General features: G+C 47.4%; 2 protein-coding genes and 1 pseudogene across 3 annotated transcripts in view; all 3 read left to right on the top strand.

Moving 5' to 3' along the window:
- The first annotated feature begins 9,249 nt into the window (after positions 1–9,249).
- Positions 9,250–42,505, top strand: LOC309969623 (hypoxanthine-guanine phosphoribosyltransferase-like; annotated as a pseudogene). Its single transcript has 2 exons — positions 9,250–9,346; positions 41,897–42,505. The product of its transcript is annotated as a hypoxanthine-guanine phosphoribosyltransferase-like (transcript).
- A 9,377-nt stretch (positions 42,506–51,882) lies between these two features.
- Positions 51,883–60,746, top strand: CD207 (CD207 molecule; the record flags this gene model as incomplete). The annotated part of the gene is made up of 7 exons (XM_082851449.1): positions 51,883–51,913; positions 54,446–54,562; positions 55,922–56,296; positions 56,897–57,048; positions 57,715–57,833; positions 58,318–58,466; positions 60,718–60,746. 7 exons carry the CDS (start codon positions 51,883–51,885, stop codon positions 60,744–60,746), a joined length of 972 nt encoding a protein of 323 aa, XP_082707575.1.
- Positions 60,747–67,057: 6,311 nt separating this feature from the next.
- Positions 67,058–69,908, top strand: part of CLEC4F (C-type lectin domain family 4 member F) — a gene marked incomplete at both ends in the record, with an annotated part of 11,262 nt that continues 8,411 nt past the window's right edge. The window contains 3 exons of the mRNA XM_082851448.1: positions 67,058–67,133; positions 67,971–68,087; positions 68,410–68,505. Of these exons, the coding sequence (XP_082707574.1) occupies positions 67,058–67,133; positions 67,971–68,087; positions 68,410–68,505 (289 nt within the window). The remainder of the gene's footprint in view (positions 67,134–67,970; positions 68,088–68,409; positions 68,506–69,908) is intronic.

Here is a 69,908-nt window from a genome sequence, read left to right as displayed (position 1 = left end):
GGGGTTCCGGAGGGCCCTGGCAGCTCGAGGGCTCGATCTGCGCCATCAATCTCCCTTCCGGCCTCAGCAGGTCCCCGGGAATTAGTGGCCTTGGGCATTAGGGGATGAGTGCGTCTGGGCACAGAGAGCTGGTGAGTCCCGGGCTGGAGTCCGGTGACACTTTGCCACTAGGAGTTCCTCGGACACGTGGTGGTCCAGGTTCTCCACTCAGCAGATGAAGTGGGGAGAGGGTCATCAGGAAGGGGCCACCAACCCCAGCTCCCCTCAGATGCCCCTTAGGACTAGGTTTCCAGAGAGTTTCTTCAAGGAACCCCCTGAGTTGCGGCAAGAACCCCCTTGCCTGGCTCAGTACCGTAAGTCTCCAGCTCCTTCCAACTCCTGCCACTTGGCCAGGGAGTAAGCCTATTCCACGCTTTCTCCAAGAACGTTTCAGTCCCTCCCCACCCACCATCTCCATGCCTTTTGGCGCCTCAGTGGGTGAGACTGACTTCCCGAGCTGCTGGGCTGCTGAGAGTGGGGTCCCAGCCACCTGCGGGTAAATAGCCCCCTCCCACACCCAGCATCAGGGCTTTCTAGGATCAGAAGTGGGGTTCTAGGGGAGCCAAGGTGTGTATGTGGGTGGATGGGAGTCAGATCCTGGGTTCCCCCGGGAGCTACCTATACCTGCCTGCCCAGCCCTCCAGTCCCCCACTGCCAGTTGCCTGCAGCTCTGGCCTCTGGCAGGAGCCTTCAGCATCCTCTTCTGGTGCTCAGAACCTGGAACCTCAGAGGTCTGGTCCTGTGTCTGGTTATTCTTCCGTCCTTCATATCCCTGTGTGCTCTGGCAGGCGTACCTGACCAGGTCTCCAGACCTGGACCTCTGGTCTCAGCTCAACCCACTCCTTACGCCTCTTGTCCTTGCTGAGGCTGGGGCCAGGCCACTCCCCCACGACTGCTGGTGAGCCTGGGTTGAGCTTACAGCCAATTCAGATGCATTCCCCAGATGGCTTCCTTTTCTTTCCTGGCCTCCCTCTTGGCCTCTCTGTCTCTACTGTGCCACTTCCCTCTCTCAGCCTGTGCATCTCTCCAGCCCATTCCCGGTGCCTACAGGCTCAGGGGGTCTGTCTTCCTCTGCCCTGATTCACCCCATGTCTGGATCTCCTGTCCACCTTTCTTCCCGCTGGTTTTGGGGCCCTACCCAAATGTCCGTGGGAGATCCTGGGCAGCATTTGCTCTGCCCCCAGGGAATCTAGTTCCCCCAGGTGATTGAATCTGCTCAGCCATCACTGATGGGATGGAGGTTTCCTTGTAACTGAAGGGCACTGGGAATTTGGGGTGAACAGGGAAGGACACTCCTCACACACTCAGCTGAGGGGCACAAGACCCAGCTTGTAGAAATAGCCCATTCATCACTTCCTTCCCTCAACCCACCTGTGCCCCACCCCGCATGCCTGGGAGCTGGATCCCTGCACTGGCACATTAGGGAGGGAGCCACTATCCCACCCCCAGGTAGGGAGGGATTGGCATGTTAAAAGGAGGTGGGATGTTGTTCTTGTTGTTTATAATGAGCATTATTATTTTTGTAAAACACAATCAAATGTATCTGTTTCTGAGAACGTCAGCAGTGCTGAAACCCAAGGAGGGCAGTTCTAATGATGGGATGTTGGGAGAGGTGCTCGGGCCAGAGTGAGGCTCTTCAAATTCCAGTGCTTAGGCCACTCCTAGATCGGTAGCTGCCCACAGGCTCAGTCACTGCAGTGTCATTGTCTTATTTCAGGCAACACAAGACGACTGAGGCTTGTCTGTGCTGGATGCCAGTGTTACACTCTGAGAATTCTGCAGGGAGCAGGATGCTTGGGGTGCTAGAGGTGCCCACCATGGGGGTGGAGGTCACCCCTGTCGGGAGGGCAGAGAACCCAGTGGGCTGGGCCAGGGCCGTGGTACAGGTGAGATGGGGGACCACCTCCTGTTGCACCACCTGCTGCTGCACCACCTCCTGGGGCTGCCTGTCCAGCTGCCTGACATTTCCTCTCCGGCACCTGGTTGCTTCCCATTCTAGGTAGCTTGGGTGGTTGCTGAATCCTTTTCCCCACCCCACCTTGTCCAGTTCTGAGTCCTGGGGTATGGTCTGGACTCCCAAAGCCACCTCCTAGGCACAGCCTGGACCCTCCCCAAGGCAGCGCTCTCCTACTTGGCTCTGTCCCCTCCTCTGCTTGGGCAACGATCCCAGCTGGGCTGTCTTGAGCTCCAGGGCCATCAAGTTCCGCCACCCACCCCAGTCCTGGTAGAACTTGCTGATGCCTTTCCTGAGCCTGTGAGTCCAGGGTTCTATCTGGGAGGGCTGCTCAGGGGAAGCTGTGGGTTTGGCCAGAATGTAAGGAGGAGCCCCTTGGAGTGACCCTCATCTGGTCTGATGAGATTCTCCAGATACCTAGCACACAGGGGTGGCTTGTGCCTTGACTCTGGCCTTGGCCCAGGGCCAAGAAGGCTTAAGGGAGGACACAAAGGAGTTCTCAACACCTGCCACGTATTAAATTACCCGGAGAATTCAGAGAATAAAATTTCTGCTTGGCCACAGACCAAGTGGCTTCAAATCTGGTTGTGAGAGGGCTCGCCATATTTGAAAGGCTTCCAGGTGAAGCTTGATTGGAAGCCACTGAACTGGGCCAAGAGTGGGGGAAGCGGGCATTGCTGGCTGAGAGAAAGGCGGGTGTGAAGGCCTGGAGGTGGCAGGCCAGGGAATGAGAAATGGTTGTTTCAGCCAGACCTTGGGTGGAGTGGGGGAGGGGAAGCCAGCATGCTTGGGGCTGGAGGGTGGGGGCAGTTTCATGGAGAGGCATCAGAGAGGGTGAATAGGCCTGGGCAGGACCCAACTGGACCCAACTCGAAGTGTCCAACTTGATCTGAAAACTCCCCCCCATAGGACTCAGGATTCTCTTGGGTAGAGGCCACCCAAGGGTGAGGGAAAAGGCCGCGTAGGGCTAGGTGGGTGTCCCTAGGTTCTAGGACAGGAGCTTGGTGACTCAGGATTTGGCGACCTTCTCTTCCCATTTGCTTTCCTCCAGGCAGATTCCATGAGCAAACTTTCTTGGCTTCCTGCTTCTCTTCCCCACATAGTTGTCTGTGAGTACTCCTTGCTCCCCTCCTCTGATGATTTTTGCCACCTCTTCCTTCTCCATTTGCTTCTTTTCTCCTTCAGGTTGTCCAGCTTTCCTCCCTTCTCTGGGCCATCAGTTCCCTGCACTGTTGTCCTCCCCGCCAGGCCAACCTCTGGACCATGGCAGTCTCCCTCCATCCTCCTTCCCCATCCTCTCTCCCACCAGCTCTGCCTCTCACAAGCCCTTATTTTCCCTCTTCTCTTCAGCCCTCTCCCTGCTGCAGCAGGAGTGCCCTCTTCTACTTGTCCGTCTTTGGAAATTACGATCCTGACATGCACACGGAGTTAAAATCAATGAAAAGATACCAGTGACTTGAGAGAATCTTCTAAAACATTTTCCTTCTTTCTTAACAAAACCCCTTCACTCCAGCACCTTCTGATTTTATTTGGATCATCCCCTAAAACAATTGCACCTTCATTTTTTTTTCTACCAAGGGATATGTGGTTAACTGTCCGAAGCTATTCTAGGCTCATAATTTCATGAAATCGTCACAAGTCTTAGGGTGGTGACTCAGTTGCTGCATTTTGCAGAGAAGGAAACTGAGACCAAGGTCAAACAGTGGGTTCAAACCTGGGCGCCGGATCTTGGGCTCAACCAAGGCAAAAATCTCTTGCCCTCACTCTTCCTTCCCTCTGAGAACCCAGCTCCCTCCCAAACACAGGAAAGTACTCCCGGGCCAGAGCTTCGGGGAGGGGCTTTTGGACTGAGGGGCAAAGCACCCACCGTCGCAGGGAGCTGTAGCCTCTGTGGTGACTGAAGGAAATCTGGACTTGGAGGATGCAGACTCTGGCAGAGCGGAGCCTGGGTTGATGTGGACAGTGAACTGACCTCCTAGAACTGTGTATATGTGTGTGTGTGTGTGTGAGTGTGTGTTTTTAATTTCTTTATTATTTTTGGCTGCGTCGGGTCTTCGTTGCTGCGCGCGGGCTTTCTCTAGTTGCGGCGAGCGGGGGCTATTCTTCATTGCGGTGCGCGGGCTTATTGCGGTGGCTTCTCTTGTTGCGGAGCAGGGGCCCTAGGCGCACAGGCTTCAGTAGTTGTGGCACGTGGGCTCAGTACTGTGGCTCGCGGGCTCTAGAGTGCAGGCTCAGTAGTTGTGGCTCACGGGCTTTGTTGCTCCGTGGCATGTGGGATCTTCGCGGACCAGGGCTCGAACCTCTATTCCCTGCATTGGCAGGCGGATTCTTAACCACTGCGCCACCAGGGAAGTCCTGTGTATGTGTTTTGTTTTTGCTCTTTTGGTGATAGCTTCATCGAGATATAATTAATATATCATGCAATTCACACCTTTACGGTGTACAATTCAATAGTTTTTGTATATTCACAGGTATACTAAAATATATAGTATAGGCACAGATATACAGTGCAGACATCACCACAGTCAATTTTAGAACATTTTTACCACCTCCACAAGAAAGTTGTTGGTGACTATAGTTAATGATACTGTATTGTATATTTGAAAGTTGCTAAGAGAGTCAACCTTAAAAGTCTTCATCGCAAGGAAAAACGTTGTAGTCATGTGTGATGATGGATGTTAACTACACTTATTGTGGTGATCATTTTGCAATATATACAAATATGGAATCATATCTTGAACACCTGAAACAAATATGTTATATGTCAATTATATCTCAATTTAAAAATGGAAAAAAAAAGAAACCTGTACCTTTATCTATCGCCTATAACTTCCCATCCCCCCTGAGCCCTCAGCAACCACAAGTCTGCTTTTTGTTTCTATGGAATTGGCTAGTATGGAAATTTCATATAAATGGAATCATAATGTAGTATGTGACCTTTGTGTCTGGCTTCTTTCACTTAATGTTTTGAGTTTCATTCATGTTGTAGCATGTATCAGTACTTCATTTTTTTAGGTCAAATAACTTTCCATTGTATGTTTATACCACATTTGTTTATGCATTCATTACTGATAGACATCTGGATTGGTTCCATTTTACCCGGTGAGAATGTGGGTGTTTCCCTGGCCTAGGGTGCCCTGCTTGGCCAGAAGAGGGAGGAAGTTTTCTGGGAGCAGATGGAGGAGACTGGTGAGGCTCAGGGTAGAGCCATCCACTGGCTGTGTGTCCCCAGCTAATCGATCACCTTCCAGAAGCATCCTTCCTACTTCTGGCTAAAGAGGAGGGCCAGGCAGGACTGGGAGGCTTGTAGGAATTATATAGACCCTGGAGTAAAGATTCAGAGCCTTGGCTCTCTGCTAGGCAGGGTTGGAATCCTGGCTCTACTGAGAACTCATTCTTAATGGGTTGTTTGACCTCTCTCTGCCTCAGTGTTCTCATCCCTTAAATGGGGATAATATTAGTACCAAGCACCTGAAGCTGTTATGAGGAGTAAGTTAGTCTGTGTAGAGCACTTTATCCAGGATCTGGCAGTCTGTGGGTGCCGGAGGAAAGAATATTGATGCTTTCTTTTATCGTTTAAGGCTTAAAGCCGAGAGCCCACTCTCAGCACTAGTTGGTAGTTGTCCTTCTCCTTGCGCTGCCCAGGGGGACAGGGGGAGGTTGTCTGCTCTGTGGGTCGTGAGCCCCGATTCCAGGCCCTCAACCCCAGCTTCCACGGTAGGAGTCGGCGTCGGGGTGCAGAGAAACGCGGGACAGAACTCTTTCTGCTGTAGCCCAACCTTCCTTCAAAAGCGGCCACTGAGAGAAGACAGTGAGCGGTGAGACCCGGACTCAGCCCTGCCTTCAGTCCTCCAGCTCGGAGCCCTGGCGCCAACACTGCCGAGCTTTGCGTGTTTATAGCGCCACTCGTGCCATTTGTGGCTCCCAAGCCAGATTCTCCCGATCGCCAGCCTCCCGGCGGCCTTTCCCGACGCCCAGGGAAGAACGACTCAGGGATGCGGCGAGGAACAGCATCACGAGCCCGGGAGGTTCCCAGTCCTGCCCAGAGGCAGGGGGCTTCGCGGTGGGCAGGGTCCAGGCCTTTCACCCTTTCCCGGGCACTTCCCACGAGGCACGCCCAGGAGAGAGCGCCAGCGGCCCAGGGACTGCCTTTTATACCGTTTGATTTCTTTTGAATTTGTAGGATGACGCAATTCAAACAAACCTAGAAAAACAACTTCTTAAATGCTGTTAGAAGAGGTTTGAAGAAGCGTTTCGTTTCCATGCTTCCATCAAGGACAGCTAGCTGCTCGTCTTCCCTCCCCGACTGTGTGCCTCGGGTAGCTGGCCGGCAGCGACTTATCGTGTAGACAGGTGCCTTTTTGTCTTGGCCGTGCCCTCCGGAACGCTGCACATTCAAGGTCAACAGCTACCCCGATCCCCAGTTCCCAGTGCCGGGGAACCCGCGAGCCTTGGGCCCTGTTGTCCCAAAAAGTGATCATTTGCGGTCAGCGTCACCTGTAGGTGGGGTTCCAGACTGAGCTTGGCAGGGAAGCGAGCAAGAGCGGTGTCGCTGGCACCCCTTCCGTGGCCACCTTGGCTCTGGAGTCTCCCCTACCTGGCGGGCCCGAGGCTTCCTTGCTCTCTGGGTGGGTTGGGTCCAGTTAGGGGTGCGGTGAAAGACGGGATTACCTAGGGACAGGAGTAGGGTGAGGCTGGAGGAATTCTCCATCACCTGACCCAGGGAAAGGACTTCCGAAGGGAAGGGGGAGGAGCCGCCTGGCAGTGGGCGTTGGGTGGCTAACTGTTGGCCTCTGTGGGAATGCTGAGAATGCCCTGACCAGTAGCCGAGAACCCCTCGTGATCGCGTGATCGTCCCTTAGGGAGCCTGGCCCCTTACTCCGGAGATGTTGCCTGTAATTTATATCTACCGGGAGCAATTCTCCAGGAGCTGCTGCCACACTCTTTGGAATATTTTTCATTCAACAAATATTTATTGAGCTACTACTATATGCCGGGCACTGTGCAAGGCACTGGGAGACAGTTGTGAAACGAACAGACACAAATCTCCACGGTCAGGACAGGGGACCTTGGAGTTTGATCTTCCGAGGCCACTCCACCTGGTGGTTCACAGATATACACGTGCCAGCTGATTTGTTTTCCTGGCTAGAGAACCGCCTCTGAAAATAACTCTCCTTAAAGAGACACCTTAGAGCAGCCTCAGCCGCCCTATACTAAACGAAGGGCCAAGAAAGGGAACACATGGTCTCGTGTCCGGTTCAGCTGGCTGACAAAACAAACGGAACAAAACAAAACAAACAAGCATACAAACAACCCCCCCCCCCCAAACAAACATGCGGACCCAGCTTGTGGGCTTGTGTTTGTAAGTGCATACGGTGCGCACTAATTTCATTAACTCTTTAAACAATCAGTTTGATCTTCAGAAAGGAAAACATGCATCTGAGGGAAAAAATTCTAAACAGCACAAAGGATTATAAACTGACAAGTGAGTATCTTCCAGACCCTCAGCCCCATCGCTGGAAGTCCCAAGCTGTTGCCCCGTATCGGACAAATATCTACCCACCCCAGCCTTAAAAAAGGAATTAAGTCACACTGTCCTCTGTTCTTGGTCCTGCCTTTTCCGCCTTCGCCCGAGGCCCAGCGCTTGCTCCTGGAAGCCCGCCTCCGCCTTACCCTTTCTGCGCCCTCACTGCTTGCCAGACTCTTGTGGCTTCCCCACAGCGTCGCCAGTTTAGGGTGTTACCTAAAATTTTGATCTTTGTGGGTCTGATAGATTTCTAAAAGAAACGAATTAATCTAAGGGGAAACAAGGGAAAGCAAGAGAAGGAAAGAATGCAACACCCGGCTGTTGCGTTCGGAGGTCGCGTGAGCGTGGGTCAGGGCGAGGCCGGGCGGTGGTAACCAGCGCATCAAAGCGCCCGGCTTTCGGAGACCCGCAACCCTCGGCGCGCTTCAAAGCCGGGAGAGAGGAGAGTGGCGGCGGGGCGGCGGGGTCAGCGGGAATTAGCGCGCCGGGGCCGGGGCGAGGGATCGCCACGGGGCGAGAGTTCGGGACAGGATTAGCGGGTTCAAAAGCAGGTCAGGGAGAGCTAAACGAGGCGACGAGGTCCGTGCGAGGTCAAGGTCCTCGGTAGAGGCGGGCTCCGGGCCGGGCGCGGGAACGGCAGCGGGGGGACTGCGATCGCGGGGAGGCTAGACCGGGAAGCCCGAGGTCCGAGGGCGCGGAGGGGCTGGACGGCCTCCCCGGGACAGGCCTCGCCTTCGGGCGGCCGCGGGACTAGCACCCCGCCGAGCTTGCGGCTCGGCCTTCGGGGAATGAGCCAGCAGGGAGATGAGCCCGGAGACCCGCCCGAGACAATTTCAATGAATAAAGAGCAAATGTATCTGATCTCTCGATGCGCGCACATGTATCTGCGGAACAGGGTTAGCCTACTTTTATTTTCTTTTAGATTTAAACCCCATTTTTAATAAACTTTTTTCTTTTTCTTTCTGGCAAGGTAAGAACATCTCTTACGCAAATAGTTCAACAAACTCCTCGGAGCTGTGCTAAGGAATTTCTTGCGGGGCTCTCTCTCTTCCCGCGGCAGATTTCTGCGGCGTCTGCTAAGGAACAATTGCGGAGTGTCACACCTATGTGTAAAGATAAACACCACCCACAGCCCACACTTCTGTGAATCCTGAAAGTGTATGAAGGGAGAGCTGGAGGAACAGCGGAGCGAGACAGCTCTTCCCTGAAAGAAGTGAGTGATGGAGGTGTGTGTGTCATTCAGGGAGCCCCTGACTTGAACCTTTTTTTTTTTTTTTAAGAAGAATGAGAATGTATTCACATATTACTTGAGTTCCCTCTCCTGAAAGATCTCTTGGATGCTGGTGAAGAATAAACTTGGGGATATTGCGTGATGCGAAGTGGGTGATCCACTCAAATTCTGGTGTTGGTAGATAAACAGACGACGGATGGCTCTGAGTCACTTGGTGGGAGTGGCCCCGCCCCGGTCGCCATCTCCAGTGTCCCCACGTTCGGTCACTCCTTCCCCAGGGACCTGCTTCTCCCTTCCCCATCCTCGGCTTTTCGCCTTCCCTTCCCCAAGGGCGAGGCCGGCGCCGTCGGGAGAGAGGGAGCCGGGATGCTCAGGCATATGTCCTGATCTCCACGAAAGCCGGCCTTTCTGGATTGGGTTCTGCTGATTTTCCGCGGAGAACTCTCGAGAAGAGCCCACTCCTCGGGGGCAAAGTTTGACAGTCCTGGGGCGACGGTGATGGTGAAGGCGGTGCTGGACTTCGTGGAGATGGAGGGCGGAGGGTCGGTGTGTGAAGATGGCAGAAAGGGAAAGAGAGCGGGGACGAAGCCGGCAGGTAGGGGAGAGAAACCAAGAAAACTGGGTCCCAGGAGCCCGAGAGCCAGAGCCGGGGTCACGGAGAGGGGGAAGGGGCGGGGCCGGAAAGCCGGAGGCCGCGCGCGACCCAAACAAAGCGCCACCGGGTCTCCGCCGACGGTGATCTGCCTTTTCCCCAATTTCTCTTGAATCTTTCGATTTGGTCGACAGATCGGCTGGTCTAGGTGGGGACAAGCAGGCTGGGAGCCGGTCTAAATGGACCGATCGCTGGAGAAATCCCACTCACTCAACCAACCGACATTCAGCTCCGCCCAACCCGACTCTGGTCGCGGGTGTGGGGCCGGTGGGTAGTGGTCAAGGGGTCCCTTTCCTACCGCTGCGTCCAGATGCACTCGGTGGCTCTGGCTCTGTTCTGAAAGGCCCTGGGAATCTCATTCCTGCTCCCTGGCCCCCACTGGCCGGTCAAGGTGCAAAATGCGTTCCTCCAAGTGAAAATACCTCTTTCGGTTTTTAAATCATATAAACAATGTTGAGACTCTTCTTAATGCCACTTCCAACCTCTGCACACTGTTCAAAAGGTTACAGCAACGGTAATATAATTTAAAGAAGAAAAAAAATCCCTATGCCCAAACCTAAAATCCTCCTCCTCATTCCTTAAAGAAGGAGGGAAAAGAGGCAGTGTTTTCTCACTGCACATTTGATTTACATCATTTTAGTCATGGTGAACATGTAGTTTTGTATTCAGCCTTTAATACTTCAGGTCTCGCCTACATATTCGTCAGGTGCTATGGTCCCTATAAGTATACTTTTCAATGGCCACGTAATAATATGTTACTGTGTAAAAGAGCCATTCAATTGTTAGATATCCCAGTGTGTCCAGTTTTTCAGCAGTAACATAATGGTCAAACCAAAATGATCAAATGTATAGCTTTCTCTTTCGGGAAGGTTTATTTCCTCAGGATCCTTACTGGGACAACAGGATAGGGACATTTTCACTGCTCTTATGTATTGCCAAACCACTTTCCAAAGCAATTCGTACAGGCATTTATTTTCGGGTCATTATGGGCTGGGCGTGGTGCTGGTGGTCAGGCCTTAAAGCCTTTTCCCTGCGCCCCAAGGCTCTGCTGAGACAGGCTCCCGCAGCAGGAATTGCTGCGCAAAGTGGTAAGCTCTCCAGGAGAGGGAAGGCGAGACTTGGGAGCTCTGGGGTAGGGAGAAGGCCGGGGTTCCTCCCCTGCCTGAAAAAAGCCTGGTCAGGCTTCAAAGTGGAGGTGACGGCAGACAGTCTCAGGCAGGGCTTGTCAGGTAGAAACTGAGGGAAGGACAAAGTGACCTTTGCGTGCACCGGCTGGGCGCTGGGAGAGCTTCGTGGGTTTGGAGAGGGCGTAGTGGCTCATATTTTGCGGGAGTGTAGAAAGTGGGGGGGAGAGTCTGGAAAGGTGAGACTCACCACCCCTTCCAATGGAATTGGAAACCTTCCTCGTCATTGAGCATTTGCACTATTTTAAACGAATGCTATGTTAAGAGAGGCATACTTAGTCATGCTTTGTAAAAATTGCGTTTTGTTGAAAGGAGCTCACATTTCCTTATTTAAATATACCAATTGTCCGTTAAGAAATAATTCCTTCCCTTAGCTACAGTAATATGTATCTTAAAAGCAACACATGTATTACTTGATTTTTTGCCACAATAAGAATATATTCATGTATTATATGGTTAATTAAAAATCATAAGTTAAAACAAAATTATTGTAAAATAATCAGACTGAAGTGTATACAAGTTCCGCGCCTTAATCCTCCCTCCAGAAATAGCATGGCTGATAGTTACAATGTTGCTTATGCCAACTATTTATATGTTTTTTGTAACAATGATTCCTATTATCCCTGCTACTCTACAAACTGCCCTTAAAAAAAGAAAACCAGCAAAAGGCCATGGCATTCTTTTTTTTTTTTTTTTTTTTTGCGGTACGCGGGCCTCTCACTGTTGTGGCCTCTCCCGTTGCAAAGCACAGGCTCCGGACGCGCAGGCTCAGCGGCCATGGCTCACGGGCCCAGCCGCTCCACGACATGTGGGATCTTCCCGGACCGGGGCACGAACCCGTGTCCCCTGCATCGGCAGGCGGACTCTCAACCACTGCGCCACCAGGGAAGCCCGGCCATGGCATTCTTACATGTCAATGGATGGAACTCTGTCTCATTTTTAACAGCTGTCTTGATATCATTATATGGAAGTTTCACCATTGTTTCCTCTGTTGAAAAACTTACATAAATAATACATGAATGTCCTTTATATCATAAAACAATTCAAACAATTCCAGAATATAAAGATAAAACATGAAGCAGTGTGGCTTTTTTCTGATGTTTCCCCTCTTCACGCTCGCCTCCACTTCTATCCCACCCCATTCCTCAAAAGTGTGAGGTGAGAAATTTGGCGGTTGTTCCTTTAGCCCTCCTTCCAATCTTAAAAAAAAAAGAAATTGTTGGGACTTTCCTGGTGGCGCAGTGGTTAAGAATCCGCCTGCCAATGCAGGGAACACCAGTTGGAGTCCTGCTTTGGGAAGATCCCACATGCTGCGGAGCAACTAAGCCTGTGAGCCACAACTACTGAGCCTGCATGCCACAACTACTGAAGCCCACGTGCCTAGAACCCGTGCTCTGCAACAAGAGAAGCCACTGCAATGAGAAGCCCGGGCGCAGCAACGAAGAGTAGCCCCCGCTCTCCGCAACTAGAGAAAGCCCGCGTGCAGCAACGAAGACCCAACAGATCCAAAAATAAATAAATGAAATAAAATTTAAAAGATTGTTTTATTTATTCTCTTTAGTCTGCAAACTTTCATTCTCCTCCCTGGCCCAGTAAGGAACCATTGGGTTCTGTTTACTGTGTATATCTTTGTCATTATATGTTCTCACAAAATATGCATTGTGTCTTTTTCTTGTGTGTGTTTCACCTGTGTACATTGGGTTTTATATTTCATTTTTTACATTATTTTTAAAAGTTTATTTTAAAATAATTTCAAATTTATGGAAAAGTTGCAAGAATAGTACAAAGAACTCCAGTATACTCGTTTCTTAGCTGCATTTGCTTTATCTTTCTCTTTCCCTATGTATTTATAAAATTATTTTTGTTGAAGCATTTGAGAATAAGTGACACTATGCCTCCTTATTCCTAAATACTTCAGTATTTCCTAAGAAAGGAGACCTTCACCTATATGACCTCAGTGCAATGATCAAAATCAAGAAATTTAACATTGATACAATGCTATTATATAATCTTCAGATCTTATTCAAAATTTGCCAGTTATTCCAATAATGTTCTTTATATTATTATTATTTTTGCGGTACGCGGGCCTCTCACTGTTGTGGCCTCTCCCGTTGTGGAGCACAGGCTCCGGACGCACAGGCTCAGCAGCCATGGCTCATGGGCCCAGCCGCTCCGTGGCATGTGGGATCTTCCCAGACCAGGGCACGAACCCCGTGTCCCCTGCATCGGCAGGCGGACTCTCAACCACTGCGCCACCAGGGAAGCCCTATTATTATTTTTTTTTATGGTCCGGGATCTAATCCTGTATCACTCATTGCATTTTGTTTTCAAATTCTTGCTAGTCTTCTTTAGCTGGAAACAATTTATCAACTTTTCTTTGCCTTTTGTAACATAGACCTTTTTGAAGAATAGGGACCAGTTGTTTTATACACGTTATGGTTTCTTGTTTTATTTTAAACAATGTGAAACTTACACAGAAGTTGTCAAGTATAAAGATCTTACGGCACCCCAGACCCACTTGAGCATGAATTGCTGACACATGCTTTATTTTGTATTTACAACAAACAAGGGCATTCTCCCCAATAATCAGGGTACAATCATCAAAATCATAAACTCAACATTATTGCCATCAACTGTTCAGACCTATTAAGCTTTACCAATCGTCCTGACAATATCTCCATGGCAAAAGGATCCAGTGGAGATTGTGTGTTGCACTGAGTTGTCATTGGCCCTTCAGTCTCCTTCAGTCTGTGACAGTCCAGTCTTGTCTTGACTTCCATGGCCAGTTATCATGTTGTAGAATGGCTGTCAGCGGGGGTTTGTCTGATGTTTCTTCACGATTCAATTCAGATTATCCATTTTGGGCAGGAATACCAGGGAAGTGATGTTGAATTCTTCTCATTGTATCTTAACCAGGTGGGGTGTAATTTTGATTAATCCCATTACTGGTGATGTTAACTTTGATTGTATGAGGTGGTGTCTGCTACGTTTCTCCCTGTAAAATTATTTTTTCCATTGTAATTAATGCGTATTGTTCAGGGAAGAACTTTGAGACTATGTATATATCCTGCTACTTATCAAATTCTCTATTCATTGTTTATATCAAAAAATCCAGTGGATTCCTATTGTATTCAGTAGGGCCATAACTTGTTACTATCATTATTTACTTCATTATTTACTTTCAAGGTGTCCCAAGTGTAGTCAGTGGGAGTCCCTTCAAGCTGGCCTCTGAGGCTTTTTACAACACAGCTTTCTGAACATTTAATTCAGGCACCACACAAATCACCTACTTAAACTGTACAATTCAATGGTTTTTAGTATAGTCACAGAGCTGTGCAACCATCCCTACAATCAATTTTAGAACATTTTTGTCACTCCCTAAATAAAACTCATACCCTTTAGCCATCTACTCCCAAGCCTCTCATGTCGCCAGGACTCAGGCAACTGCATATTGATCTACTTTCTATCTCTATAGCCTTGCCTATTCTGGAAATTTCATATAAACGGAATATGTACAGTCTTTGTGACTGGCTTCTTTCATTTAGCATAGTGTTTCCACAGTTTATCCACGTTGTAGCATGTAGCACTACTTCACTCATTTAAAATTTTTTTTAAATTTAAATTTAGGAAGCCTCTGCCAGTTGGGAGTCCCATAGCTTTTATTTTATTTTATTTTGAAGTATAGTTGACTTACAATATTGTGTTCGTTTCAGGTATACAGCATAGTGATTCTTTTTTCTTTTTTTCAGATTATATTCCATTATAGGTTATTACAAGCTATTGGGTAAAAATTTCATCCATTTTAAATGCTGATTCATATTCCATTGTGTGGACATACCACAATTTGTGTATTCATTCATCAGTTGATGGACATTTGGATTGTTTCCACTTTTTGGCTATTATGAATAATGCTGTTGTGAATATTTTTGTAAAAGTTTTTTATATTCAATATCTTGTAATAAACTATAATGGAAAAGAATCTGAAAAAGTATATATATGTACACACAACTGAATCACTTTGCTGTACACCAGAAACTAACACAACATTGTAAATCAACTATACTTCAATTAAAAAAAAGTTTTTGTGTGAGTATATGCTTTCATTTCTCTTGCGTATATACTTAGAGGTGGAATTGCTGTGTCAAACAGTTAACTCTGTGTTTAACTTTCTGAGGAAGTGTCACACTGTTTTCCAGTGTGGCTGCACCATTTTACAATCCCACCAGCAGTGTATGAGGGTCCCAGTTTTTCCACATCCCGGCTAATACTGGTAATTACCTGTCTTTTTTATTATAGCCATCCTAGTGGGTGTGTAATGGTATCTCATTGAGGTTTTGATTTTCATTTCCCTAGTAACTAATGATGCTATCTTTTCATATGCTTATTGGCCATTCATATGTCTTTGGAGAAATGTCCATTCAGATCTTTTGCTCATTTTTAAATTGGGTTACTTATCTTTGTATCATTGAATTGTAAATGTTGTTTGTATAGTCTAGATATAAGTCCCTTATCAGATATATGATTTGCAAATATTTTCTCCAGCTCTGTGGGCTGTCTTTCACTTTTCTGATAGTGTTCTTGTGAAGCACAAAAGTGTTTACTTTCGTTGAAGTCCAATTTATCTATTTTTTCTTTTGTTGCTTATACTTTTGGTATTATATCTAAGGAACCCTTGTCAAATCAAAAGTCAAAGATTTAGGCCTATGTGTTCTTCTGAGGTTTATAATTTTAGGCCTTACATTTAGATCTCTGATTCATTTTGAGTTAATTCTTGTATATGGTGTGAGAGAAGAGTCCAACTTCATTATTTTGCTTGTGGATATCCAGTTGCTCCAGCACTATTTTTGGAAAAGACTATTCATTCTCCATTGAATTCTCTTGGCACCCTTGTCAAAAAGTTCCTGTTTCTTTCTGACACGTGCTTATCATTCTTTGAGCACTTCCTTACTTTCTGGCACAAGATGCTTCAATTTCACCTCATACCTTTCCATGCTCTAGCTCTTGAATCAGCCATTTTCCCCAAGGAGTTCTGGTTCTCTTAGTGGAAAATGTTATTTTAGAAGCAAAGATCTGGGTCCTAGCCGTGACCATTGCTGTTGGGGGTTGTAGCTACAAGACCCTCTCAGTGAACAGAGCCAGGGAATATGTGAATGCACCTATAACACATCTACACTTACATTTATTGAGACCCATAAGTTCACACCAATATCTCCAATTCCAATCCAACATCACAGGGCTCTTCTTCTTTTCTGTATTTGTAGCTCCCTTCTCTGAAGTGAGAAACCTGGCTCCTAGTAACCTCAGTCTATTTACTTGATCATTTCTCTGGCATGTAACCAGCTTCTTATTGCTGCCTTGCCTCCCCCCACCCCCTGTTCCAAATGCAGGGGCCCTTCTCACCCTCTTGGGGCTCACTCAGGACTGAACCACTGGGGTCTCCCCACTTGGATCCCAACCCCCGTGCAGGATCACTGTGGCACACACACTCCCTTGTGTGGACATTTGCCTTTCTGGGCCCCACGTAATGGCTTTTGGGAAGAATTTTCAGGAAGGAAGAGCAACATTACGGTTTTATAGATCCATCCCTGTTTTGCTGTGCACACCTAATCTGTTGCTTCGCCCTGCTGTATAACACTCCATAGTGTGTGACCATCTCATTTTACTTATCTGCTCTTCTGGGGAAAGATACCCAGGTGGCTCCAACTCCCCTGCTACCTCAAATAATGCCACAATGAACATCCTTGTACAGGTTTCCTTAAGCACCTACGGGAAATACCTTTGGGTTATATACCCATGAATAGAATTTCTGGGTCACACGATATGAAAATGTCTAGCTTGCCTAAACACTGGCAGCTTGCTGTCCAGATAGCTGCTCCAGTCCACACTCACCAGCAGGGCACACAGGTTTCTGTATCTGCCTATCCCCTCCGCCCCCAACCTGGCATGTCTGACTCTCTAGTTGCTGGTCTATGAGGCATAAGGGGATATTTTGTTTTAATCTTCATATCTCTGATTATTAATAATCTCGAGCACTTCTCCAAGTGCTTGGTGGTCTTTTGGCTTTCCCAGGTCTGTCCGTAAGCATTTAGCTATGTTGGTCCTCTCCTTCCTTAAGACCTAAATAGATCTGACTTTTCACATTATTCTCCAACTTTCCTCCCTCACTTAAAATGTCTTGAAAATCTTTTCATAAGCTACATAAAAGTCCACAGCTTGGGTGACCCGTAAAGTAGTAAGCCATTTCCCTATTAATGGGCATCTGGGCTCTTTCAGGAGTTTTCGCAAACAAATGCTCCCATAACCATCCTTGAACACACATCTCTGCACATCTCTTTAGATGAATTTCTAGAAGTGTTGTCTTTCATTTAGAATGTACATTTGAAGACATTGTATGTAGTCACATGTAACAGTGTCCTCAAGTCTGTAGTGGAGAGTTTGGACTCAGTCAGACAAGAGTTTGGGAAGAAAGTAGGCATCACTGAGAAGTGCTCCTGGTTTTGGAAATGTGAAGAGGCGTAGAAGGTGGTGCCCAGGAGATGGAGCTGAGCACAGAGGAGTGGTCAACCATCTTGGCCAGGATATGCCAGGCAGTTGGGGAGGAGGCCCCCTGACAAGCTTCCTGAAACTGCCCTGTAGACTCCATCAGGTCCAGAGTCAGAGGCTCTGGAGGGAGCCATGTGGAGCTGTGGGTCCACTGATGGGAGTAAGAAGTGTTATATTTTCATAGGAACAAGGACTGTCTTCCCCTCCTCCCTCCCCCCCTCCATGGCCCTGGAGTGTGGAGGTGGAAAAGTCGCCATCTGGCTGATCACAGACATATTCACAGTCTGAATTTCTCCTCTCCATGTGGATTGGCAGGATGCAGTTTTCTGCCATGTAGTTGGGCAGTTTGTGTACAAGGTCGCCTGGCCCAGAAGGTAAATGGGAACTGAAAACCGGCCTAAGCTCATTTTCAGAGAGGTGTTGCATGGGTTAGAGGTGGACCTGCCTGTGAGCCAAGAGAGCCAGTGCCCAGGGCTTCTGGCCTCAGGCCAGCCTCATGAAATTGAGGTCCCCAGGACCTCTCTCTCCACAGCCATCTCTTCCGGAAGAGGACATGTTTCCTTTCCCAGCAGTCCCCCAGGGAGGTTAGCCCAGGCTCTCTGGGGGAGATCCTACCCATCGGGGCCTGAGTGGGATTGTGCAGTGAAGAGTAGAATTTTCACAGGCTGCAGACTGAAGCAGCTGGGTTGAGCTTCCAACTTGCTTTCTTCGGCAGAGAGCTGAGGAGGGCTAATTATGTATACCAACTTCTGGCAGTTGAGTTAGAAATTAGAGATGGTGCTCCCTCTTCCTCCTTTTGGAATCCACAGCCTGTGACAGACACAAGCACAGGTAGAGTTAGGTGGAGCCAGAAACGGAAATGTATGGAGACCCAGGTGCAGGCAAAGCACTCTCAGGTGGACTAAACAGCAGGTGTGGTCTAGATGGACCACTGGGGACTGGGAGACAGTACTTCCTTTCGCACAGTAGGGCAGCCAGGCTGCCTAGATAGAGCAGAGCTCTGTGGGGCTGGAGTCTGAGGGTCTGAGTGTCTGATTTGGACTGAGGTCTGGGCAGTATTCTGTAGGGCCCTATGTGGAACCCCCATAACCTCATCCCAACTCAGCTGCTTGGCTTCTCACTCACTTCCTGAGCAGTTATTTTTTTATAAGGGCTGGTGCTGGGCCAGGTAATACCAAGATGACTGACTCGTGTTATCTCCCCAGGGGAGCTCACAGTGTGAGCACCTGTGGTGGGTCTAGTGGCGGGGGGGCGGGGAGGGGGGAGGAGACAGATGCGCAGAGAGGCAGTTACGATGCAATAAGAAAAGTGCTGATAAGGGCTAACATTTATTAAGCACTTGTCGTGAGCTTCTGAGATCCATAATGACCCAAAGAGATGGGCTCTGCTACCCTCATTTACTACACGGGGAAGCCAAGGCTCAGGCAGGTTCGGTAACTTGCCCAAAGTAACACAGTGAACAGTGAGACTGAAATTCGCTCAGTTTCAGGGCAAAGCCCGTTTCCTTCACCTCTGCACCACAGGACCCCACCCATGTCATACGTTAGTGACAGCGGGGCGAGCTTGTAACTACTCCGTCCCGGGGGCCAGGGACCGCGGGACGTGCGCCAGGCATGCGCACTACTACCCCGTCCCTGTCGTTCCGCTAATTTTACCGCGAGGCGAGGCGGGGGGCCCTTTCTCTCCTTCTCCCGCCGCCGCAGTCGGGTGTCAGCCGGTCCTCCAGCCGGACGCCGCTAACTTGTCTCCACCTTCAGGGAAGCGGCCTCGTGCCGCTCCCTGCTAGTCAAGGACTTCCGGCGAAGAGGGGGCTTCGCCCAGCTGCCATTTCCCTGCGCATGCGCTCTTGGTTGTGGGCGCCGGCCCTCTGGGTTCCCCGTGACTCCCGTCCACGCCCAGGGTCCCGGGTAGTGGTGGGGGGCGAGGGAAATGTCTCGGACAGAGGCCGAGCAGCTGGTCACGTGTGTCATTTCTCTGGTTTACCTGAGTGCACTCGCCCAACCCCGGTCCTTCCTGAGGGGTAGGAAGGGGGCGGGACCGAGGGCCGTTAGGACCGGGAGCCCAGAGAACTGTGGCCGGGGCAAGGGGCGTCTTATGTTCATTCCTGAGGTACGTCCCGAGGACTGAGGGTCCAAGGCTGATGAAAACACCCACTTTAATGTAGTGAACAATGGCAGCCCCTACCCCAGGCCTCCCTGTGGCCTGACGTCACCGCCCTCCTCCTCTTAGTGACTAGAGGCCATTTGGGGTGTCTAGGAGGGGAGACAGACATAGGAGCAAATGATGCAGGATGACGTATAGGAGAATAATTCTGGGTATAATGTACAAGCTTGGTGCTAGGAGGGTTAGGGGTCACCAAGAGGTTGCACCTGAGCAAAGCTTGGTAGCATCTACTGGAGCCCACCCGGTGGACTTTTCCTGTGCAGGAGGGCTCTGGGAAGAGAGATGGTGGGTAGCAGTTTTGAGGTATGCATCTGGGTCTGCTCTGTTCCAAGCAGCACCTGTCTCTTTCCTGAGCTTCTTGGCACAATGTGGGAGATTAGGTCCTTCAAGACCACGGGGTGACAGTTCTTTACTGTGTTTGCCAACTTAAGAGGACAATAATTATCTTTAACTGAACAAATAAAACGTGACAACAGGAATATGAAATATGTCAGGGGAAGGTTGGTCCCCCTAAGGATCAGGAGGACAGGCCTTTCCCAGACCCCTGTTCTGTCTTGTGGGAAGGACTTCCCTAGCTAAGGACTGTTGTTGTCCAGAAGATCAGCCACAGAGGGGAGTCAGAGGCTGCTGCTCTCTTCCATAAATCTGGCCACCTTGGACTATTGGTTTCTGTGGTTCAGTTTTGTTGTATGTCCAAAATTGGAGGAAACGGCCCATGGCCATTAATTCATTGGTTTATCTGAATGTGGAATCCTGGTGGTCCTTAGGTCACTGGCCTAGGATGTGGTAGACCCTGACCAGGACAGGGGCTACCAGGGGACATTGATGCGGGGAAATGTGTGGCTTGTGTGAGTGAAAAATCATCTAAACTGGGCCTGGAGGATGCCACTAGGAATTTGTTGGTGTTTTGGATACTGGGACCATTTCAGGATAAAATGGAATGCTAATATTCCTCAAGGCCAAATGAATGAATGAGCAGTGGCATGACAGATATGCAGGTAACTAACAGGTAGTACAAAGTGACCAGGACCTTAAAACAGTTGACTCTAAAGGGAGCTGAGAGTTCAAAGGAGAGAGACAGTCTTCTTGTGGTGTTCAGAGAAGGCTTAATGAAAGATGTGGTGTTTTTGATGGCTAGTGAAAAATGAGGAGAGTTGCAACAGGCTGAGATGACATGGGCAGTGTTGGGAATTCCCTGGTGATCCAGTGGTTAGGACTCCGCGCTTTCACTGCTGTGGCCTGGGTTCAGTCCCTGGCCGGGGAACTGAGATCCCGCAAGCTGTGCGGCATGGCCAAAAAAAAAAAAAAAAAAAAAAAAGAGATGACCTGGGAAGTGTTGTATTCATTGAGACATTAGTTGCAAGCTGGGAGGGGTCCCTGGAACCTGAAGGTAAGACACTGCTTGAGATATTTATCAACTTAAAAAACTCATGTTTAAAAATCAAGAGTTACAAAAAAGCGTAACAGCTTAACTTCCCTACCCCAGTCTTTAGTCACTCAGGCACTCTCCTCAGAGGCATTCAGTAGTGTTAGTTTCTTGTGTAACCTTCCAGGGGTGTCCTGTACATATACAGGTAAGTGCACACACACCCATACATCCACTGTCTTTACACAAACGGCATCATACCGTACTGTTTTGTACCCTGCTTGTTCACTTATCATATTTTGAAGATGGTTCTGTATCAGTACGTGTAGAGCTGCCATGAGCTTACTGGAGGAACACTGAAAGCATTCCCCCTGTAGCCAAGGACAGGACTGTGATTTTTGAAGTGAACCTGGAACTGCTCCTTCAAACTCTGCCATTAAAAAGCTTCAAAGCTATTCCAGTGGGTAAGACTCCATGCTCCCAATGCAGAGGGACTGGGTTCGATCCCTGATCAGGGAACTAGATCCCACATGCATGCCTCAACTATGAGCCTGCATACCACAACTAAAAGATCCTGCATGCCGCAACAAATGAGCCTGCATGCCACAACGAAGATCCCTCATGCCGCAACTAAGACCCGGCACAGCCAAAAAAATAATAAATAAATAAAATAAATTTTAAAAAAAAGCTTCAAAGAGGTGGAGGTGTCAGTTTAACTTTGGGCAGACTGTTTATTTTTGGCTGCGTTGGGTCTTCATTGCTGCGAGCAGGCTCTAGAGCGCAGGCTCAGTAGTTGTGGCACACGGGCTTAGTTGCCCTGCGGCATGTGGGATCTTCCAGACCAGGGATGGAACCCGTGTCCCCTGCATTGGCAGGTGGATTCTTAAGCACTGTGCCACCAGGAAAGTCCTGAGCAGACTATTATTTTAATTTCCATTTGCTCTGCCCCCACCCTGTTGCTTTGGGACACCGTTGTTTGCTCCCTTGGTCTTTAAAAATGGCCCATAAGTCTTGGGCAGGTGTCCATGGGGGTACTATTAGGGAAGAACACAGCCCTTGCTGGGGTAATTGGGAAAATCATTGGCCACTGACTAGACTCCTGCATTTATCCTCTATCACTCCTCCTTCATACCCCCGGGTCTCCAGGGAGACCACCTCTGCCCAATGCTGCTTCTCCATGGGGTCTGAAATTCAAGGCTTGACTTGAGAAGCTGCCTGGTGGCGTGATAGAAAACAGGTGTGATTACCTGTGGTTCTGGTGCTCAGAACTCAGGGCTCACCCCACTCCTTTTTGTGCTCACAGGGCTGACAAGGTCTAGGGTCTGAGCAACAGTCCTTCCCTCACACTCACTTTCAGATGGAGTAGTTGGAATTCTGAGGGGAACATGAGCTCACAGGCCAAAACAACCTGAGGAGAACAACTATCTTAAAAGAAAATAACAAATGAGACAATACATCTTTTGAAGAATTATAATAGATGGACAACCAATAATTCAAAATAAGCTTGATAAATATACTTAAGGAGACAAGGGAAGATATTAGTAACATGAAGTAAGAATAAAGAATTGTAAAAAAGCAAGAGGAAATATTAAGTGTGAACAATAGAATAATTGAAACAAAGAACACAAGAGATGGGATAAATAGTAGAACAGTCACAGCTGACAAACAGTGAGTGAGTTGGAAGATCAAATTAAGAAAGCCTCCTAGAAGGAAGCTGTGAGGGATAAGTAGGAAATTTGGAATAAAAGAGGTGTGGCAGTAGAAATACAAGTGCCAGGATCCAGACAACAGGAGTCATAGAGAGAAAACTAAATATGCAGAAGAGGAAATCTTTGAAAAACTAGTAGAAATGTTTCTTAAAATGTTAAAAAGATGAACAACCTCAGTTTGAAAGGGTTTACAGAGTATCCCTGGAGTAACAGCAGGAGTGTTAAGGAAGAACTCAGTCCTAGATACGTTATAGTGAAATTTAGGAATATAAAGACAGAAAATTCTGAAAGCTTCCACAGAGTAAGAGTAGACGATCTCCAAACAAGTCAGGTTGACATTAGATTTCTCAATAGTAACACCAGATACAAACAACAATCAAGGAGTATTTCTAAAATATTGAAGGGAAAGAATTTTTTAAATTAATTAATAATTAATTTGGCTGCACTGGGTCTTAGCTGCGGCATGTGGGCACTTCCTTGTGGCATGCATGTGGGATCTAGTTTCCTGACCAGGGATAGAACCTGGGCCCCCTGCATTGGGAATGCAGAGCTGTAACTACTGGACCACCAGGAAAGTCCAAGGGAAAGAACTTTGAAATTAGAATTTTATATGTAGGCAGATTGTCATTCAAGTATCAGGGCATGGGCTTCCCTGGTGGCACAGTGGTTAAGAATCTGCCTGCCAATGCAGGGGACACGGGTTCAAGCCCTGGTCCAGGAAGATCCCACATGCCACGGAGCAACTAAACCTGTGTGCCACAACTACTGAGCCTGTGCTCTAGAGCCCACGTGCCACAACTACTGACCCCATGTGCTGCAACTACTGAAGCCCGCACGCCTAGAGCCCGTGCTCCGCAACAGGAGAAACCATCACAATGAGAAGCCTGTGCACCTCAAGGAAGAGCAACCCCCGCTCGACACAACTAAAGAAAGCCCAGGCTCAGCAACGAAGACCCAATGCAGCCAAAAATAAATAAATAAATAAATAAATTTATTAAAAAAATATATATCAGGGCATAATAAATATTTTTCTCAGTATATGCTGTAGAATGACCTATACTGAAAACACTTTTGAAGAAACAATTCAAAAAAGGAGAAACAAACCTAACTATATGTTTTTTAAAACAGATACACCTTATAGAGAACAAACTAGTGATTACCAGTCGGGAGAGGGAATGGGAGAGGGGCAAGATATAGATAGGGGATTAAGAGGTACAAACTCTTATGTATAAAATATTTTTATTTTTTACCCTATTTTATTTTATTTTTGGCTACACTGTGTGGCTTGTGGGATCTTGGTTCCCTGACTGGAATCAAACCCATACCCCCTGTAGTGGAAATGCAGAGTCCTAACCACTGGACATCTAGGGAATTACCATATTATGTATAAAATAAATAAGCTACAAGGATTGTACCACACAGGGAATATAGCCAGTATTTTGTAGTAACTATTAATGGAATATAACACTTAAAAATTGTGAATCACTATGTCGTATACCTGTAAGTTATGTAATATTGTACATCAACTAGACTTCAACAAAAAAAGAAAAAAACCCCAGACACACCTAAAGCATAAAGACACAGACAAACTGAAAGCAAAGAGATGGAAAATGATATATCAGGCAAACAACAAACAGCTGGTGTGGCCATATTAATATCCTACCAAAAGGACTTTAAGACAACAAGCATCATTAGGGGTAGAGAGGGACACTGAAAATGACAAAAACATTCACCAAGAAGATATAACAGTTCTAAACATGTATGCACTTAATAACATAGCTTCTGGTGATAAAGAAAAACACTGATGGAATTACAGGAAGAAATGTGCAAATTCATCATCCCTATTGGGGGTTTCAGCACACTTCTAAATTATTGATAGGCCAAAAACTAAAAATCATGTCTCTGTGGCAGATCTAACATTACAGTCAGATCCCAAGCTTTATGCAAATCTGGAAATATAGTTTCTAGCTTTCACTCCCAGCAACATAGGGGAGAACATAGCAGGAATAGAAACGGACATTGAAAACCAGTAAATAACATATGGCACATTGATTAAGTATTTATATTAATATGAATAAGTAAAAATTATTCACAGCTGAGTCACAATGTGTATTTTCCTTTCCTGTACTACTTAAAAATTAATAATTGCTTTCTCTTTTTCGTTTGTTTAGTTCTCTATGTACTTTAAAATATTCAACCCGTCAACTCTCCAAAACTCCTCTTAAAAACTTCAGAGAAATCTATCAGTTTCATCACCTTGAAGATATTGCTCCTGGGCTGGTCAGATTCCCCAGAGAGGGTTCTCCCAGTCTCCTGCTTTGAGGGAAAGCCCAGGTTTGCCAGCAGGCTGGGAGCTAGTAGGAGAAGACATCTGGACATGGAATTGGAGGTCTCAACATTTGGCAAACCAACTCAACTTTCCTTGGTTCCACTAATTACAGCTGAAAGAAGTTCGAATTTTCATAAAAGAAATCTACCAAAGGTTGAAGGAGAATAACAACAACAACAACAACAAAAAGACAAAAAAAAAAAAAAAAAAAGGAAAGAAAAGAAAAGAAAAGAGAAGAAAAGAAAGACAGGAAGGAGAGACTTCCCTAGTGGTCCAGTGGGTAAGATTCCGCACTCCCAGTGCCTGGGGCCTGGGTTTGATCCCTGGTCAGGGAACTAGATCCTGCATACATGTCACAACAGTGAGTTTGCATAATGCAACTAGGTCTGCATGCCTCAATTAAAAAAAAAAAAAAAAAGATCACTCATGCCCCAATGAAGATCCCTCGTGCCACAACTAAGACCTGGTGCAGCAAAATAAATAAATAAATATTAAAAGAAAGAAAGAGAGAGAGAGAGGGAGGGAGGAAGGAAGGAAGAAAGAAAGAGGAAGAAAGAAAGAAAGAAGGAAGGAAGGAAGGAAGGAAGGAAAGAAAGAAAGAAAAAGAAAGAAAGAAATGAAGAAAGAAAGAAAGAAAAAGGGGGGGAGGGATAATTGGGAGATTGGGAGTGACATATACATACTACCATATATAAAATAGATAACTAGTAAGAACCTACTGTATAGCACAGGGAACTCTACTCATTACTCTGTAATGGCCTATATGGGAATAGAATCTAGAAAGGAGTGGATATATGTATATGTATAACTGATTCACTTTGCTGTACACCTGAAACTAACACAACATTGTAAATCAACTATACTCCAATAAAAATTATTTAAAAAATTAAAAAGAAGAGATCCTTCCCTTATAAAAATAAAAAGTATATATATATATATATATATATATATATATATACACCAAAAAAAAAAAAAAAGAAAATGAAAGAAAGAAAAAAAGAAAGAAGGAAGGAAAAATGCATTCTATAAAAATAGCCAGGTTCTAAAGGTCAGGCTTTTGGCCCTAACCAGACCCCTGGGTTCTTTCCTGGTTCACAGCCTCCTTCCCAGGATTACCACACTCCCACCCAGAGAAGGCTGATTTATAATTTTAACTCTGACTGGTTGACTGTGGCTGTCTCGTGTACTGTGCTGGGCACTCTTTTATTTTAGCCTTTTTTTCCTGCATTTTTGAGCAAATACAACAGTAGAGAAAATAGTATAATGTCCTCACCCATGCACCCGTTACCCAGCGTCAACAATTGACCAATCTTATTTGATCTACACCCCTATGGTTTTTCCTCAAATTGTTTTAAAGCAAATCCCAGATATTATATAATTTCTACTGTAAATACTTCAGTATGTATCTCTAAGAAGTAAGAACTCTTTAGAAAAACCACAATAATTATAACTACAATTAGTACTAATTCTTAACATCATCAAGTATCTAGTCACTGTTCGCATCTTTTGTGTTATCTCTTGTGTCTTTCTATAGGTAGCTTGCTTTAATCAGCTTGCAAATGAACTCCACACATTCTGTTTGTTTGATACATGTTTAGGGACCTTGGTGTCTCCATTTTACATTAAACGAATTAACTAATGAAGTCACTAATTAATTATTTCCATAAATATTTGACTATAGCATAATGATTAAGAGTAGACTCTGGAGCGAGACTGCCTGTGTTGGAATACTGGATTTGTCACTTAATAGCTTTTTTTTTAAAGATTTTTTGATGTGGACCTAAAAGAATAAATAAATAAATAAAAATATTAAATTTATTATTTATTTAATTAAAAAAAATTTATAATTTATTTATTTATTTATATTTATAATTTATTTTTAAAATAGTAAATGTATTATTTTATTATAAATAAAATTTATTTATTTTATTTACATTTATTTTTGGCTGCATTGGGTCTTCGTTGCTGCACTCAGGCTTTCTCTAGTTGCGGTGAGCGGGGGCTACTCTTCCTTGTGGTGCACGGGCTTCTCTTTGCGGTGGCTTCTCTTGTTGCAGAGCACAGGCTCTAAGCGCGCGGGCTTCAGTAGCTGTGGCTCACGGGCTATAGAGCTCAGGATCAGTCGTTGTGGTGCACGGGCTTAGTTGCTCCGCAGCATATGGGATCTTTCCGGACCAGGGCTTGAACCCGTGTCCCCTGCATTGGCAGGCGGATTCATAACCACTGCCCTGGGAAGCTCTGATGAGGACCATTTTTAAAGTCTTTATTGAATTTGTTACAATATTGCTTCTGTTTTATGTTTTGGTTTTTGGGCCCCGAAGCATGTGGGATCTTAGCTCACCGACCAGGGATAGAACTCACACCCCCTGCATTGGAAGGCGAAGTCTTAACCACTGGACCACCAGGGAAGTCCCTAGCTTTGTTACTTTGAATAAGTTACCCCCTTTCTCTGCACCTGTTTCCGTATCTAAAAAATGGGAATAATACTAACCACTTCACAGGGCTGTTATGAAGAGTAAATGAGTTGAAGCAAGTAAAATGCTGAGGACAGCACCTGACATAGGCTGGGCACTCACAGTGTGTTATTTGTTGTTGCATCCAGTTCTGAGCCAGGGGCGGAAGCTGCGTGGTGAACATGACCCAGTGCCTGAGGAAACACACGTGGTACAGTAGGACCAGGGCTGTGCTGAGGGTGGCCTGGGGAGCTGGGAGAGCCCCAAGGGGAATCTTCCGTGACGAGGATCAGGAACATCTAAGAGAGGAATTCGCATCCAAACTGAGACTTGGAGGAGCCAGTGAGGTGGTGAAGGCGGGCAGTGAGGTTAGTCTGGAAGGCTAAGAGGCGTTTCAGCCACAGGGAACATCACGTGCAGAGACCTGGGCATGGGCAGCGTGAGCGTGTTTGGTCCAGTTAAGCTTGGAGCTTGAGGAAGAGAAGTACAGAGCAGGTGGACAGTTAGTTGTTATAGGCTAAGGCAGAGAGGAAGGCAAAAGCAGTTTACAGAGGGAGTGGGGTCCTGGCTAAGGAGCTTGCGCTTTCTCCCAGGGACTCTGTGTGTGTGTGTGTGTGTGTGTGTGTGTGTGTGTATTGAAGGTTGTGAGGTAAGGAGCAGGATTTGACCTGTTCTGGCTGCTGTGTGGGGAGTGGATAGAAGGCAGGGCTGGAGGCCTGGAGACCTGGACCACGTGCCATGATCCAGGAAGTGGTGGCCTGACCGTGTGGATGAAGAGAAGTGAGTGGATCCATTGTGTGAAGCAGGTAGAATTGTTAGATTGTCGAGGGAAGTGGAGGGGTTTTAGTGAGTTGAATAATGTCCCCACCAAATTCATGACCACCCAGAACCTCAGCATGTGACCTTCGTTGGAAACAGGGTCTTTGCAGATGTAATTAAGTCAAGGATCAAGACAAGATCATCCTGGATTTAGGTTGGGCCCTAAACCCAAGGAGAGTCTTTCTATAAGAGAAAACAACACACAGAGACTCAGAGAAGAAGGCCATGAGAAGAGAGAGGCAGAGATTGAAGTGATGTTGCCACGAGCTGAGGACCACATCGAGGCACAAGAAGCTGGAATAGGTAAGGAAGGATCCTCCCCCATAGCCTTTGGAGGGAGTGGCCCTGCCAACACCTTAATTTCAGACTTCTGGGCTCCAGAACTGTGAGGGAAAAAGATTCTGTTGTTTTAAGTTAAGCCACCCAGTTTGTGGTACTTTTTCCCAGCAGCCCTAGGAAACTAGGAGCCCCAGGAGTCAAGGGTGATACTCAGGTTTCTGGTTTAGGTGACTTGGGGACATAAAGACAGGGGCAGTCGTGGGGGCCAGGGAGGGGATAGGAACTGTGGTGGACAGATGAGGTCTGGTTCAGGTTTTACTGCCTTTGAAGGCTCTGTGTGATAAGCAAGTGAAGGGGAGTCTGGCTGACTGATTTAGGTTGAGAGAGAACTGGGGAGTGAGGAGGGAAGGAAGGTTACCCAGGGAGAATTTGTGTGGAGAGCAGGGAAGAGCATCAAGAGTAGACCTACAAGGAAGACCGACACTAGGGGAAAGGTAGAAGAAAAGGAGCTCAGGAAGATTTCTGAGTAGGAGCAGCCAGGGAAATAGGAAAAAACTAGGAGCATGTGGGACCACAAAATCCAAGGGCACTGGGAGTTTGAAGGGGGTGGGGTTTGGATGGAATGGTGCAAAGAGGTAAGAAAAGACAAAGAGAGGAAAATGCCTATTGGATTTGGAAAGTGTCTTAGTTCAGGCGTCTATAACAGAAAACCACAGACTGGGCAGCTTAAACAGCAAACATTTATTTCTCACAGTTTTGAAGTTTGGGAGGCTGAGACCAGGGTACCAGCACAGTCGGGTTCTGCAAAGGCCCTCTTCCTGGTTTACAGACATCCGTTGTTTCTTTGTACCCTCACATGGTGGAGAGGGAAGTCATCTCTCGTGTTTCTTCTAATAAGGGCACTAATCCCATTCATGAGGGCTCCACCCTCATAATCCAATTACCTCCCAAAGCCCCCACCTGCTAATACCATAACACTGGGGTTAGAATTTCAACATATGAATTTTGGGGGACGTAAACATTCAGACTATAAGAAAAACAAAATGGTCATTTCACCATGACCTTGGTAAGAACAACTTTGGTGGAGCAAGGATGTGTGCAGTCCCACTGCTGCCTGACTCCTGTTTTTGGGGGCTGCTTCACAACAGGGGACCCTGGTGTTTCTAGACTCTCAGGACCTAACTTGTCAGGGCTTGGTGTATGCAACAGTTTGTGGGAAAGAGGCCACCTCCACTCTGTCCCAAAGACCACGACTGATCCTCTGTGTCTGCTCCGTGGGGATAAGGCCCGCAGCTGTCTGTCTTCCATGAAGCCAGCACCTGTCTCTCTGTTCAAAGAATCTGGCAACTTTATCCATTTACTGAAGTCTTTATCCATTTACTGGTCTAGGGAGGAAGGGGTAGGGATAGGATTACTAGTATTACTGGCCACATTTATTGAGGGGGTCTGGAAATCCCTGGAAAGCCAGGATTCCATCGTATCTATCACTCCGTCCTACAGAACTGCAAGGAGGACCAGATTCACACCCATAGTAAAAATATTACTCTAAGCAGCACAGTCCTGCTGTGCCCAGCCAAAGGTAATAGTGCCATCTACGGGTCACTGGAGGCGAGAGCATCCGTGTAATTGTAATAACACAAAGGGAATAGCAGCGGCAGGGCCCTCAGGAGCAGGATTCCATGTTCTTCCCGTTGACTAATGAGAAGTGACCTCTACAGTGACATGATCTTTGTTTAATGACCAGACGTGTAAAAGAAACACAAGAGATGGATGGACCAATATGTGAGCCTGAGTGTGAATTAAGGAGGGGGAAAGATAAAGCTTGTGGATGTCTGTGTCCTACAAAAGCAGAGCTAAAGGCTTCCTTTCCAGAACATGACCAAAAACAAAAAACAAGAAAACCTGGTGGAAATGGGGTTTGTAGTTGTGTGAGCAGAGGCAGTGGATCACAGCTTAGGGACAAGTTTAGGGCTGGATGCAATCAAATACAGCCTGGGAAGTCAAGTCTGTGTGTCTCAGTTACTTAATAATACCCAACACTTGCTTACCGAGTGCCAGCCTTCCTCAAAACGTGTATTAACTCATTAACTCTCAGAGCAATCCTATGAGGTAGATGCTGTCTTAGCTCCCATTATATAGAAGGGAACTGAGGCACAGGGAGGTTAGGTAACTTGCCCAAAGACACACAGCATGAGGAAACCAAGATTGCAGCTCCAGCACTGTCCTGTGTTTCTGACATCTGCACCAATACCTGCTGTACGTCCTTCTACATGCACTATGTGTTCCCTGCCTTTCAAAATGCAACATGAGGATCATAAAGTAAGCATTTATTCGTGGTTTTGATTAAAGTGTTCATCACCACAATAGCACTAATACAGCACCGGGTTCAGGGGCTGCTGAGAGGTGGGCCTCAGCTGCCAGGTCACTTGGGGTTCTTGAGTCTACTTTTTGAAGACTTTACCCAGTGAGGGATGGAAAGTTATGGCAGAATTTTAAGCAGGGGAGTGCCATGGTCCGATTTAAGTTTTAGAAACGGATTTAGGTCTTCTCCAAGGGTGATGGACATGGAGACTTAGCAATGACTGTGAATCCGGAGCCCCTCCCTACAGGTGTGGTCTCCTGGCCTGGCTTCTGGACACAGGTTTGAGGGGGTGGTCTGTGAGTGAGAAGCATGGAGAACCCAGGTGAGTTGTGGTCAGATATCTTCTCTCTCGTTCTCTGCTCTCTGCCCTCAATGCCTCCCAAGGTGACTGTGTCCTGTCAGAGTGCTCCAGAAGACAGCATCCCCTGTCTGCCCTTGCCTCTGGCCTTTGCCCTTGCTCCATCTTTTTTCACTGGAAGAAGGACTAGGTGCTCGGTGAGTGGGGCCTGGGGACTCTGGTGACGTTCTGCTCAATGGAGATGCAACATTCGACATGTGCATCGCCCTGGTGCCGCTGACTGGGGGGGGGGGGCAGGGGGCGGGGGCTGTGCCTGCTGGATGGAGCAGACCCAGCTGGCAATGGGTACCCTGGTGAGGGCCTTACCTCCTAGTCCTGCGGTCACCCCACCCAGCCCTTTCAGAGAGTGCGGAGCCCCAGGCAAATCATCCTGCTGGTTTTTCTAATCTTGGGATGGGAACTAGGTTGGGGGACCCTTCAGAACAGGCCAGTCCAGGGCTCAGCAGACAAGGAGGGAACCACACTCTGGAGGGGAAGTCTGGTCAGGTCTCCCCACTCCTTCCTCAAAGCACTCCCAAGGCATGGTCCTCCCCTGGGGTGCCTTGGGACACAGCTTTTCTTTCTCGGCGCTTCTCTGCTTTGGCAGCTGTCTGCTCCCCTGCAGCTCTGGGGAAGTCCACTGGGGAAGATCTGGCCCTTGTGCTTAAGCATCTTAGCAGCTGCCATTCTCCTGCTGGCTTCATCTGGTGATGTGGAGGAAGAGGAAGGAAGGGGTGCTGAGAAAGGGGAAGATTGTGAGCAGGGAGATGCTGCTGAACTCAAGGAAGACCCGGCAGCAGCTGGGGCTGAATTTGGAGCAAAGGGTCTTTTGTAGGTTTCCTTGAGAGGTTGATTCTTCTCCCCATCCAGACTGTAGAGCCCCAGTTGGGGCTGGGTGGGAACCGTCTGATCTGAGCTCTATAGTCAAGTGCTTGTGCTCTCCTGGGGGATATATACTCCCTACATCTGGGTCCATACTGCCCCCAGCATAGCCACAGCAATACTCTGCTGGCCCCGGCCTGCAGGGGCCCCCAGTGGCAGAGGGCTAGATGACCCATAGGTCCTTTCTGGAATGATCATCTTCTTTCTTCTTTCTTTTTCTCATTTTGTTTGCAGCATGAATCTGAAACAAATGAGGCCTCCAAGAAAGAGGAAGAGGTGTCCTGATTTGGCAGAAAAATTTGAGTCACAGATTGGTGAGAAGCTTATAGCAACCCTCAGAGAAATTTCATGCCCTTGAAGGTTTCTGCAAGAACCCTTTTACCCCTTTCTTGTCCTTAACCTCCACTCTGCTAGACCCGCCCCATGGCGAGCATGAAAATGAGCCTGTCAGATCTCCAACTCCAGGGAGTGTAATTGATGGAGGTCCTCAGCTGCTGCGCTCTGAAATCCATCACCTCCTGGGTGTTGAGGCCACACTTCTGACAGTGTTCTCACAGTCAAAGGCAGAGTGCAGTGGGGACACTAAGGCAGGATACCAAGGGGATGCCCGGGGGATGTAAGACTCCTTTGATGGGTCACTGGCTCCAGTACTCCCCATTGGCCTTGCCAAAAACTCCTTGGATGACGATCACACTGGGATGATTCCACCCAACCTCCTCTCTTCTCTACTTCACTGGGGTCTGACGGCCCCCCAGCCTCTCTAGCCCTTCCAGATTTCCCCCACAGGCATTTCCCCTAATGCATTTATTGCATGTTTCATTCTGTATTGACATTTACTTCTCGGAGGACTCAGACTAACACACTCCCTTTGGTTAAGAATGGGAACCCCCTTTTGGCCTCTTCCTTTCCGGGTGCCAATCCAGATCCCCACCTTCATTGAGCTGTTGGCGGTGAGGGGTGACAGGGATCAGGGGAGGCCTTTGAGGTGCTTGGTACCCCAGAGCAGAGGCCCGCCCTCTTTCACCTCCTTAACCAGGCGGCTGGTCAGTGGTGGCCGTGGCCCTGGATGGCCTCAGCAGTGTATGAAGGACGTGGATGTCTGTCTGCACACACTGTCCGCCTCATTCCCTGCCCTTTGACCTCAATCATTCTCCCAAACTGCCTCCTTTGGGTGGTAGGTAAATAAGACAGGCAGGAGCTGTCCACGGTGTCTGTACCCCTTCCCCAGGCCTTCCTTCTCCACTGTCAGCCTCCCTTTTGGTGGCCTCACAGGAGAGATGGGGCTCAAATAGTCTCTAAATTTAGGAAAGGAGAGAACTGCAAAGGATAAAACATCTGCCACAAGAATAAAAGCCAGGATAGGTAACGGGGAGCCTTCACTAGGTTCCTTTATTTACTTATTTTAATTTTTAACACATTTATTGAATGTCTACTGTGGTAGACACTGCTAGTCATTTTTATGAATCTGCACAGTGAAGCCTGACAGGTCATGCAGGTAGGTACTATTGATTATTAACCCTGTCCGGCTGGGATGATTTGCTCTGAGGTCATAAAGCTGGGAAAGAGTGGAGCCAAGATCTGAACAAAAGTTGTCTGACTTCAGAGCTGGTTATTCATTTAACATATTTATTGGAATGGCTTATATTGTTCTAAGCACTTGAGATGCAACAGAAAGCGAAACAGGTGAAGATCCTTGACCCCATGGAGCTTATAGTCAAAGCCGTATTATGCTTCCCCAACTGTCTTTGCCAGGAAAATCGTTGATTTCAGACGCAGGCTGGGTTTGAACTCTTGCGCTGTCACATATTGTCTGTTATCCTGGGCAAACCACTGTGACTCTTTTCTCCAGTTTCCTTACCCATTTAAAGGGGGCTAAGCGGGTCCAGCTTAGAGAGGTTGTTTTGGATAGATGAGGCCATGTAATAATTTGTGGTAGGCTCTAGATGCAAAAGAGGACACACCCTAAACAGTACATAGGACTGAAAGGTGACTTTCATGACAAAGTACACCTGGGGCACAGGGCTGGAAGTGGGGGTAGGGCACATGTCAGACTGTCGTGTGGTGGCAGTAGTGGTGAGGGCCTTGGCCACACCAGGGGCCGGGCTGGCCACACGGAATACTTCCTGCCACTGCTGCCTGGTGGTCGCCTAGCTGGTGTGTCTCCATCGATGCTATCATCTCTTTCACTTCTCCCCAAGGCTTCCTCTGCTGTCCTGACAGGCATCTTGGAAGGATCTTCACTTTCTAGCTTGGCTAAGATATATTTAAAACCCTTGATAATACTGACCATGTTAATTTGAGCAGTTTGACTCTGATGTGCCTTTCTTCATGTAGATTTCTTCTTGTTTCTTATGCTTGGGGTTTGTTGAACTTGGATCTGCAGGTTATAATTTTCTTTAAGTTTGGAAAGGTCTCAGCTATTTTTCTTCAGGAAATTTTCTGTCCCTTCTCTCCTCAGGAAATCCAATTGGCTGCTTAAAGTCCGATAGCTACTGATGCCCTTTTCATTTCTTAAAGTCTTTTTTCTCTCTGTACTTCATTTGCGATTCCGTTGCTATGCCTTCAGGTTTACTAATCTTTTCTTCTGCAATGTCCCATCTTTTGTTAATCCCATCCCATGTCTTTTTTTTTTTTTTTTTAGATCTTAGACATTAGCATTTTCATCTCTAGAAGTTTGATTTGCGTCTTCTTTAAAAACTTCCATGCCTCTACTTCTTTTTTTCTTTTTTCTTTTGGCCATGCTATGTGGCTTGTGGGATCTTAGTTCCCTGACCAGGGATGTAACCTGGGTGTGCCCCCTGCAGTGGAAGCGCAGTGTCCTAACCACTGGACCACCAGGTAATTCTACTTCATTTTTTAAACATATGGAATACAGTTATAGGTCTGTTTTAATGTCTTTCTCTGCTAATTCTAAGGGCTATATCAACTCTGGGTTGATTTCAGGGGGCTGGTTATTCTCATTATGGGTCTGGTTTTTCTTCCTCTCTGCACACCTGGTAATTTTGTGTTTTTTTTTGCGGTACGCGGGCCTCTCGCCGTCGCGGCCTCTCGTGCCGCGGAGCCCAGGCTCCGGACGCGCAGGCTCAGCGGCCATGGCCCACGGGCCCAGCCGCTCCGCGGCACGTGGGATCCTCCCGTACTGGGGCACGAACCCGCGTCCCCTGCTTCGGCAGGCGGACTCTCAACCGCTGCGCCACCAGGGAAGCCCCCTGGTAATTTTTGATTAGATTCCGGACATTATGAATTTTTCCTTTTCGGACACTGGATAGTTTTGCATATTTGTGAATCTTCTTTACTTTATTCTGGGGGTTCAGTAAGGTTACTGGGTAACAGGTCCTTTCAGATTTAGCTCTTACGGATTGTGAGGCAGGTCCAGAGAAGTGCCCAGTCTAGGGCTAGGAATCCTCTACAGCTGAGACAAGGCCTTCCTGAGGACTCTACCGCGGGCCCCGGTAAAAAAAACTGAATTACAGTTTTTCCATCTGGCTGATGGAAACAGGCAGTATTCCAGGCTTTGTGTGAACGCCCACACTACTCTTTCTAATTCTCTTGCGTGGTCCTCTCCCTGGCCTCGTGTGCTTCTCTCACACACATGCATGATTAGTCCTCTTCTGGAAGCTGCAGGGGGCCCTCTTCAGGTCTCAGTATCTGAGCAGCTCTCTTCTCTTGGGTGCTCTGTCCTATGTACTCTGGCTGCCTCAGTCTCCCCGGACTCTCAGCTCTGTCTCTTCAACCCAGGGAGTCTGCCTGGCTCTGCCTGTTCTTCCTCCCTGTGCTGTGGAAACTCTCAAGAGAGTAAACTGGGGCAATCTTAGGGCTCACTTCACTTGTTTCCTTCATCTCACAGATCACATCCTTCATTGCCTGATGTCCAGTGTTTTAAAGACCATTGTTTCCTGAATGTTCTCCGCCCCTCTCCCCCCCTCCACCAGGCGGGAGAGTAAACATTATCTCTGTTACCCTGTCTTGGCCAGCAGTAGAAGACTTCATTCAACCACTCTAGTTTTGAACTGGGCCAAGCCAAATTCCTGAATGGCTAAAGGCACCATTAGAAGATCCCGGTCCATCTCAGTGGATTTGGGCCCAGCCCCTGTTCCCAGGGTCACACAGTAAAGGCATCGTCCTCTGCAACCAGCTAGGTGTGGTTGGTATCACAGATATGTGATAGGTCTGGTTCATGGTCCCACAATGGAGACCTTAAGGATACACCCAGGGACAACACTGGCAAGAAACCATCTCTCTGCTTAATAATGGGGCATCTTCTTGGTCTTGGTGAGGGGTTCCCAGAACATGGGCTTCTGGATAGAGTTGCTTCCTAGTTTCTATGTCCTCCATCAAGACATGTTTGCCCCAGGGCTCAGGTATCACTGTCAGAAGACAATAAACACTTGGCCCCAGGAACTCTGGAACACTTATTGGCCCCGAAAATTCTTTGGTTCCAGCCGGGAGGGTTCAGGATGTGAGCAGCTTCAGGGCTGTGGAGCCCAGGGGACACCTGGAGGCCAGGCTGGGCCATGACTGGTGTACACATGCTGGGTTCCTGGCTCAGTCACCACTCAACGCCCTGCCCATGAGGGGCTGTCAAGTTGCACTCACAGTTTTTTTAAAAAAAAGAAAACCATAACTTGAATCTAATCATGAGGAAACAATCTGACACCCCCAGAATTGGGGGCATTCTATAAGCAACTGGCCTGGACTTCCTACAATGTCAATGGCATGAAAGATAAAAAGAGGTGTGTGTGAGTGACTGTGGAGGTGGTGAGGCTGTTGTAGGTTACAGGAAACTACAGAGCCATGACAGTCAAACACAATGTACCAACCTTAATTGGATCTTAGAGTCGGGAAACCCCCCAGCCACAAGGGACTTTTTTTTAAAGAGGACATTTATGTACAGCTTAGATATTGCAGCCATGTTAAATTCCTTGGGTGTGGCAATGATATTATGATTATGGAGAGAATGTCCTTGTTTTTAGGATATAAATGCTGAAATATTAAATAATACTAGAAAGCTGCAATTTAATTTCAAATGGTTCAGCAAGGAGAAAATATATATACATACATATGTATACATATATACAATTGCAAGTGCAAAAGGCCGGAGGAAGAAACAGGTTTGACATATTTCCAAACATAAAGAGGGCCGGGGGAATGAATGGTGAGAGATGAGAATGCAGAGACAGACAGGTGCCAGATCTTGAAGGGTTTTGTTAAAGATGATAAAGATTTTTTATTTTCTTTTAAGGGTAATGAGAATCAAGGAAGAATCCCTTTGAAGCAAGGGACTTGGTCAGATTTATGTTTTTTTTTGTTGTTTTTTTTGCGGTACGCAGGCCTCTCACTGTTGTGGCCTCTCCCGCTGCGGAGCACAGGCTCCGGACGCGCAGGCTCAGCGGCCGTGGCTCATGGGCCCAGCTGCTCCGCGGCATGTGGGATCCTCCCAGACCGGGGCACGAACCCGTGTCCCCTGCATCGACAGGCGGCCTCTCAACCACCGCGCCACCAGGGAAGCCCCCAGATTTATGTTTTAAAATCCCATGATGCAGCTTATTTCTTCCCATATACCCGGCTAATGTCCCCAGGCCCCTGGAGTTGCCACACCCATGGAAAGGATTTTTATTCCTTGTAGCATGTAGCTGTTCCCCCACACATCTCTCTGGTGGCCAAACATGGGGCCTTTGTGGTCCCTGTGGTTCTTGTCCCTGGGAAAGTACCCAGGAACCAGGGGGTTTCCCTGTCAGTCACTGTCTCCTGAGAAGGGGACCATACGTCGCACCAAGAAAAGGGAACCCTGCCCATATCAGGCAGTTATGGTTGTGGAGGCAGCCAGGTCTCCTGTGGCCAGGGAAGAGGAATGGTTCATTCTGGAATTTACAGAGAGAACTTACAACAAGCAATAGCACTTTCTTGGTGGAAATTGGTATAAATGGACAAATAAGTTCTTGGAATAGAGGATCTCCAAGAGGAACAGGGACTCGTTTCTACCATTTTATACTGAGTCTTTGCATCTTTTCCCTACTCTGAGTCTCCCTGATGGCATTTGACAGTATCTCTGACATTCTGTCCCAAACCTACATCGGAATCTCCTCCTCTCCTTCCTGGAGAGCAAGCTTGGAAAAAACCACATAATTGGATAGATTGGGACCATAGTTGGAAAATACTACTTGTCCCTTAGTGATGTGCTGACATTTGGACCTTATTGGCTCTCAAGAGCCTATCATGTGCATATCTTCCCAACTCTGCATTCAGTGACATCATGATGGGAACTCGAAATTGGCTAATGTAGGGATGTTTACACAATGGTAATTAGCAAATATTACAAAAGAGGGTTTCCCTCTAGACCCAGAGGACCAGCTGTTAAACATCTATGAGCACATCCCTGCATATTCCATTTACTTGAAATTCTCTTCTTTCTTTTCCCCCATACTGAGGTTTCTCAGCACTTTCTTTTTCTCCTGGACTAGTGAACTTAACCTTGAGAATAGGTTTAACCTTGAGCATGGTGCTCATAAAAAAGATCTTGTAAACTTAAGGAGAAAATATTCCCTCCCGTAAAACTAGAGGAAAGCAGACCTATTGAAAGTGAGTTCTGATAAAGAGGTATATTGAGAATATTCACAAAGAGCATTAGTTTTATTCTCCTGCCAGTGGGAAGACTTGTTGAAAGTGCATAATCCTGCTCTGTTTTCATATAACAAAGGAGTCTTTGAAGATGCCTGGACTTCAGAGATTGTTATGTACTGTGAAGTGTAGCCTTTAACCCTTAAAAGTCCATAATTCTGATTGGTTGTCGCTCAATAGTTTGATGCCCTGATAACAATATTTACACTGATATATATATATTTTTTCTGAGTGTATAACTTGCAAGTTTTTAAGTTGGTCCAGAAAAGAGCCTTTGGTATTTCCTTGCCTACCTCCATGCATGCTAAATTCCTTATTCAAAGGGTCTGAGAGCATATGAAATTTACAGGATCACTTTGGATCCTAGGGCTACTACAGTATGTGGTCTCAGGGCTGCCTGTCCATTTCCTTGTCTTTGATGAATTTCCTCTTTCATTCTCCTCTATGCTATTGTAAATACTCGGTCTGCCTTTCAGTTCCCGTATGCAGTTCCAAGCAGATACTCTTTCTTAGTTCCAGCAAATGATCTTTTCCTCCTACTTCATCAAACAACCATAAAAAGAGTGAGAGATAAATGGTCACAGAGAACCTTACAGACGGTTTTCTAGGAGCTGACTAGCTAACCAAACCCACTTCCACCCAACCGAAATGAAAAGAACAAAATGAATAAAAGTAGCCAAAAGTCACACCAGCAGCGCTGAGACAAGGAATGCCAAGAACTTTGAAAAATGGTATCTGGAGGCAACAATCTGGACTCTAAAATGGAATGAGATTATATAACCCAACATGATTCTACTGGAGAATGATGGTAGGGCAAAAGGAAGCCACACAACATTCTGAAAAATTTTATTAATCCTGCCACACTCTATACCAAACCCATTATCCAGTCCTCTTAATTCCGTTCCTAGATATATCTGGAATCCTCTCAATTTCTCTGTATATCCATATTTTTAATATAAAGGAAAGTTACTCATGTGGATTATTTTTGTCCATATGATTATTGAACTCTTTTATCAATGTAGATAAATCTTCCAGATGCTTCTTTCATATTTCATAGGTAAAAAAAAATGTCATATGCAAATAATAACTTTGTCTTCTCTTAAAAAAATGTTGGGACTTACATTAAAACTGAAAAATGTTGACTGACAGATATAAAGGAAATAGAGAAACTTCATGTGCATCTAGGTATGAAGACTATTTTTTTTTTTTTTTTGCGGTACGCGAGCCGCTCACTGTTGTGGCCTCTCCCATTGCGGAGCACAGGCTCCGGACGCGCAGGCTCAGCGGCCATGGCTCACGGGCCCAGCCGCTCCGCGGCATGTGGGATCTTCCTTCCCAGACTGGGGCGCGAACCCGCGTCCCCTGCATCGGCAGGCGGACTCTCAACAACTGCGCCACCAGGGAAGCCCTGTAGACTATTTTTAAGGACACCAAATCTTCCCCAATTATTTTACAGCTTTACTAAAATTACTGAGTTTACTAAAATTGAGCTTTACTTACACTCTTTTATTTATTTATTTATTTTTGGCTGCGTTGAGTCTTTGTTGCTGCACGCAGGCTTTCTCTAGTTGTGGCGAGCGGGGGCTACTCTTTGTTGCGGTGCGCGGGCTTCTCATTGCGGTGGTTTCTCTTGTTGTGGAACACGGGCTCTAGGCACACGGGCTTCAGTAGCTGTGGCACGCAGCCTCAGTAGTGGTGGCGCACGTGTTTAGCTGCCCCGCAGCATGCAGGATCTTCCCCGACCAGAGATCAAACCTGTGTCCCCTGCATTGGCTGGCGAATTCTTAATCACTGTGCCACCAGGGAAGTCCACACTTTTTTTTTTTTACTTACACTCTTAATGGGACTCTGTTTTTGTAACTTGCCAAAAGTTAATTTGAAAGAACAAGTTAAGGATGGCTAAGAAAATTTTAATTAATAAAAAGGTTAAAAAAGGGGACCTGTCATATTTTAAGATATTTTGTAAAGCAGTTATTAGTTTGGTAATATTGACAGAATTCAAAGATGACTGAAACAAAATAGACTCTTAACAGACGCCAGAATAAAACACTTTATAAATGTCAAACAAAGGAAACATCTGAAATTAATGCGGAAGGTACAGATTATTTAACAGAATGGTGCTGAAATTCTCTGCTTAGCATGGACACCTGTGAAGGGGCTGATGAGTCTTTGTGAGATTAAACCGGGAAGGTGGCAAGACTTCAGAGCAAACTAGAACTTGGAAATCTGAGAAACTGCAGTCTCTCTGAATCTTCCTTTCGTGGCTTTAGGCCAGGGTTTCTCAGAGTGAGAAGTGTCATCCATCATGTAAGCATAAAAGAAAAGCAGTAATGGAAACCTCTGATATAAACAATGTTAAACAGCTTTTCTATTTTTTTGTGCTGCATGGCTTGTGGGATACTAGTTCTCCGACCAGGGATCAAACTCAGGCCGTCGGCAGTGAAAGCACGGAGTCCTACCCACTGGACCACCAGGGAATTCCCTAAACAGCTTTTCTTAGCATAAGATGTCTCAGAATCTTTAATATGCTCACAGTTACCATGAATCTCTAAAAAGGCACACAGCATGGAATATTTACCAAACTTATTTAATCTTGGAACCCGTTTTGGGCAGAGCATATTTCTGGACTAGTGTCCCATGCAACACACTTTGGGAAAACGGTGTCAGTCAATAGGAAAGGAGCTATCCTGGTTGATCTGTCACTCAGGGTTCTTGATTGGAATTACAAGCCCATGTCTGCATAGTTTAAGCATAAAAAGAATTTATTGGGAAGGGAACCCCTTGCTCTCAGACTCAATGGGAAGACTTGGAAAATGGGGCAGGATCAAGGAAGGTTGGCCATCAGAGAAGACTCCGGAGATGTCCCTTGAAGAACCTCCGATATCTCTGAGACTGTGCATTACTGTCTCAGTCACGCAGCGGTGGCATCTGATTCACTCTGGTGAGAAGTTCTGGGCGTGTTTTTGATTTTCTGGGCACGTGTTCTGTGTTCCATGTGTGTGACCGACAGGCGGTAGGCCACTCAAGGCCCCGTGCACACACCTGCAACCCTAGGGCACTTAGGCTACAGAGTCTTGAGGTTTGTTTTTTGGCCACAAGGTGGCTCACTTCTCTTTTCCATTTCTGGTTCAAGACTTAACTCTGGACCAATGCTGCCAGGCATTTTCATTCAACGATCAGCCTGCACTCCAGCACGCCAGCCAGCTCCGTTGTGGCGACCCGCAGCCCCAGTGTCTTGGGACTGGACATACCAAGATGACCAATACGCAGTCCTACACAAACAGCCTTAGAGCATCTCTATGAAGGCGCCTCATGGGTTGATTATAACAATCTCAGACTTCTAGAAGTTTGGGCTTTTAAGGAATCACTTAGCTTTTTTTGGTGATTTTTTTCCCCTAGTGTTAGATGAGAGGAACTATTTGGATTTGAGGTTAGTGATAATGAACCAGGTTATGACCTAGATTCATTTTGTATACCTAATCATTATGCTGAGGATTTGGAAAAGGTGTTTATTCCTCATGGACTCATTATGGACAGGACTGGATGGCTTGCTTGAGATGTGATGAAGGAAATGGGAGGACATCACATCGTGGCCCTCTGTGTGCTCAAGGGAGGCTATAAATTCTTTGTTGACCTGCTGGATTACATCAAAGCCCTGAACAGAAATAGTGATAGATCCATTCCTATGACTAAGACTTTATCAGACTGAAAAGCTACTGTGATGACCAGCCAACAGGAGACATAAAAGTAATTGGTGGAGATGATCTCTTAACTTTCACTGGAAAAGATGTCTTGATTGTTGAAGATATAATTGACACTGGCAAAACAATGCAAACCTTGCTTTCCTTGGTCAAGCAGCGTAATCCAAAGATGCTCAAGGTTGCAAACTTGCTGGTGAAAAGGACCCCTCGAAGTGTTGGATATAGGCTGACTTTGTTGGATTTGAAATTCCAGACAAGCTTGTTGTAGGATATGCTCTTGACTGTAATGAATACTTCAGGGATTTGAATCATGTTTTTGTCATTAGTGAAACTGGAAAAGCAAAATACGAAGCCTAAGATGAGAGTTCAAGTTTGGAAACATCTGGAGTCCCATTGAAATCACCAGTAAAGTTGTCAAATGTTCTAGGTCTGTGGCCAGCTGCTTAGTAGAGCTTATTGCATGTACTTTCTAAGAATTTTATCTGTGTTGTATTTTAGCAATGTCAGTTGCTGCATTCCGGAACTCTTTATTTGCTCTATGAGCCTAGTCTATAGGCTCAGTTCCCTTTGGGTGGATTGTTATTTGACTCATGAATGAAAAATCTCTTAAACCACACCGCTATTGAATGAAAATATTGAAATTGTATCTGTAAGAAACGTTTAAAGAGAAGAATATATTAGTTTTTTAGTTGGTATTTTAATTTTTGTATATTCAGGAAAGAACAGAAGTGATTGAATATTGTTAATTATACCACTATATGATTAGAAAAGTAAGAAGCAGTCAGTTTCATATCAGTGACAGCACTTAGAGGTATCATTATGTCGGATAAACCATATGTCCTGGAGTTATTTTAGTAGGTTTCAGTAGTATTAACTGTATTTTCCTGCTTGTTCTGATTATTTCTGGTGAATCTTTGTCAATGGTTCCTTTTAACTACAGATCAGTATGTTCCAAAAATGTACCACTTTTTGAATTCTTCAGTGTAAAAATCCTTAAAATAAAGTCTGTCTCTTTAAAAGAAAAAAAAACCAAACAGACAAAAACACCCAAGCATACAGACTGGGCAACTCTTTTTTTTTTTAAGTCTATTTTCCTTCCTTCTTTCTTGCTTTCTTTTTCTTTCTTTCTTTCTTTCTGTCTTTCTTTCTGTCTTTCATGTTTTTATTGAAGTAAGTTGCTGTACAATATAATATAAATTACAAGTATACAATATAGTGATTCACAATATTTAAAGTTTATACTCCATTTATAGTTATTGTAAATTATTATCTATATTCCCCAGATGTACAATATATCCTTGTAGCTTATTTTATACCTAATAGTTTGTCCCTCTTCAGCTCCTACCCCTGTATTGCCTCTCCCCTCTCCCCACTGGTAACCACTAGTTTGTTCTCTATATCTGTGAGTCTGCTTCTTTCTTGTCATATTCCCTAGTTTGTTGCATTTTTTAGATTCCACATATAAGTGATAACATACAGTATTTCAGCCTGGGCAACTCTTGTTATGTGGCACTAAGCAAGATGTTTCCACACAGCGTTATCTCACTTGACTTGAGCTGGCATAGGCGAAGGAGGGGTCCCCTGATCACCCACCCAACTGGGGTGTGGCAGAGCCAGAATGCCATCCCAGGGCTCATGGGTGTCCACTGGATGGGTGGTTTTCAACCCTGGATGCATGTGACTCACCTCAAGAATTAACAAAGATACTGATGCCTGAGCCCCAACCCATACCAATTACGTCAGAATCTCTGGGGGTAGGGTGCTGCATCTTTACAAACATGCTCTGAGGGTGAGGACCACTGCAATAGGTCTTAGACACGTAGCTCTCCTTCTCCTCTGCCCCGCCCAGGGAAGGGAGCTCTGGGCAAGGGCAGTGTGAGCACGTAGTTCTCCTGTAGTTAAGAGTCAGATATATTATGAGAAACATCTATTTGCAGGAAATGAAAACATGTTCCTAAATCTCTGTACTATGTTTTAAATAAAGGTAGTTTGGAAAAATGTTATGTATTACACCATTTCAAACTACATTTTTCTTTTGTTGCTGCTTTAGGCTTAATCAAGGATATATTTTATTTTTCTTACGTGCAAGATGCCAAGAATTATTCAGAGAGAACTGCACTCCCCTACAGGGCAGGAACCATGGTCGTTCTGTTCAAGGCTGAGTTCTCAGCATCCAGCACGGAGCTTGGCACACAGAGGGCACTTGATAAATTACACTGGATGGATAAAGGGATGCCTGAGTGGATGCATGAGAGGCAAGACCGTCCACTTCTCTGGGGATATTCCCATTTGAAATATGATGGAAGAACACTCATTATAAGTGTTCTAGATCAAAGCAGCAGCTGCAGGGACATCTCTAGAGAGCAGCGGGAGGCAAATGAAAGTTTAAGGTTCTATTAGGGAGACTGACCCAGCTAAAGGGCCAGCTGGAGAGCTTAGCGGGGGAAAGAAGTTTGTAACCTTAGCAAGACGGGAAAAGAAACTAAAAGCGAACGACTGCAGGTGAGAGCAGTTATCTCATTTACTTTCTGAAAAGAGCAAAGTGGAATTATTTGGAAAAGAAACCTGTAGTTAAGGTTGAAGAAGCAAGTTGGAGGGAACCATCCACATCCTCGGTGTATAAAGTGAACGGTGTTATGATTCATCAGAACGTGGACATATGTTGGGATTTTATAATTTCTTGGGTTAATGATTTTAGTTCGTGGAGGACGAATGTCCCATTGTGGTATTGGAGATATGGTCACGGGATTTTGGGTTTTTGGAGGTCCTGTTCTTTTTTGTGGGTTTGGGCACAGGTTTGAGTAGTACGTGCAGCACAAAAAAGTCCCATTAAGACAGAACTGGACACTTGCTGGGTTTTACTTACTCTGGGCACTGGGAACTTGACTCCAATGGCCAAGCAGGATCCATGAGGTCAAGGACTAAATGATTATTATACAAGTTATTTATGCATTATGCATGGAAGTGAAAGGTCAGCTCTCATTCCACATCCCCCCAGTTCTGGGGGAGGGGTCCCTGGGCAGGAGCAGTGGGAAATATGGATGAATGAATTATAAAATATGTGCCATGGTTATGCTGCTGTCATTGTCTCAGTTCTTCAGTTCCTCTTTGCTGACTAGTTAACTAGTGCTAACTAGTATCTAGTTAACTAGTGGTAACTCCTAACCAGTGTGGTGAAGGGGACAGTTTCAATTCTGGGGATTCTCTTCTGCATGTTCCATGACATCCTTTCCACACAAAGGCTGAGGCTGCACCCATTTTCACTTCTTGTCCTTTCTCTGTTCATGGCCGTAACTGGCGGCTCTCCATCGTAGCTAAGTCTTTTTGTGTGTTTTCTTAGCACATGACAATGGTTTAATATGCTTAATATTTCAAGCATGCTTACAAATGAAGACAATCATAATAATAAACTCCATCCACAAAGAACAATAACACACGTCAGAGAAAACATGTGAAGTCTTCAGTAATCTCACTAGCTATCAAGAAAATGCAATATAAAAATTGGCTATAATATGGGTACAAAAGAAAAAAAGAATTACTCACTCCCACTGTTGATGAGGATCCAGGAGAAATGATTTGTTCTATTATATACAAACCTTTCTAGAGCATAATTGTCCAAACTTATCACAAAATCTATTTTTTTTTAAAAAATACATGTTTTGGTCCAGCAATTATGCTTATAGGAATTTATCCTAAGGAAATAATCATGGATACAACACAGAGATATTGCTGAAAGATATTCATTGTGAGGTTGTTTATAGTGATGAGGAACTGAAAGCATCCTAACTGTTTACTAATAAAGAATTGGTTACATAAATTGTTATAGCTATATAATACAATAGAATACTAGGGTTCCATTAGAAGTAATAATATAGACTTTTTTATGGGAAAGAAAATAGTCAACAATAATTTATATAATCAGTATATTTAGCATGGTGAATCACATCAAAACCATATGTATTTTATTTTTTTTACAGTTGTCATATATTCTTTTTTTATTGATTCACAATGTTGTGTTAGTTTCAGGTGTACAGCAAGGTGATTCAGTTATACATATATAGATATTTTCAGGTTCTTTTCAATATAGGTTATTACAAGATACTGAATATAGTTCCCTGCACTATACAGTAGGTCCTTGTTGTTTATGCAGCCAAGTTTTGGATGAGCCTGAGAAGAAAGCCTGGGGGCGCAGCTGGATGAAAGAAGCTGTGATTCTTGCCCCATGTTGGGTCTGTGGTCTCTAGAGCTCTGGGGACTTCTAACGGTTAACTAGCCTTCAGTAAGTGGTTTACTGAAAGAGCGGGACTAGTTAGACAGTAACTTTATGATTGCCCTTCAAACTTGCTTTCGTTTCTTGTTCTTTTTCACCCTGGATAGAACCTCAGGCAGGTGTTATAGCTTTTCTGGTCACATTAATATAATAAAAAAATCGAGTCAAAAAATCACAAAAGGGAAAATGCCCATCAGATTTGAGTTTCTCCCCTTCCCCAATATGAGATGTTGGGGGGGGGGCTTGGCTTTTATTTTGTTCCCTTCCTTTCTCTCTTCTTCATTCTACCCACCCCACTCCCAAATTGTAGCTTGCTACAGGTGTCAGAAAGGTCTTCCTTGATGGGAACAGTTGAAATCTGGTATTCATGCCTCTGGACACAGCATATTGTAAATGTCAATTCATTTTCCTGGGCATGTATTTGGGGGGTTTCAGGAGACCTGCATTGCCCAGGTCTCTCAATGGCCTTCCTCTTGCACAGGCTGTCTGCTTATGGCCTGACCTCAGCGCCTGCTTTCTGTGGTCCTGCCCCACACTCATCCAGGTGGTCCATATTGGCTCAGTCCCTCTCAATCAGTTAAGAAGAGTTTCCTACAGGGAGAGGGTGCAGGGCAGGGGGCGGGGTGGAAGGGAACCGTGGAGGTAGGTCTGGTCCATTGACACACATTTTTTCCCCATCAAACTCTGGAAGAGATTTCATCTTTATATTTTGCTTTTCTTCCCCACTCTGCTGTCCCAACGCAGTAGTTAGCTAAATCTTCTTGCCTTAGATTTTCTCCCCTTCTTCTTTTTTAAAAAAAATTTTATTTATTTTTGGTTGCATTGGGTCTTCGTTGCTGCACATAGGCTTTCTCTAGTTGCAGCAAGTGGGTGCTACTCCTCATTGCAGTGTTTGGGCTTCTCGTTGCTGGTTCTTCTCTTGTTGCAGAGCATGGGCTCTAGGCACATGGGTTTCAGTAGTTGCAGCATGCGGGCTCAGTAGTTGTGGCACGTGGGCCCTAGAGTGCGCGGGTTTCAGTAGTTGCGGTGTGGGCTCTAGAGCACAGGCTCAGTAGTTACGGCCCACGGGCTTAGTTGCTCCGCGGCATTCGGTATCTTCATGCACCAGGGTTCGAACCCATGTCCCCTGCATTGGCAGATGGATTCTTAACCAGTGTGCCACCAGGGAAGTCCCTCCCCTTCTTTTAAAATAGATTATTTTTTAGAGCAGTTTTAGGTTTACAGCAAAATTGAGCAGAAAGTATGGAGCGTTCTCACATACTCCCTGCCTCTAGAGGGCGCCCCCTGCCTGTTCCACTCTCAACACACCCCACCAGAGCGGTGCATTCGTTACAATCAATGAGCCTGCTCGACACATCGTTATCACTCAAAGTCCATAGTTCACATTAGTGTGAGCTCCTGTTGTCGTACATTTTATGGGTTTTGACAAATGTGTAATGACATGTATCCACTATTACTGTATCACACAGAGTAGTTTCACTGCCCTAAAAATCCTGTGCTTCACCTATTCATCCCTCCCTCCCCCATAACCCCTGGCAACCACTGATCTTTTTACTGTATCCATAGTTTTGTCTTTTCCAGAATACCATAGAATTGGAACCATACAGTATGTAGCCTTTTCACATTGGCTTCTTTCACTTAATGATTTACGTTTAAGTTTCCTCCCTGTCCTTTCATGGCTTGATGGCTCATTTCTTTTTATTTTTTGAATCCAAGGATAAATTGATTTTATTAAAAAAAATTTTTATTGAAGTACAGTTGATTTACAATGTGTATTAGTTTCAAGTATACAGCAAAGAGATATACATTCTTTTGCAGATTCTTTTCCATTATAGGTTATTACAAGATATTGAACATAATTCCTTGTACTATATACTAGGTCCTTGTTGTTTGTCTCTTTTATAGTAGTATGTGTCTGTTAATCCCAAGCTCCTAATTTATCCCTCCCCCACCTTTCCCCTTTGGTAACCGTAAATTTGTTTTCTACTTCTGTGAAAATAACAGACAGAAATTTTTTTGTTTTTTGCAGTACGCAGGCCTCTCACTGTTGTGGCCTCTCCCGTTGCAGAGCACAGGCTCCGGACGCGCAGGCTCAGCAGCCATGGCTCACGGGCCCAGCTGCTCCGCGGCATGTGGGATCTTCCTGGACCGGGGCACGAACCCGTGTCCCCTGCATCGGCAGGCAGACTCTCAACCATTGCGCCACCAGGGAAGCCCTCTACCCATTTTTTTAACCAAGTTGATTTTGTTAGTGGTGTTGAGTTGTATAAGTTCTCTATATTTTTTGGATATTAACCCCTTATCAGATATATCATTTGCAAATGGTTGGTTGTCTTTTCATTTTGTTGATGGTTTCCTTTGCTGTGCAGAAGATTTTTCGTTTGTTGTAGTTCCATTTGCTTATTTTTGCTTTTGTTTCCCTTGCCTGAGGAGACACATCCAGAAAGATATTGTTAAGACTGATGTCAAAAAGAGTGTACTGCCTATGTTTTCTTCTAGGAGTTTTATGGCTTACATTCAAGTCTTTAATCCACTTTGGGTTGATTTTTATGTATAGTGTGAGATAGTGGTCTAGTTTCATTTTTTTTTGCATGTGGCTGTCCAGTTTCCCCAACATCATTTATTGAAGAGACTATTCTTTCTCTTGTATGTTCTTTGCTTGTCTGTATAAATTAATTGTCCATATATGTGTGGGTTTATTTCTGGGCTCTCAATTCTGTTTCACTGACCTATGCATCTGTTTTTCTTTCAGTACCATGATAGCTCATTTCTTTTTAGTGCTGAATAATATTCCATTGTTTAGAAGTAACACAGTTTGTTTGTCCTACTATTTATTTATTTTTTAATTTTATAAAAAGACTTTTGGCTGCATTGGGTCTTCGTTGCTGCTTGTAGGCTTTGTCTAGTTGCAGCGGGCGGGGGCCACTCTTCATTGCGGTGCATGGGCTTCTCATTGCGGTGGCCCCTCCTGTTGCAGAACATGGGCTCTAGGCATGCGGGCCTCAGCAGTTACAGCACACAGGCTCAGCGGCTGCGGCATGTGGGCCCTAGAGCCTGCCAGCTTCAGTAGTTGCAGCGTGTGGGCTCAGTAGTTGGGGCGCACGTGCTCAGCAGTTGTGGCTCGCAGGCTTAGTTGTTCTGAGGCATGTAGGATCCTACCAGACCAGGGATTGAACCCATGACCCCTGCATTGGCAGGCGGACTCTCAACTACTGTGCCACCAGGGAAGTCCCATCCTACTATTTATTTATTGTCACCTACTGAAGGCCTTAGACCTTTCATTCATGTGTCAAGTACCAGCCTGTTTATCTCTCAGACTTCAGGGATATATACCAAAATTTCTATTAAGGCTACCCTAACTTAATATGGTGAGGAAGTGTGGTAGGTACAATAATGGCCACAAAGATGTCCACATCGTAATCCCAGAACCTGGAAGTACATTAAGTTACATGGCAAAGTGGAATTAAGGCTGCTAGTAAGCTGGCTTTAAGAATTCCCTGATGGTCCAGTGGTTAGGACTTGGTGCTTTCACTGCCGAGGGTGTGGGCTCAGTCCCAGGTCAGAGAACTAAGATCCCGCAAGCCTTGTGACACGGCTAAATAAATAAATAAGCTGGCTTTAAGATACGGAAACTATCCTGGATGATCTGGGTGGGCCCAATGTAAGAGGCCTTAAAAGTGGAAGCAGGAAGCAGAAGACTCAATGTCAGAGTAATGGGTTGTGTTAAAAACTCAACCTGTGGACACTGGCTCTGAGCCAAGCAAAGTGGGGGGTGAGAAGGGGGCGTAGTTTCCCAAAGGAGGGGGACTCTTCGTATCAGAAATGGAGATGGGAATGATGCTGGGGAAAAGATACAGGAGCTGTCCCATTCAATACTTACATAAATATATACACAGTTATAGTTAGGTATAGCTATGGATATAGATGTAAATACTTATATACATACATGTAGATAGGAAGAATGAACTGTGTGTACAGCTTTTTTTTTCTGTATGGTAGATACTTTTTTTTTCTTTTCACTCACCTGGATTTTTTTCTATAATGAATATCATTAATAAAGAAATAAAAGATACAAAAGGAAACTATGCATACTTTTCCCAAGAGCCTGTGTTACTTTCCTGCCATGAATTTGCCCTCTCACTAAGGACACAGGCAAGGGCTCTTTGACCCTGATAGTTCAGAGCAGCCTCCTCTGCCTGGCACACAATGACCTTTCCATGCAGCCAGGCGGCCCCCCATATCCATACCACATTATTTATGATCGCACCAGACGTAACTGCCTGTTCACTGAGGTCTAGCCCATTGTCACTGTGCCAGAGAAACATTGCCCTCACACAATGTTCTAAAAAAGAGGAACTCATTCCCAGGGTCAAGAGAGAGCTGGGGAGGCCCCCTGTAGTCTTGGGAAAGTCTCCCCTTCTCCCTGGGATGATGGATGCCGTGTTTTCCCAAGAGAAGCACTGTTTCTGAGGGCAGGGTCCATGATTTTCTTTCTCTTTGCAGCTGGTGCAGAGCAGGCATTCTAGAGGAAAGGATGGTTGAAGGGCCCCACCTACCATTTCTTTCTTCTTGGTTTCTCTGCCCTATCCCCTGTTCCCAGGGCACACATCCAGAGAGTGGCATGGAATCCTTTGGTTATCTGGGACCTGCTGGTCAAATACTGCATCACATTATATACAGGGGTCCCCTATGAATCAGTCTGACCAGCTGTCGTAACTGTCTCCTTTCTCATCTCATTCTCCCCTCCCCTCCATTCCTCCCAGCCTCCTCCAACCCCTCTCCCTGGTTTGTTGTCTACCTTAGTTTCCTCTGTGCCTTGGATGGAGGGACTCAGATCACCACTCCTTGGAGATGACCCCCAGCACTGCTGGGGCATTTCAAAGAGTGGTCTGTTTTCCACTCCCATTGATTATGCCTATGGTCTACCTCCAAGCATAAGGAGAGTCCCAACCAGAGAAGGGGAGAGTGGCCAAACTGTTTCCTTCCTCCATCCTTATCCAGAGGAGGCCTTAGAACCCCAGGAGCATGGCAGCGGGGCAACAGAAACATGAGCACTGACTTTCCTCTCTCTCACCACAGCAGTGATTTTTGGTCACTCTAGATCTGGCCCAAAGTTCCTCTTCTGTTTGGAAGAGCGGGGATCTCCTAAATGTCTGGGAGAATCGCCCTCCTTCCTGGCTGGAAAGTGAGGCTGAGACACCCACCTACCCCTTGGTCTCTTCCGGGAGACTGCTCAGGAAATACCTGCGGATAAGCATGGCCAGAGGAAAATAGCTCATGACCCTGCAAAGTGGGAAATGAAACTCCTCATGGTCAGGACTTTTACAGAAACCATCTCTGAAACCCCAGAGGGCCCACAGGATTGCGGTTGCTTCTTGCCTATCTCCCTCATGCTGGATCAGCCTTTTGTACAGCTATCAGCAGAACACCTACCTGAAGCCTCCATTTCCATCACTTGGAGTAAATGCCCCCCAAGCCCAGTCCCACCTTACGCAGTGAGTCCCGTCCCAGCTTGGCGAGGCTTCCAGATCCTTTCCTGGGACCACTGGGAGGGCACATGGGCATTCTACCAATCACTCATGCTACATAACAGAAGAGGTTGGGGAAAGTCAACTTTTCAACAGACAGGGAAGGGGACAGACGTTCCAAGGTGTTATGTGGCAGCTGCTCTCCCTCAGATGCCTCAGGAGGTGAGCAGGACCCCAGTGGTACTTTCTACCAAGAATCCAAAGTAACTTGGATTCTTCTCCATCCCCAGGCCCTGGGACGTGGATGTGAGGCCAGGAACTAGGAGCAGAAGGGCTGACGTGATCCTGGGATTAGGCTGGGTAACAAGCCTGAGAGCCCAGAAACAGAACATTCTGACTCCTTCTGAGCCCTGGTAGAACCAAGGCTCTTCAACTAGGTGAGTGGCTTTAAGAGAACAGGCGTGGTTATAAATGTTCAGAGACTGGCAGTGAATTAGGAGTGAGGCCTTCAGTTTGTGGGATTAGCTAGCGTCAAAGCTTAGAGCAGACGGCAGGCCTGGACGTTATGTGGGTAGGGAGGAAATGAGACAGGAGGAAAGGAACACCAGCCTTGTGATCCAGCTTCCTTCCCAACACTTGGAAAGGGTGGTGTGGAGTCCTCTCTGGTTTCCCTCAACCAGTCAGAGAAACAGCTCTAGTCTGAGGCCTACTCAGCCTGGAGAGGGGAGCAGCAATGGGTCTGTAATCACAATGAACTGGTCAGAGAGGGAGCTGGGATCCTCTCCAATATCAAAGGCAGTAGAAGCCTCTGCAAGTAAAGGTAGCGATCTCCTTGGCCCTGACCATTTAGCCTCCAACCTTGGTCCCTGACACCAACCTGTCGTCCAGCTCCACTGGCTCAGGGTCAGTGAAGCCCGGTCAGGTTTCTAGTCCTGTGGCCAGAGTTGTTATGCATTTTTGGGTAAGGTTTAAAACAACACTTGCCTCATGCCTTTACTATGGGAATGAATGAGAACTGCTGGAGGCCATAGAAAGATACAGTAGCTTCCAGAAGACAGCTTCCAGTCCACAGGCTGGAATCTCAGAGTTGAGTCATGACCAGCCATCAATTATTCTATTCATTTCTCTTTCATCTATTCATCCATCTTCCATCCATCCATCCATCCATCCATTTTCCATCCATCCATCTTCCATCTATCTATCCATTCATCTATCCATCCATCAATCCATCCAATTATCTGGACTGACTTCCTTCTTTTTCTCCTTTCCTCCCTCTCTTCCTCTCTTCCCTCCTCTCTTTCCTACCTTCCAAGAAATATTTGTTTAGAATCTGTTATATACCAGGTTTCTCAGATGTGGCAGATTTCTTCAAAGTGTCAGAAGCTTCCCAGGAGAAAACTTAGTCCCTCATGGAGCCCCAAATCAGCTCCTCTCTGCCCTGAGCATCTCCCATGAATGAAAGAGCAGCTCCTGGTCTGATATTGCTGGGCCTGCCACATTGTCTGAGACCCTCACAAATGCAGGAAGGAGAGAGGAGAAGCCAAATCGTACATTAACAGTTTGAATCTCCAAGCCCCATTTTATAGGGGGATATTCTATCATCTAAGATGCCCTAAACAGAAGTAGAATATTTTATTGCAGTGGTCTGCTTACTGGTGTCCCTGCTTCCAGACTCCCCACACCCTGATCTCTGCCCCTTACCACGATCAGACTGGTTTTTCTTCAGTGTTCCTGTCCTTGTCTCTCTCCTGCCTAAAGTCCTTCACTGGCTCCACATCACCTATAAGCCAGAGTTCAAGCTCTTTAACACGACCCAAAAGGATCTTTATGATCTGACCCCAGGTGCCTCCTTAGCCCAGGCCCTCCCTGCTCAGGTCATATATTGATACTCTATACTCCAACAGTGCCAAACTACCTATAATTTGCCAGGCACTCCATACTTTCCAATATGCTAATCCCTCTACCCGGAACTTCTTAAAATTACTCCAGTCTCTGTACTTCCCTTGAACTGTGCATATTCTTCTATCGTTATGCTTATCACCCTGTATTGTAATTTATTTGCTCAGGTCTGTCTTTCTTACCAGATGCTGAGCTCTTTGAGTACAAGGACTGTGAGTTCTTCAGCTTTGTGTCTCAGTCCTAGCACAGTGCCTGGTACCTAGAAGACATTCAATATGTATTTGTGGGGTGAATGGATGGCAGGATGGAAGATGGATGAGAGCCGTCTTAGAAAAAGCTTAGCCTGAGGACAAGGTAGTTAAAGTGCCCATGTAATAGACCCCCTGGAGAAGATGACAAATGGCCTCTTCCTGAAAGCTCAGGCCGTCGAGGAGAGAACCGAGCTGTAGCCTAGGTGCTTAAGCCAGGAATGGGGAACTTTGGGATAACACAATGACTTCTGGGGGTCACTTCCCTTTTCCTCTAGATAAAAGGACTTTGGGGAGAGAGCTGGCCGGGAGCACCTGTGCCAGGAGGGTTACGGTGCAGAATCTGCTCAGGGCTCTGTGCCCAAACCCTCAGTTTGCTGGTCCAACGAACGCTCTCCTCTTCTTCCTGCAGAGCCTCCTCCCAAGACGCGTCCATCTCTGGTTCTGGGAAGACTTCTCACAGTCCGTGCTGCAGTCATCTTCCTGATGCTGGTCCTGGTCGCCTCCGTCCTGCTGCAGGCCATTCTCTGTAAGTCCTCAGCTTCCACCTGGGCTCCATCCTTCCCCATGGCCAGTCGGCTCCCTCTCTCTCCCGCTCTCTGGTGGTCTCTCCTGCCTCTGGCTTTTTCATTTGTCTTGTTTCCCCTCTTTCCACGTGCAGTCAGAGTGTCCCCTCCCACCTCCACACCCCCGCCGTCCCCTGTAAGATCAGCTGCTGCTCCTTCCTTTCCAATTCTGGGGAGATTTTCCTGACAGGGATCAGCATGCTTGTGCTCTAGGATACGCTCTTTTGTCCCCAAGAAATGTTCGCCCATCTTCATCCTGTGTCATTTCCTCCTTCCTCTCTGAGTTTCGTGTCCCTTTGATCGAGAGCCTTGTGGGTAGCCCGCAACAGTGAGCATGATGTTTCCTGACCCCACAAGGGATGGTGTCCCAACTGTATCCTCAGCCCCAACTGACTAGATGGAGAACCTGGCCAACAGGTTAGGGTTAGGGTTAGGGTTAGGGTTAGGGTTAGGGATCACTGCCCCCCCACCACAGGACCCCTTCTCTTCACTCTCCTGCTCCCACAAAGGTCATGTCAAGGGAGACTTCCTACTTCTTCACTGGATGTGTGATGTATCTCCCTCTTCTGGCTTTGCCAAGCCTCATGGCCTCTGCTTCTTCTTCCTCTCATTAGGTCTCCAGAAAGCAGGTGGAGGGAACATCTGCACTCTCCCTTCAAGGCCTCGGGACATATTTGGTCTTGGACTTGGACTTGGTCTTGGACCTGAGCAGAGTCTCCTCTGCTTTGAGCCCACTTGGCTTATTTTTGGTTTCCGCTATGGCCTGTGGCCTGAACAGAGTGTGACAGGGGGTGGGACAAGGGAAGAGAAGAAGTGGTTTCATAATTCTCCCTTTTTGTATTCTCTGGAGAAGAGATCACCTCCAGATTAGAAGTCTGCATAGGCTCTCCCTTCCATAGCCGCGAGGGGCTTATGGGCAGTCATAAGCCGTGCGGCCCAGAGGGACATGGGAAGTATGACAAAGGGGTGTTTGAAGGCATCCCTTTACCAAATGCGCTGTGAACATGCAAAGAAAATTTAGAACTGGATTCTAACGCCCTCTTCTGCTTACCCGTGAGAGCCTCTAACAGAGAGCCCGTGTTTTGTCGATCTTTGCATGATCTGCCTCTCCCAGAGTTCCTGGTGCACGGAAGGCGCCCATCGCATGTTTGTTGAATGAATACATTATGAATGAGTGGAGGGTAGGCAACTGCTCCTTGGGTTGTGTCCTTGGGAAGCTTGAGCCCATCCCTTCCCTCCCCTTCCTTTTATTACCCTGGCAACAGCCCCACTCCAGTCCCTGGGGATCCCCTTGGCTGACCTCTTGACTGTCTCATATCCAGATCCCTGGTTTATGGGCACAGTATCGGATGTCAAGACCAATGCCCAGTTGCTGAAAGGTCTTGTGGACAACATCAGCACCCTGAGTTCTGAAATAAAGAGGAATAGAGGTGGCGTGGCGGCAGCTGGCTTTCAGGTCCAGATGGTGAATGCCAGCCTGGATCGTGTGCGTTCTCAGATCCGGAGGTTGGAAACCAGCGTGAAGGAAGCCAATGCACGGCTGCAGATGCTAACAAGTAGTTGGGAAGAAGTCGATAAGTTCAATGCTCAAATCCCGGAGCTAAAAAGAGATTTGGATAAAGCCAGTGCTTTAAACGCAAAGGTCTGGGGACTCCAGGGAGGTTTGGAGAATATCAGCCAGTTGTTCCAACAGCAAAGTACGTGACTCAGAAAAGAACGTTGCAAGTTGACCAGTGGCCCGTGGGACCTTGCCAGTCTTAGGCATGACATCACTGGGCTGGTGTGTGTGAAGGGAAGGGAGAGAGGAGCAGGGCAGCCATGGCTGGAAAGTTAAGAAGAGAGGGCTCAGCACTGGGTTTGGGGAGGGCTTAGGGGCTGTTCAGGAGAGAAGGCACTAGGGACCAGCCAGGGTTCCCACACCAAGGCATAGAATATGAAGGCATTAGGGAGTCTCTTTGTCCTGATCCAAAGCCAGCCATTTTCCATTAGTCTCTACCTAGAGCCCAGGGGCTCAGACACTTGTGATGGCCAATGGAAAATTACTCCTCCTCACAAGAGAGACAGATTCCTGATTCAGCCTCTCTCGCTCTCCCCTCTCTGAGCCCAGAGACTCTACCAATCTCAGTCAGACTTTCAGGATCTGAGGGAATGTCCCCAAGCTCCTACACAAGGACCCAAAGACCCCCAGAGCCCAGCCCCATTCACTCTGTCTCTGGGATCCCACCCAAGTATCCCTACCTAGCCAGCACCAGAGAAAACAGGAACGCCAGAGTACATATTTCATTCTTGTTCTCCAGATGACATCCTACAGATGGTTTCTCAAGGCTGGAAGTACTTCAGGGGGAACTTCTATTACTTTTCTCAAGTCACAAGGACCTGGTACAGTGCCCAGCAGTTCTGCTTGTCCAGGGATTCACACTTGGCCTCAGTGACCTCAGAGAGTGAACAGGTGAGTGCTGTCCTGTGGGCTCTAGGAAGGGGGTGTATTGGTAGCTGTATCAGGCAGGATGGGCAAGATTATGCTGCAGTGACAAAAATCCCCAAATAGCAGTAATTCTTCAGAATTACTTCTCACTTGTACACTGCATGTCCAATGAGGGTCAGCAAGGGGTTCTGCTCACTGTGGTTACTCAGGGCTTAGGTCAAAGGAGATTTCATCTCAACATATGTTTCCACAATTGCTGAGGTGAGAAAAGGGAACATGGCACATTGTGTGTTGGCTCTTAAAGCTTCTGCTCGAAGCAACGGACATCGCTTCAGCTCACATTTCATTGACCCAATAAATGATGCAGTATTTGTAGCTTCCAAGAGGGCAGGGTAGTACAATCTTTCCATGTGCCCAGAAAATAGAAATATTTGTGAATAGAATTAATGACACTGTCTAACCCAAGAAGTCCCGTACCTGTTGAGGCAGAATATTGAACGAGCTCCTTTCATCTGGAGGTGGGCTAGCAGAGCAGGTGAGATCATGGGCTCTGGAGTCAGAGTCTAGAGTCCTAACCCTGTGTCTGTGGGTTCAGGTGCTGTCGCTGAGGATGGGTGAAGAACACCCAGAGAGACAGATGCTCCAACTCGGAGTCGTGGCAGCACCTCTGCTCATTCTGTCTCTCTGCAGGAGTTTCTCTACAGGACTGCAGGCGGACTTCTCTATTGGATCGGCCTGAGCAAAGCAGGGAGTGAGGGGTACTGGTACTGGGTGGATGACTCGGTGTTCAACAAGGTCCAGAGTGTGAAGTAAGCCCCGAGAACCCTCCTTCCCAGACTGACTTTCTTGGGCCAGGGCCAGGGCATGAAGAGTGGAGTGATAGTTCCTACTGACCACAGGGTTTATGATTCTTCCCCATCCTCGGGCGGCAGGAGCATTGAACAGAGATCTAGCTGACCTCTGCCACTAATTGGCTGTGAAACTGGGGACAAATTCATGGCCTCTCAGTGCCCTCTGGGGTTTGGCAGCATGGCCGTCCACCCAGACTTGGCAGGGACCTCGTTCTAAGTTTAGGTCTTTGCACTGTGTGTTCCTGTAGGGCCTTGAGAGTTGTGGGCTGGTGTGGCCCTGACTTGGGGGGTGATTGCAGGCTTAGAGGTTGACAGATCACTGGTCCCCTTCCTCTCAGGCATGGGAAAACTTGAGATGCTATCAACCGGCACCAAAGCTGGGGTTGAAATCTCTCAGTTATTCATTGGAAATATGTTTTTCTTTGTTTTTTTCCTTTCATAGGTTCTGGATTCCAGGTGAGCCCAACAACGCTGGGAACAATGAACACTGTGCTGATATAAAGATGTCCTCACTGCAGTCATGGAATGATGCCTCCTGTGACAATGAATTTCTTTTTATCTGTAAACGACCCTACATGCCATCAGAACCATGTCAGGACTGGCCCCCAAGCTCAAACTTTAAACTCCAATGCTTGTTGAATTCAAGGAAATGCGGCTCTCTCCTTCATACTCCAGGGTGATTTTGAACTTTAATTTTTCTTGTTTCGAAATTGTCTTGAAGGCACCCGGGAGTCTATCTGCCTTGGCTAGGAGTTCTCTGACCCCACAGAGTCAGCTGAAATGGAAAGGAGATCTTGGGTTGAAATGGGAGCTGAGGGTGGAGAGGATTAGAAGTTCACTAATTCACCCAGTGAGGTGAATCAGAACCTGCAATCTGGGGCAGCACCCTGGGGCGTCCCATCCCTTCAGAGAAGCCTCATCTTCACTGCATGAAAGTTGCTTCGACCACCCAAGCAATTGTCTGGAGACTGAGACTCAGGGCTTTTCTGGTTGACTCCCCAGAATTCCCAGTTGCCTGCTGAGGTGGCTGTGTTCTCAGTGGGAAGAGCTCTGCTCTTGGAGACCCTGTTCATGCCATGTACCCATGGCCCCCTTCATCCACATCCTCTGAGATCTGAGACCCTTCCTCCCTGGGACGGGCTTGACTGGTTCAGATCTGGGACTGACATGGGAATGTGTCTCCTTAGAGCTGGACCAGCGTCCATGCGCTTCTCCCTCCCCCTCACTCGCTAAACTCTGGGACCCAGTCCGTCTGCCGAGCCCTTCTGCCTCCCCTCCTCTTTCTTCTGCATCTCCTCTCTCCCCAGAGGGCAGGGGAAGGGGCCTTCAGTGAAGAGGGCACCTCTGAGCTTCATTAGAATAAAATGCTGCCTGGGAAAAGGTCAGTCTCTTTTGTTGTTTTCTTCCCGCGGGTACAGGTGAATGTGCCGGGAACAACATCTGCTCTCCCGGACATGAAGTTCTGGGGTGTCCTCAGGAAACAGTTGGGGGTTCAAAATAACAGAGTAGGAATGTTCCAGCCCCAGAAATGCCATGAAATATGAGTAGTACTGATCTCTGGCTTTTATTGAAATGCAGCAGAGCTAGCACTGCAGTGTCTGCAGTGTCACGACCCTCCTGGTGGTCTTTCCTCCCAGATGTTCATGGACCATCTTTTGTTCTCTGCCTTTGCTCCCTATGGGGAGACATCAGGTTTCCCACTCTTCACAGAGACCGTGATCACAGACATCGGGTCCAAATCCCCCATCCAGGGGCCGAGGCAGGAATCCAGGCCCGCACCAGACAGGAGAGGAGCAGAGAGGAAGCAGAAAGGGTGTGGTGTGAGTGTGGGGTGGGCTCAGCAGAGTGGCCCTCCCCTCCTTGGGGTCCTAGTTAGGTATCCTCTTTAGGGTCCTGGGGAGGGGACGTTTTCCTTCAGTGACTGTGACCAGCAGCCTGGTGTTCTGGGTGCAAAGGGGTCGGGGCTAAGGTCAGGGGCATTAGGAGGAATCTTGAAGGAACATGGGGCAATTGGGGTTTTTAAAATATGGTGATGGACGAGGGATGGGCAGTCAGCAATGGCGTCCACGAGGGAGCATTTGTTAGGCCAGCTCCAGGGACATCTGAGGTCTGAGGGGGCAAGGGCGTCAGGGAAGTGAAGACGGGCAAGTTCACAGGGGTGGATGTGCGGGCATGGGAGGCATCTACGTCTTCTCTAAGAAATACTTGGTTGTTTCTACTCTTCATAATTCGAAGTAGCAAGTTACAGGAGAATGTTATTTCTTCCCAGCGTCAGCTGTGTGCTCCTAGCACAAGCTGATGTAGAAATGAAATACAAATTGTGGGCTCAGGGCTGCCTCTAGGGAACTATCCCATTGTGTGTCCAAACATGACACTGCTCTCCATCTTGCTGTCACGCCTGACGTGTTAGTCGCCACGTCTGGGCTGCCACGCTGAGTAGCACGTGACCCTGCCCCACGCTCCAGCTCCTTCCCTGAGGTGGGCACTTGTCACCAGGGCAGCGGATTCAGAGGCTTGCATTGTAAGGCCTGAAATTTCACTTCTTGCCGTGATATTTTCTGAGGCTTACAGGGCCTCAAGAGCCTAACTTTGAGTTTCCCAGCTCTCACCAGATATGTCCCCGCACCTGGCCAATTCCCCTTAACTGGACCAGCTGCACTCCACCCAGTCTTCAACCTACTGGGTTCCGCTAACCTGCTAGTCCAGAAACTGTTCAAACAAGCCCATCACATCCTCCTGCAGAACCAGGGACACACTATCCTCTTGTTGCTGCAAAGCCGGCCTCTCACGGCTCTTGCTGGTTCCCTCTGCTCCTGGGTGTGACCCCCGTGTGGCCCTGCAGGGTATGCAGTGTCCTCCTCCGGACTGTGACAGTATGTGACTAGTAAACTGCCGTGAATATTATCTGCCCAGCGTCAGATGTCATGTGTTTGGCCACCTTGTATTATTTGGGGCAGGAGATGCCTCCCTCACTGACTGATTGCATCCCCTCACAATTCATGTTAAAACCCTAATCCCCACTGGGATGGTATTAGGAGATGGGGCCTGTAGGAGGTAATTAAGTCACCAGGGTGGAGCCCTCATGATGGGATTCGTGCTCTTATAAGAAGAGACATGAGGGGCTTCCCTGGTGGTCCAGTGGGTAAGACTCCGTGCTCCCAATGCAGGGGGCTTGGGTTTCATCCGTGGTCGGAGAACTAGATCCCGCATGCCGCTACGAAGATGCCACGGGCCACAACTAAGACCTGGTGCGGCCAAAGTAAATAACTAAATTTTTTTTTTTTTAAAAGAAGAGACATGAGAGCTTGCCTCTCTCTGTCTCCTCTCCATCCTGTGAGTTTACAACGGAAGACAGCCATCCGCAAACCAGGAACAGAGCCCTCACCAGGGACTGAGTCTGCCAGCATCCTGATCTTGGGTTTCCCAGCCTCCAGAACCGTGAGAAAGAAATTTCTCTTGTGTAAGCCTCTTAGACTGGGATGTTTTTGCTATAGCAGCCTGAATTGACTAAGACACTCACCACTGGGGTAAATAGGAAGCGATAAGAACAAGGCTGGCCAGGAATCTCTGGTTGGTTCTGATGTGAAGGGATGAATGGGACTCTCTGAACACTTCTCTGGAAAAGAACTTGAACTTGGAAATACCCAGGGATTGAGGCAGTTAACAGAGAGAAGTTGAGTTGGAAGGGCCCTGAGTTAGAGAAAGGCTGGAGGGGCCACCATGGGGCACCTGCAGAAACTAAGAATACGCAGAAGCTGTGAGGCAGAGAAGCAAAGCACATGAGGAATATATCTGGCAGAGAAAAGAGAATGGTGCAGAGGAGAGAATAGGCGAGACACAGAGGGGAGGGCAGCAGAGTGAAGGCCCAAGAGCCAGGCTGCTGAGGTTCCTGGAATCACCTCAGAAGCAGCCCAGCCCTCCTGACACTCCTGGGTCTTGTGCATGTGTATCCTGCGATACGACCTGCCCCCATGACCCTGCCCATTGCTTTTTCTGCAAACTGAAGGAGCCTGGGTCAGTGAGGATGTATTTTTATTTGGAGACAGTGCCCCACTCTGTAACCAACCAGCGTCGCATTGCCAGGCCCTCCTCCCTTCAGGAAACTGGGACGGCTGCTGCTTTGCCTTGCCGTGTGACCTTGGCTCACTTACCCCCGCAGGCAGGGCTTACCTCTCCAGTGAGGTCACTACACGGGTACCTGCCCTTCTGCTGGCAGTGGGTCCTTACCCAAGAAGTCCAGCATTGACAGAGCTTTAGTCCTTGTCTCAGGTCATGGACACGATAATATGTCTAATGAAATTCCAGGATTGTTTCCATTATAAGCTGGAAAGTTGGGAGCCAAGGATGGGTGAGAATTTTGTCTCATCCAACTTGTGTATTTATTTTATTATAATATTATATATTTTTTCTGATTCTGCAGGCTAACAATGATTGACATGCCTTCTCTGAATGTTGCAATGAAATGCTGTTGAAAAAATCTACATTTTTGTATTTGAATACAAAGAAGAGGAGAAAAAATATTTGACCCACTCTTACTGACTGACTGGTCCTAGCTCTTGTGAGCAGGTACATGCTATAATATTTTATTTTTCTGTTTTATGCTTCATTTGTCTATGCATCTATGCATCTATGTATCTATCTATCTTCCTTCTTTCCCCTCGTTCCTCCCTCCCTCTTCCTTCCTTCCTCCCTTCCCTCCCCTCTCCTCCCCTCCCCTCCCGTCCCCTTCCCTCCCTCCCACCTTCCCTCCCTTCCTTCCTTCCTTCCTTTCTTCCTTCTTTCCTTCCTTTCTTCCTTCCCTCCCTCCCTCCTTCCCTCCCTCCTTCCTTCCTTCCTTCTTATTTTCTCTTTCTCACATCATGCCACAAAGCTATCTGTCTCCAGCCCTGCCCTTGGCTGCCTCTGCTTTGGCGCTGATGCCAGGCGGACTCTCCCCAGTGGTGATCTGGGTAGCTTCAAGCTTAGAACCTCACAGCTCTGTAACTTCAGAGGAAAGAATTTCCCCTTTCCAATAGTTTCAACAGAAGCCCAGCATTGGGTCACATGCTCAGCCCTGAAGCAGTAATGGAGGTCAGGGAGATGGGTTATGTTGATTGAGCCATAGGCTTCATCCTGGGCATTGAGTACGGGCTCAGCCTCACCTCTGCCGGAAGACTGAGCACGAGGGCAGGATGGTTCTCAAGACTAATCCCGGGAGAGATGCCTGAAGGAGCGAGACTGTTAGTTCACAGCTGCCCAGGGCCCTGCTTGCAGCCCTGGGTCTCTTCCTTCCATCAAAACTGTGGGATCAGCCACTCCCAGCTGTTCACCCTGTGTTGTCAGGGGTTGATATGGCTGCTCAAAAACTTCTGGGGTGTCTGAAGCTAAGGGTCTGCATCTCTAGGAGGACGGCCCTGTACCATTCAGCAGAGACAGGGACAGCCAACCTGTGAGAGGTCCTGACCAATGAGTGGTTCTAAGTGTTAACGTATAAGATGTCCATTTGATTTTTTCTGGCCAGAGAACAGAGAAACCTCTCGGCAAGGATTAGAAACCTCCTGGTGCTTCTTTCCTGCTAGCAGATTATGTTCTTGTGGGAGAAGTAAGAGCTGGGAGCCTGGAGTGGGGAGGGGATTGGGCACAGGGAAGGGGGCGAGAGGAGGAGTCCTGCTGATCAAGCCTGGAGGACTGTGCCCCTTCCTGGCCCAGACCTCGCCCTTCTAGCTGAGCAAGGGTTCTCCAAAGTTCTGCTTTTGAGGTTCTCTCAGCTTTTCAGGCCCAGGAGGAAACAGCTCCTGAGAGGGCTGACGTGGGCCCTTCCTGTATGTGGGGAAACAGAAACCAAGGCAGGCCCTTTCTTTTCTGCTGCTCCCCTGGGCCTCTTCCAAGCCTCTTGGAGGGTACTTCTGGCAGCTCCCCTCCCACTTGGACACTCCTGGGGTCTCAGGCAGTGCTGTTATGGACTTCACATTTTCCTGTGTCCTCTCCTATCTGCTCAGCTTTCAACTGGCAGGAGGTAGCAGGCTTGTGGATGGTGGCTCTGTATTCTCCACACACACACACACACACACACACACAACATGCACATATACACATACCATGCATATATACACACATATATACACATATAAACACATACACATATCAAACACACACACACCACACCACACATAAACATACACACATATACGCACACCACACACCACACATAAGCCTACACATATACACACATACACATATACACACACCACACATATACACACATACACATATAAACACACACACACATATCACACACACACCACACCACACATAAACATACACATATACACACATACACATACACACACACCACACATGTATACACACATACACATATAAACACACACATACATACCATGCACACATATACTCATGCACACACGTATACACACACATACATACACATATATCACACACATATACACATAATACACATACACATAACCATATACGCAATATTTGGATACACAATACACAAATATACACATATACAAATATACACATGCACACATATATCACACAATACATATATACACATACACACATACACACACACACACTGCCATAGCATCAGGAGCTGGGTGTAGGCAGGCACTCCCCTCCTCGCCCTGCCGACGAGCTGTGCTCCCGGCTGGCTGTGGCTGCGTTGACAGTGGCCGTGCATGACACAGGCTCCTGCTGGACCTAAGCTGCTCTCCTGGCCTGGCCGCAGGAGGAGGCACGTTCAGTGTGGCTTCTCCACCACGGAAGCCGGACAGTGGGCTTCTCAGGTGGTGCTCGGGGCCCTATGGGAGGCTGACTCCAGCATTTGGGAAAACACTGTGGGAATATGTTGCTACCACAGCCTCCACGAGCCCTGGTGCACGTCTGCGAGCACTCATTGCCCTTCCCCAAGGTTAAGTGTGGCAAGTGTTCTCAGCCCCAGCGGGCAGCCAGGAGAGGGAGCCCAAGAGGCGGAGCCTGTCTGCCCACACAGCACAGTCTCGTCCCGGACCCTGGCTTCTCCCCTGCAGGGCTGGACCCCGGGGCAGTGGCTCCTGCAGCCCCCAAGATACCGCGGCGTTTGCAGGCCACTTCTCAGGTGGTGCTCGGGGCCCTATGGGAGGCTGACTCCAGCATTTGGGAAAACACTGTGGGAATAAGATGCAGGGACTGAAGGTGAAAACGGGAAAAATCAACACAATTTGGATGGAACAAGCAACTTGCAAGGAAACTGGCATCTCGTAAATGGGCCGCTGGTGAGATAGGGGACAAAGACAGATTTTCATGAGATAAAGAAAATGTGATCCATTTCGATAAGACTGTAACTCTGGACTGATGGGGAACCGACGAGCGAGAATCTACCGTCATCCTCAGAGCTGACTTCAGGAGGGCTGCCTTGACTAGCCATTGGGGCTACTGATTCTGTCCAGCTGGTCACCCCCATGGGGGTGGGAACTTGGGGCTGCACAGCTCCACTGGGATGGCTCACTCCTAGGTCTTGGTCCAGAAGCAGCAGGAACCCCCTGACGCAGTGTTCGTTCCTCCTGGGAGTTACAGGTGTCATTGTAAAGCAGCACGTTGGCTTACCCTGCAGTTTCTTCTGAGTTAGTCCTGAACCTGATCAACTGAGGGGAGCACGGATGCAGTCAGCTTGAGGTGAGATCTTGGATTACTGTTAGGTCCTCTTTGATGTTTTCTGACATCACTTCTGACACTAGATGTGTGGTGTTTTCTGACATCAGCTGAGTGTCCTACAATTCAATTCAATTCTGACACCCACCCCTGGAGTTAGCACAGACCCCACAGGTGAGGGGCTCAGTCCCACAAGACCACCCCAACTTCAGATGCCAGGTGCAAGCAGGCTCTCCAGGCAACCACACTTCTGCCCAGACGACGGCAAATCTGGGGAACCCCATGACCCCTCTCAGGTCGATAATTCACTAGAATGACTCACAGAACTCAGGAAAACACTGTAATTACTTTTTTTTTTTTTTTTTTTTGCGGTACGCGGGCCTCTCACTGCTGTGGCCCCTCCCGCTGCGGAGCACAGGCTCTGGACGCGCAGGCTCAGCGGCCATGGCTCACGGGCCCAGCCGCTCCGCGGCATGTGGGATCTTCCCAGACCGGGGCACGAACCCGCGTCCCCTGCATCGGCAGGCGGACTCTCAACCACTGCGCCACCAGGGAAGCCCTGTAATTACTATTAAAGTTTATGATGAAGGATACAAATGAAGAGCGCCATGCAGGGGTACAGAAGTACAGAAGGGGCCTGGCAGCATGGGAGCCTCTGTCCCCATGGAGGTGGGGTGCAACGCCCTTCTAGTATGTAGGCGTGTTCACCAGCCAGGAAACTTCTTGAAAACTCCTTGAATCTCTCTTGGTGTTTATGAGCTTTTATAACCCAATAAGAGAGGTGAGAGTTTAGTCTTTCTGAGACTATCTCCCATCTAGAAGCTATCTAGGGGTGTATTCTCAGTCCCCTTGTTAGCATAAACTCAAGTGTTGTTGAAAAGGGTTTGTTTTGAATAACAAAAGACACTCCTGTCGCTCAGAAAATTCCAAGCATTTTAGGAGCTCTGTTCTAGGGACCGGGATTGAGACGAAATAAGTTTTTTATTCCACTAGAATCCCTTTCTTGTCATGCCAGGTGTGAGGTCCTGAGTGGGCAGAGAGTCACCTCAGCCCTTCCTTTGACCTGCAAACACCTGTTTACACTGACCCAGCCTCCTCCCTTACCTGACCTCCTGTTATTTAAGAGCGAGCGTCTGGGGCTGGGATTAAGAGTCAGCCATGGGTCACAAGGATGTTTTTTCTGCAAAGCTGAGAAAGAACCCCTGACCCCCTCCTAAGTGGCCGGTGAAAAGTGTCTGTGACGTTGGGGCAGAGGTTAGTGTTTGGGGCTACACTGGAGCACGGAGAGGGGGAGGATGGGCCTGAGGGGAGGGCAGAGAATGGTGCTGAGGGAGCGGGAGAATGGGGGTGCAGACTGGCGCCTGGGAGACTTGAGGGGAAGAGCCCAGATGGGGCGCTTCTGCAAAGTCAGCAGCGGAGGGAGGCAGGCAGAGCTGGTTAGGAATGACTCAGGAGCATATAAATCCGGGTATCGCAGCTTCACTTCCCACCACTGCTGGCCCGCAGCGTGACCTTTAGGAGCCCGGGGCAGGGAGTAGTACTGGAGGATGAAGGAAGCAGAGATGAGGGGTGACGAGGTCCGCTTCTGCACAGGCAACCAGAGTGTCTCCCTGTGCTCCCGAGGTGAGAAAACTGGGGCCCCAGCCCGTCCTCGCCAGGGACTGGCCTGCTGGGCCCCAGCCCTCCGCCAGTTTCCTCAGCCCCTTTCTGGCAGGCTCAGTGCTGGCTCAGCTTCCAGAATTAGCAGGCAGGGCAGAAGGTGAGGCAGGTGAGGACAGAGAGCCTGCGGCCCACACCCAGTCTCCATGTGAAATCTCCCCGGACCCTTTTCCTTGGGGATGGCAACCTGGCGAGAGAAAGAGAGTGAACTTTGAATTTAGGGGGACTGGTTTTGAATCCCATCTCTGCACACTGGGCTGGTCCCATGAGGCCTTAGGGACTCCGGGTTGCCGTCTCTCCCCCTTCTAATGGGTTTCCCGTACACTCAGCCCCCAGACTCCCAGGCATAGCCCTTTTTAGGACGCGCATGGGGGACTTTCTGACCCAGCCGGGGAGGCTCCAGGACTGACCCATGTCAGCCCCCCCAGGGCTCTGCGTCTCACTCCGGTCAGGATCGATGGAGCAAGGCTGGCCCTGGGGCGCTGAGGTCAGAGTTCCTGCTGGGTCTCCTGCCCTCCCTTCTTTCTGCTTTCATTCAAACGACACCTTGGTTGTGCCAGGTTCTGTGCCCTGTGCACGCCTTCCAGGCTCCAGGCTGTGGTCTTCTCTTAGCCTTTATGTTGCTACCACAGCCTCCACGAGCCCTGGTGCACGTCTGCGAGCACTCATTGCCCTTCCCCAAGGTTAAGTGTGGCAAGTGTTCTCAGCCCCAGCGGGCAGCCAGGAGAGGGAGCCCAAGAGGCGGAGCCTGTCTGCCCACACAGCACAGTCTCGTCCCGGACCCTGGCTTCTCCCCTGCAGGGCTGGACCCCGGGGCAGTGGCTCCTGCAGCCCCCAAGATACCGAGGCGTTTGCAGGCCATCCTGGCCTTTGTGGCCGCGACCGTGGTCTCCTCTCTTGTGGCTCTCTTCGTTGTGGGTAAGCTCCTAGGTGACCCGAACTCGGCTGACTCTCTCTCCTTCCTGCCTCAAGGTCCCAAAGAGCCCCAGATGTACGCCCTCTCCTCCCAGGAGGGTCACTCCACCTCTAGTCCCAGGCCCGAACCAGAGCTTTCCTGGGACCTGACCAAGGCCTGTCCAAGGGGAGCCTCCCAAGAGATGAGGCCCATGAGGGGAGCTCTGAGGGGTCGTTGGTGCCGTCTTTCCCCATCCCCTCTGGAACCCTGAGTGGAGGTAGGGCAGCCTGTTCCTCCAGGCTCAGTGCTGAGGGATTATGCCGACCTGGGAATGGGGTATCTCAGCTCTACAGCACCGAAGACCTGCACTGGAGACATACGCCTCCCTCCAAGAGTTTCCGGAACACAACAGTACAGGGCAGTTCCTCAAGGCACACAACGGTAAGTAGCCACAGTAGGGGGTGGGTGGGAGGGAGCTGGGACCTTGGATGCCCAGACCCTTCGGACACGCTTCTTCCCTGATACCCTCAGGGCCACGCTCCTCACAGAAAGGCATTATCTTGCTTTTTCTTTAAATGGATTTTTTGAGGTATAATTAGCACATAATACAGTATACATATTTAAAGCCTACAAACTAAGTTTTGACATACGCATAAACACGTGAAACATCATCACCATCAAGATAATGAACATATTCAACACCCTCCCGCAAAGTTCACTTGTACCCTTTGTCATCCTCCCTCTCTTCTCCTCCTTTCGTTCCCAGGCAACCACTGACCTGCTTGCTGTAAAATAGATTACTCGGCTTTTTCTAGAGTTTTATATAAAAGGATTTATAGTACATACTCTTTTTTTGACCTTTATCAGTCACGTGATTTGCAAATATTTTCCTTTAGTCTGTGGCTTGTCTTTTTATTCTCTTAACAAGGTTTAAATTTTGCTGAAGTCTAATTTATCCACTTTTTATTTCTTTTATGGATTGTCCTTTTGGTCCGTATCTAAGAAACCTGCCTATACCAAGGTCACAGAGACATTCTCCTATGTTTCCTTCTGGAAATTTTATCGTTTTTGGGTTTTACATTTAGGTCTATGATTGATTTTGAGTTAATTTTTTGAATAATGATGCAAGGTTTGGTTTGCAGTTCATTTTTTCTTTTTGCATATGGGTATACAATTGTAGAAACAATTATCCTTTCTCCTTTGTATCTTTGTTGGAAATCAATTGTCCATACATGTGTGTGTTCTCTATTCTGTTCCATTGATCTAAGGCCCTCCTGGTCTTACCTCAGCACAGTGGCTGAGGTCTCACACACTTACCTAGGCAGGGCTTTAGAAATAGGGCAGGAATCCTCCAGAAAGGGTCCTTGCCTACTTGGGTTCTTCTCCCTATTCCTGAAAGGAGGCTGGAATGGGAGCCTCACACCATGAATGTCTGAACTTACGTCCTAGCTCATGAGGTTCACAGAGGGTGCTAGAAGAACCAGAGACAGCTGCAGGTGGGTTTGGTGGGAAAAGCCATGCAGATGGAAGGGGCTACAGAGTTTCCTTGAATGACCCCAATGACCAAAGCCTTTCACTCAGGTCTCCCACATCCTCAAATGGTTCTATAGGGACCCTTGCCCTACATAACATTGGGGGTGCCAGCCCTTTAAAAGGCTGTTGCAGCTCAGGGTTCAGTGTCACCTGGAGGACTTCCACCATAGCCTTATGACTGAGCAGAATGCTTCCTCCGCGGGTACCTATGTTATTTTGTTTATGTTTTTTTCACCCCACGGATTTGTGATCAGAAACTTTCTAAAATTTCTATATTTGTGGCCTACATGTTTTTGTGTTTTTTTTTTTTG

The sequence above is a fragment of the Leucopleurus acutus genome (assembly GCF_964270905.1).
Source record: "Leucopleurus acutus genome assembly, chromosome: 12".
Taxonomy (NCBI): Eukaryota; Metazoa; Chordata; class Mammalia; order Artiodactyla; family Delphinidae; genus Leucopleurus; species Leucopleurus acutus.
This window is presented reverse-complemented; position numbering and strand designations above follow the sequence as displayed.